General features: G+C 43.5%; 3 protein-coding genes across 4 annotated transcripts in view; all 3 read right to left on the bottom strand.

Annotated features, from left to right (window-relative positions):
* Positions 1–10,944, bottom strand: part of nr2f5 (nuclear receptor subfamily 2, group F, member 5) — a 12,696-nt gene extending 1,752 nt beyond the window's left edge. The window contains exons 1-4 of the mRNA XM_047042646.1: positions 9,735–10,944; positions 2,901–3,181; positions 2,507–2,753; positions 1–441 (exon numbers count right to left, since the gene is read on the bottom strand). The exon at positions 1–441 is cut by the window's left edge and continues 1,752 nt beyond it. Of these exons, the coding sequence (XP_046898602.1) occupies positions 122–441; positions 2,507–2,753; positions 2,901–3,181; positions 9,735–10,101 (1,215 nt within the window). The 5' untranslated portion in view covers positions 10,102–10,944 and the 3' untranslated portion in view covers positions 1–121. The remainder of the gene's footprint in view (positions 442–2,506; positions 2,754–2,900; positions 3,182–9,734) is intronic.
* Positions 10,945–32,519: 21,575 nt separating this feature from the next.
* On the bottom strand, positions 32,520–34,666 carry bola1 (bolA family member 1). 2 transcript variants are annotated; one of them, XM_047035714.1, is made up of 2 exons: positions 34,578–34,666; positions 32,520–34,111 (listed from the first exon to the last, which is right to left on the bottom strand). In XM_047035714.1, the coding sequence occupies exon 2, from the start codon at positions 34,099–34,101 to the stop codon at positions 33,649–33,651; it is 453 nt and encodes a 150-aa protein (XP_046891670.1). In that variant the 5' UTR covers positions 34,102–34,111; positions 34,578–34,666; the 3' UTR covers positions 32,520–33,648. The 2 variants fall into 2 exon arrangements, with proteins under 2 accessions (XP_046891670.1, XP_046891662.1); XM_047035706.1 differs by having other exon boundaries at positions 33,242–34,111; positions 34,564–34,666.
* Positions 34,667–44,320: 9,654 nt separating this feature from the next.
* Positions 44,321–68,329, bottom strand: sv2a (synaptic vesicle glycoprotein 2A). The gene is made up of 13 exons (XM_047044015.1): positions 68,068–68,329; positions 56,104–56,876; positions 50,315–50,495; positions 49,569–49,720; positions 49,182–49,315; positions 48,839–48,928; positions 48,552–48,659; positions 48,151–48,239; positions 47,710–47,874; positions 47,410–47,543; positions 45,987–46,193; positions 45,614–45,773; positions 44,321–45,069 (listed from the first exon to the last, which is right to left on the bottom strand). Exons 2-13 carry the CDS (start codon positions 56,711–56,713, stop codon positions 44,886–44,888), a joined length of 2,214 nt encoding a protein of 737 aa, XP_046899971.1. The 5' UTR covers positions 56,714–56,876; positions 68,068–68,329; the 3' UTR covers positions 44,321–44,885.
* Positions 68,330–72,089: the final 3,760 nt, after the last annotated feature.

Here is a 72,089-nt window from a genome sequence, read left to right as displayed (position 1 = left end):
GTGAGGTTAGTGGATTGGGAGATACTGAGAAGCTGGACAAAGAGGCCAGGGGGAGCAATAGACGGATGACCAAAACACGGTTTGGGCCTGATTCCCGCGACTACTCCTTCCTCTTCCCTTCTCAGGGCCCGTTCTCGTTGTAGTGGAGGGAGATGGGACGATCGCGCTGCACCGCGGGCATGTAGGGCCAGTTGTAGCTGGAGCCGGACAGCAGCATGTCACGCAGCAGCGTCTCAATGGGGGTCTTGCCCACCAGGCGCACGAAGAAGAGCTGCTCGATGACGGGCGACGAGACGATGCGCAGCGAGGGCAGGCGGAGGAGGAGGCGGCCGAAGCGGTTGGGCTGGCTGGGGTACTGGTTCCGGACATACTCCTCCAGGGCACACTGGGACTTCTCCTGGATGCTCTCCACGTGGGCCACGTCTGACAGACCCATGGCATCTGGGGGGAAGGGGGAAAAGATTAGCGTCATGTTTAACAGGTGCGGTTACCGACATACAGCACTAATACTGCTACCTATGGTCTTTTAATGAGGTCCCTAGAGTAGGCGCGGTTTTATTTTGCGTCCAAAACTGAGCTGGAAGTCAAGCGGTTGCCAACAGCTGTTGCGTTTGACAGACAAGGGTCAGAGAGAAGGAGGGTCTTGATCAGGGTTTTGGAATCAATTGGGGGCACCCTGTGAATTATTTTGTCCAAACAAAATGAGACCTGCTTTAAAATTGTGTTTGGCATTTTCATGTTGAGTGTTCTAGTGCAGAAGGGGTGGGCTGGAGATGAACCTATCTAACCTAACCTGTTTCCTAACTTTGTCACACATACTGGAACACCACTCATTCAACCCTCAGTACCTGCCTCCTGTCCTCACACCTCCCTGTACACCAGTCCCTGGCGTTAGTCTGGTCCGCCGAGGGGTGTGTGTACAGTAACAGTGTTCAACGCTCAGAGAGCGTTCATGTGTGCTGTGTGTCAATGCATCCTCTATGCTCTCTCTCTTTCCATACGCAGGAGAGAGTGACTGGGGAGGTCTGGGTAGAAGTGTGAACTCAAAACAAAGGCACATTTTAGAGTACACACAGCCTGGCTGCTGCTCCTCTCCTGACCCCTGGGTGAACCCTCATTTAGAGGCTGGCTTTGCTCAGCGCGGGCAAATGTCATCCGAAGTGCTTTACTGTAGTTACTGTAATGTGCAGAAGCAACGAGCCAGGGTTTCAACCCGCCACCCTGCACGCTAGGTCCCGCTTTGTCACGTTATGCCTCCCCTCCCCCCAAACTCAAACTCTGCCCCGTTGTGCTTCAGTTACACGCAACAAAGGATTAATATGCTTCATATTTTTAGGGAGGGGGTTATATTACCCCCGCCCCCCCTTCATTCTCATATTCCTAGGTGGAGTGTAAACTGCCCATTTCAGCACGTCTTTTTCGGTCTTTCACAGTTGCCCTTTTAGTAAGGCGTCTCATCCACTTTTGAACTTTTCTGGAGATTGCCATTTTGTGCCGTATGCTTGAGAAGCAGGTTGCTGAGATGACGGGACTGTCGGGGGACTAGTAACTGCCCTCCTCTCGCGTGCAGGAGTGCCGAAGTGGCACCTCCGCGGGCAGTCTTCCACGTAAGGCCCGACCTCCCTTTGTCTGCCTGCCCGGGCACTCACACAGTGGGAAGCAGGGGGTAAGGGAGGTGAGGGCAAGTGGTAAGATGCCCGCTGCCTGATTCGTGGTGATGGAACTGGGGTCTGTGGGGAGGGTCACGGGGGGCGGAGGTGAGCAGGGGCATTGGGAGTTTGTCTGTCCCTGTTAGATCATGCGAGCCTGGACTCGACGGGGGGGGGGTCCAGTCCACAGGGGTCTGTCTATCCGTCTGTCTATGTGAATGAGTGTGTGTGTGTCCGTCTCTGTTTCAGACTGTGTGTGTGTATGCATGTATCACAGGGATGCTCAGGGCTACAGGGGTTATGTAGGTCAGGGCCAGGGTTGTAGAGAATCCTGCTCATCGCGCCAATCCACCATGCATAATTCACCCACTGTGGTGGGGGCAGGGGTGAGAGGGTTGCGGTTGGGGTGAGGAAAATGGATGGGGGGGGGCGAGGTCGGCTGACTGGTCTCAATAATAAATGGGAGCACGGAGGAGAAGTGGGTGATGAAAGAAATGAGAAAGGAGAGGTGGATCTCCAGCCATCCGCACCCCACGAAAGCAGCCGGGGCCAGAGCCAGGTAGCCAGGGTAAAGTGGATCTGACAAGCTGTGCGAGGGAGATGCAGATGACGGCAACAAAAACGAGGGTGCGAGACACCTTCTGGTCGGGTGCATTCCCACCCACTTCCCCGTGGTCATGAACAATAAACACTCCATGAACAATCTACAAACCCGACAGTCCTACTGTGATTCGTACCATATTTTATAAGGCTGTAGCGCACCGATACTAAAAAAATTACGATGAACACAAACACGCAGTCCTGTGAGATACCTAACGCCTACGTAAATATGGAGTCGTTGTCGAGACGGAACTCACCGGAGGTAAAGAGCACGATGGACTTGAGGCAGGAGTACTCGGCCGTGTCCACCTGCAGGGCCTTGAGCTTCTCCACCTGCTCCTGGAACACACGGATGTGGTCCATGAAGGCGACCACTCGCTCCGCGGACATGGGCGATGCGTGCAGGCCGGCCGCCGCCAGCAGGGGCGCCACGTGCAGGGGCATGGAGCACTGCGCGGCGTTCAGCACAAAGAGCTCGCTCCACGACATGCGCAGCAACGCCACCTGTGACGCGGAGAGGGGGAACGGGCCGGAAGGTCAGTTTACAGGAGACATGGCGCACGGTAGACTGGCTAGCTCCGTGCGCAGAGGGTAATAACGAAGCTGAACCATGCGGAATTTATCGACGTGCATCCCAGCGGCGCTCCTCACCTGGTCCATGAGCTGAAGGTCGGGGAAGAAGGGGATGTTTTTGGCCCACTCCACCGCGCTGAAGAGCAACCGGGCCGCCAGCTCACAGATGTTCTCAATGCCCATCAGGTTGTTTCCCTGCATGCACTGGGCTCCATAACGGGACGTAGGGTAGGGCTCGGCACGCAGGAGCAAAGAGATGAAACCTGATAGGTAGGGCTGGCTGTTATATGGGTCGCTGCCATTGGTCAAATACTGACCCGGGCTGGACTGAGAGTTGGACATGCGGCCTCTCTGGACAGCTAAAAGAGAAAAAAGTGCAGAAAAAACCTTAGATATGAAGACTATATAAACACACACTGTAACTTCACTCGTTTTTACTCGGTTTTACTCGGAAAAGATCAACTGTTGAAAGGAAATCCACACTCTGACACTGTTAGCATTTCATTTTCAAAAGCTGCAGGGTTTGTATTCTCAAACCGTGTGCTACAGACTAATGGTTTGACTGGGGGGGAAGGCACACTGGGAGCTCATATATCAGTGTTTATTCATTCATTTATTCATGCATTCACTCAATATACACTTTTCTATTCATCTCCCAAGAGGCTTCCCATGAAGGCTGCTGGGGCCATGGCAGCGCGGTCACCTGAAGCTTTTCTGTCGTCACATGATCGTTACCCAGGCCAGCGTTTACCATCTTGATTTAGTATGCGTGCTATTACACCAGACCGTGAAAGCGGAATCTAGAGCACTCGGAAGGACTCTGCTCTTTCTCATCGGGAATTACACCAGGGCTAAATCACTGGCAGCTAAAAGACATGTCATATCTGGGAAGACGGGGGGGGGGAGACGGGGGGGGAGACGGGGGGCGGGGGTGTGAAGAGACCAAAAAGGGAGTAGCGTGGGGGTGTGAAGTGTGGAGAAATTGGAGGGGAATTTTCCTTGGCCCTAAATGTGTTAACGTTTCCCATCTCCTGACCGGCCGATGGACCCAGAGTGACGTGCGTCGATGAGTAATGACAACCGGGAATCGGTAAAGGCCTCACACTTTTTCACACCTCCACTCTAACTCAACTCATCCTACACCCTCACCCCTCGAAATTGCCAAATGGTTAAGCCGGAGGCAAAGACGGCACACAGGGGCCAAGAAACCCCCTAACACACACACACACACTTGTGCATTCCTGCATCCAGCAGCAGCTATGATGTAGGAAGGCCTCAAAGGCCCATTTAGAAAACACCTGTTCAGTCATCCCGACAGTCTGACTAATAACTCCATCTACAGTTACACATGGAGAGGGAGGGAATGAGGGAGGGAATGAGCTGGGAGGATGGGGTGGGGCAAGAGGGAGAAAGAAAGGGAGGACAAGAGGCAGGGAAAGAAGAAGAAGAGAGTGAGGAGAAGAGGTGAATAGGCCTTGTCTTTGACACTGTAAGATCTAAAGGGAGTTAGAGGGAGAACTGGTTTACAAAGAAGGACAGGTGGAGGGGGAGTGGGGGTGCAGGGGCATCATTAGAAAGAGAGAGAGGGAATGAGAGGGAAAGAGAACACAGCGTCATCTGTCCTGAGGACACAGCAGCTGTGTCAATCAAACACACCACGGCACCTCGAAATGTGGCAGGTCAAATCACTCGAGCACATTGTCAAGATACCATTGCTCGTGGATTGCCGACTGCGTAGACATGTACGTAAGAGTATGTGACCTCAAAATATGACGTTTGCCTGTCAACTTTATCATCTCATGACCCAGGTAAAGAATGTACTCACCTTTGGCAAACAACACAACGGTAGAAAACAATCAAGACATTTAGCTAAAGGATGTCTTTGCAGTGGCAACGTTGCGCAAGAGGATGTTCTATGTTCCTCATACTCAAAACAAACAGAACAAACATCCACAATGACATGACCTATTGACATGCTAAACTATAGTCACATTAGATCAAATGATGTGGCCCAATAGAGAAATACAGTACAGTGAACGACTATGGACGAGGTAGGAGAGGTGTTAAAGTATTTCTGAATACTCGACTGCCGTGGTCGATTTCCTTTTTGGTTTGTTTTTTATTGATCTGTATTTCCAGATACAGTAGGACAAACAAAACAACAACGGAACCAAAGTCACACCTTCAAATAGAGACAATCCACGCCTAGCACATGAGGGTGTTAGGCAGTAAAGCAGATTCTAGCAGTGACTTCTCAACGCACTGTTGTAATCTGTATCGAGTGAGAGAATGGACAGCTCCAAGCAATTATGTCCTTATTTGGTCTCCAGTAGAATTATTTAATTGTTTAATGCAATGAAAGCTGATCTACAGGTCATGAGGCTGTGTAGGGTCAGTCTTAAAGATCCCCTGCCTTCGGTTGAGAGAGAGGATTTGAGAGGGTCTAATTGCCAAATTAGATATGTTTGGCAAGTAGGATAAAGCACTTCTAAACTCTTAAACTCCACTCACAAACGTAAAACAGTCCATTTGTGTGTGTGCAACCCAGCTTTCAGAGCTGTGTGTGATGTTACATTCAGGTGTTATTTCTGTGCTTCACAAAGTGACTCATTAAGCTTGGTCTGGACTCCTGACCCCTAGGGGTCACTGCTCTCACACGCTACACACCAGGCCTACAGCAAAGAGCCAAAGGCCCACATTTTTGTTTCAGAATGTTGTCAGATAAACCCATAGAGAAGAGCTAGCAGTGACAGAGAAAAATTGTTGTGAAAGATAATTAAAAAGTTAGCAGGACAGAAGTCCGTTTAGGAAGAGTTAAGGAGAGAACTGTGAAAATGGAAGCCATGTCGTGTGTGAGACAGAATAGTCAGGTTCAGAAAATAAATGATAAATGACAGCGCTTGAGACAAAAAAGCTGTTGAGAACTGAGTGAGTACAGTGGAAGTAGGTTGAAGAGCATTGGCTACAAACGCAGCCACTTTAATATCTCGGCTGTCACGCTGTCTTCGATGAAGCGGACACTGCTTGAATTCATTTTCTAAAAATGACCCTACCCTGTAGTGCTGGAGTTCTATCCATAGTCTTCTCTTCATCTCTCATCTCTTTATGGACAGTATCTTGACAAAGCAAGAAAAGACAGCCAACTGGAGGCAATGTCACCTGTTTCTTGTAAACATGGCTTTGTGGTTAAAATAATGTCACATTTTGATAGACACGTGATAGATTTCAACTGCTAAATGGTTTTCAATCAATGCCCACTGACTACATAATGACTACACACACTGTACCTAGATAAGCTCAATTTTTACAATAATACAAGGTACATAAAATAAGACATTGGTTGTGTGAGGAATGTAATGTTCAATATGTAAATATGTTGGAAGGGAACATTGCTGCTGCAAAATCATTTTCACCTTGAGACAATGAAGCACATTTATGAAAACCAAGTTCAATTTTTCCACACATTTCCCCTCACCTTATAAATATTAAAGCTCGCCTTGAGGATATTGGATTGGGGGAACCTAGCAACTAGATGCCTGCCATTGTGTCTTCATTGCCTACTACTTCAACAGACTGCAAGGACATTGAAATATGGCAAGGTCTTTGTCAATGGAAGCCATTTTCTTTTGAGAGAAAATCTGGAAGGTGAATTAGTTTACTAGGTTAGCTAGCCATTAAGTCAAGATTAAGTATTTGAAAATGTCATTATGCTACACCAAACACCAGCATCATTATAGTGACATAGGTGAAGGTTTCAGCAACCAGCGGTTTAGCAAAAGCAGAGATGTTAAAAATCTGATTTCCTGGTAATACTACTACATAGCTCAACATCAGATGAACGTATCAGAAACCCATTGTAGTATTTACTCACTAGAGAGCCCTCATGTTTGGACTTTGCCTTGAACCTTTTTCTTCTTAGTGTTTGTGTTTCCATTGACCTATATTTTCCACTGCTAAGGTTTCGACTTTTTTCCCATTACTTTCATTCATGACTTTATAATCTCTATCTTCATTTCTGCAGCTGTAACACCCAAATTTCGCCACCTGGTGATTAATAAAGTGTTATCTTATCTTAGATGGTGTGAACTAAGGGTCGATGTGTGAAAGGCCACACATCAACAGGTCTGCTGTTTGTGTTTAATAACTATGTGTGGACAGCATTTGTCATTGAATATCTAGGATATCTAGGAGGCTTTGTAAAGGGGTGATCAGTAAAGCACTATAAGAGTAGAGGGCAGGGAGACATCTCAGAAGAAGGTCATTTACATTAAGATCATCAACAATTTACTATGACACCATCCCAGAATATGTCTTATGGAAGTGATCTCATAGACTGTGTGTTGTGCGTTATCATTATTGACCACAGATTTTTTAAACATACTGACAGAAAACGACATATGTGACTGTGAGCAAGTTTGTGTTAAAACTATAAAAAGCTATCCTGCTGATGTTAGAAAACAAACTTTGCCAGTGAGTGTAACCTAAAGAACTGTAAGACAATTTCACAGGCAGCCTCTCTGGTTAGATACTTATATGCGTATGTTGTGTAGTTAGGCAGGAATGTGGGTGGTATATCTGTTCATGCTATATGCATAGAAAATTTGTTTTGTATTTATGGAATTGTAGCCAATTTCATTTTCACCACAGAAGAAGTGACTGAACAGGAATAGGTGCACAAGGAACATCAACAAGCTTAACAATCCAGGTGTTTTTTAGCCACTACATCAGGCATACTTGGTGTTTCAAGAAGATATTTTTTCTTAATAAGAAAAGGTGATTCCTTGACACATTTTACACACATGATGTGTTCTGAATAAGTGAAGTATTAACAATGGATTTGTATGGCCTTCAAGATAATTGAATATCATTCTTACGTCAGAATACACAAAATATATGAAATAAAGCCTTTTATTTTCACATCTCTGTATTCAACAATTGTTTTGGGTATAAAGTAGCCTAAAGCTTTCAATGCTTTTGAATGGATTATATAGAAAGCACATTGCACTTCTTTCTGTCAGTCTCAGGCAACCCCAGGCTATAATGTAGAAGATACGTGATGATTTCTGGGGAAGACTACATTTAGTTTTGAGGCTTATCAGTGCAATGCATTACTATTTGCATGTAGTGCACGAACTGAAGACTCGAGACAAGGCTACTGTCACAATGTTCTAACTCGTTGCCTAATTTCATTTAGCCTATGAAATGGACTTGCATTACATTATTTAGAACCGGCTACAAACCAGAAGGTAATTACAATGTATTAAGAAAATATTTTAAAGTGTTATTTGGGGATTGGAAATGTGTCTACACTTCTTAAAAAATGATTCCATGTTAGGCTCATAGGCTTCTTAAGAAATTGCCAATACATCACGTGCTTTCGACACCATGGCTTCGAGTTTGCTTGGATGCAAAGCTAAATACGCACATTTTTCTTGATGCGTAGGCTAATCGATCTTTTACCATTCATTTATTTCACGTTGGTCTGCATCGTCCACCTGAGATATGCTAAAGTAGGCCAATCCTAATACTCAAAACAAAATTGTTTTCAAAATATTTTTTTCGGTCTCAGTTAACGTAAAACAATGATTAAACCAGGCCAGGCGTCAGCAAAAAAAACTACCTTCAATAAATATGAAACTATGTTATTCACCATGCTGTGTAGTTGATCAACTTTCCCCAAAGTACTGCAGGATGACTTAAAGATCTTTCTGACCTCCAAAACACAACGTTTAAGTGGGTCGCAACGCTTTTCCACAACGATCTACGTCATCCTTCTTAACAGGCACCACCAATTACTTTTGAATTGGCCACTCTTAATTTGTATTGATTACTAATATCTAATGAGGATATAGCCTTTTGTTAATGTAGTCAGATGAAACTTTAATAGACCGGTGCATCCGGACATTCCCTCGGGTTCATTTAGTCAGAAATACTTATCGGAGTAGGCTACATTTGCCCATCAGTGTTGTGACAGGAGTATTAGTGTATACAGCACATTGTGTGCATCAGCGCGCTGACGAGATCTCCTTCATTTTATCTTAACTCCTACAAACAACTTTATGGAAGGCCTAACTAACCAACCAACCAACTAACTAACTAACTGACTCTAGACTGAACACAACTGTGGAGCTGAAAGTTGGTGTCAAGTAGGCCTAAAACATTTGAAAGCGATAGCCTATTTATTTACTGATGTTTATTTACTGGTATCATCTCTTCAAAAGGTAGGCCTATTGAAATCGCCGTTATGGAATTCAATAAGGAATAATTATCCTCGGTATTTATAAAGGATCTGTCTTATACATCTTACTTTGCAAGGTAAAATTGGGTAGGCTACAACATCTTGAAAATAAATTTTAAGCAATAACGATGACACACAAGCCTACTGCTTTTGGAACTGGCAGATTTCGAATGCCTTTGGTTCGCGTGTTATAATTACTGTACACCAACTCGTCTGATTGAACGCGACGCGGCGAGGTTGTAGTTGACTGATTAGAAGTGAAACGCTCTGCTCTGCGAACACGTTGTCACTGTTCCTCTTTTGCACTAATTGACCCGTTCTTAATCATGCACAATACAATAAATATAGCAGGACCCTCTTGCAGCGGCTAGGGTGTCGGGGAGCAAACACCATAATTAATGAGGAGACAAAGAGGGCTCTTTTTCAGTGAGGGGCAAAATAACCCCATTCTGATGGACTGAACAGGACATGCAAGTGAGCGATCTGAAACGGACAGCATTATGGCGCAACATGAGATGTATGGTGTTTTGGATATTCGATCAAATAGCCCACAATCAGCCATGTACAGTCTAATAATAAGAGTATGTTGTTGGACAGTCTACTGAACATCATCAACACACATGCACGTGCGCGCACACGCACTCACACACACAGTGAGCCTCAATGCCTTTTACCTTCTCTTCTCATGCCGACTTTTAGGCACTTCTTGAGTCGGCAGTACTGGCACTGGTTCCGATGATGTTGGTCGATGGGGCAGTCGCGGTTTCCACGGCAGGTGTAACTGAGGTTTCTTCTCACCGATCGCTTGAAAAAGCTTTTGCAGCCCTCGCAAGTGAACTGGCCATAGTGCTTGCCACTGGACTTATCTCCGCACACCATGCAGTCCACGTTGGGGATCTTGTCCCCGGAAAGAGTATCGTTTCCCGGGGTGGAACCATTGGGGGTTCCCGGTGTCCCGCCTTGCTCCTGACTGCAAATCTGGAGCTGGGATCCGGGATCCGCCGAAATGTTCTCTTGCCACTGGTTTACTACCATTGCCATGCTATCCTAAACACTTTGGTTAACCCACAGATAGAGTCCGACTCCGTAGCGCGGGGAGGAGATAAAGATCCGTTCTGACGTCTTGGGAAAACAAGGCAGGGCGAAAAGGCGCTTCCCACTTCCTCCAGAAATGAAACTATGTTGTATATATTTTTTTAATATATAGGCTATTCTCTTTACATGAAGTCACCCGTGGTGGACGTATAGTCTTTTTTCTGTAAACTCCTAACAAAGTTTACTAAGACAGTATGTCAACAACATGACCATTACGTAAGAATGGAACCTTGTAGTGTACCTCAACACAGAAATCCATAAACAAGATCTCTTAAAGTTAATGTCTCTTAGAGTCGACAATCAATAAAGTGTGCTGCGTCCTGACTGAAGAAGAAATACGGTCTCTTTGAAAGTTGTTTGCATGGCTCTTTCCATACGCCGCAAAATACACAAATGACCTTGCCTTTTTCTGGAAACAAGGATATTTGTCTAATCAGTCGCGCATGAAGAGCTCTTCTCTTGCTGATATGTGGTCTACTTTTTGCCGCATACAAATAAAAGTTCTCTTGACAAACTTGAGGCTCGATTGACCGTCATACTAAACAACACTGACCCTTTACGCTGTTATGGGATTTAAGTTTTCGTTCCAACTATCCGAAACGTTTAAACGCAATCCCGAAAAGTTGTTCTCGTTGCTCTGTTCTTACGCGCCGCGAAAAGGTTTGAATAGACACGTCACGAATGGTGCACTCTGTGGTAGATGCAGGATGTTTACAGGGAGATAGATTTGCCAATCAACTGTACTTCACCCGTCGGCTGTCGGTCTCATCTCTGAGAATCATAGTTAGAATTTGGTGAAAGTGACACCAAACAGCCGTGCTTGTACTGGTGCCCTCCAGACGCGCACCATATATGGTCATAACCACCATATTTGGACATGCCCCCCTCCCTCGTTGAGAGCGGCTGTACATGAATGGACCATCTCAATTGGCCAGGGGACTACAGAGAAGCAAGAGGACGTTCAATTGGCCTGAAGCCGATTAGCTTGCCTCTGATTGACAGAGTGGCTGTTGGTGCTGTAATGTGTGTGAAGTAAATTCTAACAGACATCCAGTTCTTAGAGCACGATATGTCGCGGGGAATCGTAGATGCATCGCATAAAGTAGCTGGCCCCACTTACTGTAGGCTTCCTTTTATTTCTAATCGCAAATTTAAAAGGAATGTAACCTGCAGAGAACATGAAGGCTATCCCGCAATAAGAAATAGAAGGTCCATGATATGCGACAAAACTTCTTCAGAGCGCAATAATGTATCCATGTCATTTTTGGGGGAGGGCATTTAAGATTTGCGAATGGCCTCTTTGTAGTCCAGTATCATAATATATTGATTAATCTAAAGTTTTCACTTTTCCACATTAAACACTCCAGGCTATTGATTGGCCTAATTGTTTCGTAATGTGACCAAATTCTCACCCAAAGATAAACTCTCCTAAATCGTTTACCACTTTATGTGTGTTGATTTTGTCAGGTTTTGTATAGCTTTACCAGCTGGATTTCAGTAGTCTACACAAAAGGCCCTTGTTGTAATTAACAGTGACAGTGTTTTTCTCAAATGTTTTTTTTTACGCCAAAAACAGCAGGAACATCATTATTTTCCCAGATGAGTCTTGATTTGTCATGTGAAGGAAATTCAACATCACCGTGGCCGAAAATAGTGTCCCAATCCTATGTGACGAGGTCAATTGATATCCCATTGACTTTAACCATCGCCTTAACGTTTTATTCTTTGATTACAAGGAATTTGAATCCATGCCCGTAGGCCATATTACACAACTAAATTTACGCGCATCATCAAACCTAATTTTGGGGAAAGCCACAGTTGCTGATTATAGACTATACGAAAGGAAGATTCGTCCTACAGCAGCAGTCAATTGAGAGTTCGAAATTTCAATAGTTAAACATTGTATCAGACTTGTAATCTTGTCAAACTATTGTGATTGCAATTGTTAGAAGGATAGGCTAGATTGCTGGTGGTTATTCCGATTTTTGTCAAGCATCGACCTGTCTGTCTGCCTGTCTGTGTGTCTGTCTGACTATTTTAATATTTTAGGCTACAGATTTGGAAAAATGTTCAACAATGCCAACACACAACGGTTTTGTGTAGTGTGCGCTCTCATATGGACCAACAATTGTTGCAGAAAGTTCTGACCATGTGTCTTCAATATAAACCTCCATAAGAAAATAATATATGCTATCATGCTGTTTCAACTGCAGTACAAACCAAGGTGTGGTTAGAATGAGCCGTGTCCGTTTTCAGAAATGACACAACACATCTAAGGCTATGCGTTATTAAGAGAAGAGTAAAGCAAGTGTTTGTTAATTGAAAACAGGTTTTGCATAATCAATTAAATATTTACAAAGTTTAACATATGCTCACTAATGCCAAATTATTCTGAGACAAGAACGTAATGAACAATTTCACTGATGGAGAAAAAGCTCGAAGACTCGTAGCCATCTTGAGAGCAGTGCTTGACTTGCCGCAGGCGAATAAGTTGGCCTCGCGCTCGACTTAATTGTTGTCACATGTAACCTTACCTGTCTTCCAATTAGCCCCTTGACTTGCTATTAGTGCATTCCACTGGCTGTAGGGTAGTGACCAAGGGCATTTTTGGGGTTGGAGGCCCAATAATTAGGGTGTAATTCTATACAAAGAAGGCTTATGAGGAAATGTGGATGAGTTGCAGTACATTTCATTGAGCAAAGCACATTTAATGAGGTCCACTTTAGAATTAGAATGCATATCATTTCCCCCCTTATATGTTATTTATTAAAACACATTTAGTCAGCACAGAGTATCTTTGACAGGTTTATGAAATGTTTTAAGGGTTATTTCACAATGTTAAGTAATTATTGATTTCATTCCGCACAGACATACAATATCTAGGCTAGTTAAATGCCATCTGAGTGAACAACCACAAATGCTAAGTGATAGATGACCCGAACAACTGGTGCAGTGATGTTTGACCCAGGGGGTGTTGGGGTTGGGGGCAAGCAGTGGTAAACATGACCGCAGAGGATGGCCTAGGAAATGCAGAGGCCACTGGTTTACAGGGTAATTTATGGAGACTCTGACAACACCAGGCCCACAATGCAATGCTCTCTGTTCCCAGGCTAAATATGACCCATTTGAGAAAAGGTGTCCATAAAGCAATCAGGTAGGTAACCTGAGAGAGGAACGGAAATAGACAGACCAAGTGGTTGTTGTAGGAGGTCTAGGCTCACATATAAACTTGAGGGTTTTAGAGCAATGTTTACCAGTCTGATGAGTGCTCATGTCAATGCTGACCCAGAAAACATGAGCCCGGTCAAAGAAAATTGCTAAGTGGCAGATTTTTCAGATCAAGATAACTGTTTAAAAGTTGTAATTTGTAGTGAATGCTTACTGAACATGTAAGGACTGTTGGAAAGAACATTTGAATGCTAGCCCGCAGGTTTTTGATAGCACTTAGAATCAGGTGAGCGTGGGAAATAGATAGAGGGAGAGAGAAAGAGCGAGAGAGAGAGAGAGAGAGAGAGAGAGAGAGAGAGAGAGAAAGCAAGAGAGAGAAACTGTGTGTAAGAGGGAGATAGAAAGAGAGACAGTTGTTCAAGAGTAAACATGGGAGTGTTTGCACTTTATGTAGTGGTTCCAAAATGACGGTTTCTAGTCTGCCGATGTTTCCTCTGGTCGATTGGGGTTGATTAAGAGGTTAACCAGGGAGAAGCATGGCGTCTTAAAGGAGATTTATCTGTTCCTGCTTTGACCCCTTGAGGGTCGCTTCCCTCACCCCAGTGTTCCCTACGATTTATTCAGTTTTTTGTTTATCTGCTGGAAGGGGTCACTCATTTCCCCCTATCCATTTTTCCCTGTTTGTCTATTGAAATGTAATTTCTCATGTGGGATTATGACGTTGGTGCCATTTGCTGACTTAGCTATGACACCAACAGAGGTCTCAGTAAGTCCGATGACCTTCAGCAATGAGATTCTCACAAAAAAAGTATTTTTCTTTAACACATTATTTTGTTATCAGTTCAACTTTGGCCCCTTGGAGGAATTGTACTGTTTTTGCAATGTTGCCTCCCAGCCCTGATTTGGCTATATTTTATTTTTAGACTGTTCATATTATTGTTCCTATTTTTCTTTCCCAAAGTGTGGTATGTTTTTGTTAACCTGAACTTGAAGAGAACCCTTGAACACACGTATATTAATGCAATATTATTCAATTTGTATAATAATTGTATTTTAAGTAAAAAAACTAAGCTCATCCTCTCCAATCAGACACATCCGAATAAACATTGAATGGTTCATCAACATGACAATGGGTGCCAACACACAACTTTACCAACCCCTCTCGAACAAATAAACAAACAAACAAACACATACATACGTAATAAACTTTGGTTTGTTGGTGTGTACAAAAGTTATAGCAAACTATTATTAAAGACAGTTTTGGACACATTTTACAAAGTCAAAACACACACTGTTTCAAAGCAATTGAAGTTATCTCTCCACACTTACTCAAACCACATGCACTCAGTAACACCTCTTGTGTAAGGATGCTTGTAGAAGCCTAGGTTCAGTGGGCCTTTTCAAGGAGGGAGGGAGGGAGGGAGGGAGGGAAGGAGAGGGGGTGCTATACAGGGAATGCTATGTGGCTAGCACGACCTGACATGTCTCTGAAGCTGGAGGGGGTCTTGACCTTTGACCCTCAGCTCCAAAACTGGGAGGATGAAAAAAGGGGACAGGGTGGGAGGGTTCACCTCTAAACAAGGGCTTCTGTTTTGACCACTTCAGGAATGTTAGTTCCATAAAAAGATGCCTACTGAGAGTAAGAGAGTAAGAGAGAGAGAAAGAGAGAGAGTAGAGATACTCCACTGTGTGCTTCATGCATTTCACTGATCTTACCAGTATTTCCCAGATTTGTATTGATCCTTTTTTCATGGCTTTTCTGAGGATGTTTGTTATGGGGATGCGTGTGTTTACACAACAACAAAAAATCCCCAAAGAAACCCAATGAAATGCAGCCGTGCAAATTTAGACATTAAACTATGTAAGAGGACCTTGTGAAGGCCTCTTGGCCCAACATCCTCGATTAGAATTCATCAAGTGCTGAGACTGTGACCAATGAGCTTAACAAGGTAGTGTATCAGGGGTTGTCACAGATTTTGCCCCCCCCCACCCCTCCGCCCCAACCCCTATGCTATCTCTACCTCCTCCTTGTTTTCCACCTCCATAATGCAATGTTTACAGCCGTTTTCACCCCCCGAACTGTGGTCATGCGATCGGGCAATAAATTAACCCCTCTGCCCCCACTGAGGGCCCGGCCCTTGTGACTGGCTAGCCAAAGAGCTTCAGTCTAGGAAGCAGAACGGCATTGACAATGCGTGCCATGGGCATTTTAGGAGATAACCTTGCGTTGCAGATTTTTTGTTCCGGACGCAAATCACATCCGTTTGAAAGAAGCTCTACAGAAAGGACCTCTAATCCATTGTGGACTGGAGCCTTGACATGGGGTTTGGAGCGTGCGTCTTGAAAAAGACGAGCACCTGTTTGGCCAAATGTCATCTTTGTGTTCTGCCTGCGATAAGGACACCAGGAAATGAGGCAGCATCTTCAGACAATGTGCTAAGATTGTGAGTGAAGATACCTGTGTGATATATCAGCTGATGACGGCTGTACGGCTAGTTACTGTATAGAGTCCTGTCTGCTCCTAAAGTACACAGGCGACCGATGAAATGTGCCTCTCGTCATGCCTCATCACAAGCCCGTTCTTGGATCACGGAAAAAGAGAGAGGTTTGAGGTCACTCTTTTACCTTGTGTCATGTTTTCTATAGGGAATCACCGACACTAACAGAAGCAATTTCTTCAGCACAGTAATCATACTTAAGATTTTTGATCTTTGGTATCAAGGTTCCTGTAAAATGTATTTTGTGGTCATCGCTGACCAGGTTGAGGGAAAATCAGGAGACCCTTGAAAAGTTTAAGACTGACCCCAGACCTGTAATCTTTGATTGGATCAGCCTACTTCTCCATGTGATTTCCCTGTGACGGAAGCTCCTCAGGTCCTCCAAACACAGGCCATTACCAGCAGAAGCTGGGATAGCCACTAGAAGAACACAACATTGTCATAAGGTCTCATTTGTGCTTGATACTTAACTCTGAGGTGATTTTGGAGTCTGACCCAGAATCAGCTAGCCTGCCTCAAACCTCCTCCTTAATCATTGAGGGTTGAAAATAGAAAACAGACCCTGGAACAGTGTCTGATTGGGCCATCAGGTCAGGTCATTCCAGACGCGGTCGTCGTCCAACTGCTAAACGTGTGCAGGGGTGGAAAAAAAGCAGAATTCCCCTCCCTGCAGTTAAAATCTTAGACGGTGGTCTTTAACGCATTCTGCCCCCCTCCCCCTCCCCCCAGCTCCCTCCCTTCACTCCCAATAAAAAACCCTGACCAACAGTTGACCTTTTACGTTTGCCCCCCCCCCCCCGATCCCCTCTTCCATGCCTCCCTTCCTCTTCTTCTCTCCGTCTTTCCCTCTTACTTGTGGCACCACAACGGGCCAATGAGAGGCAGCAGCTGTGGGGAGGGAGGGAGTGAGGGAGTGAGGGAGGGAGGGAAGGAGGGAGGGAAGGTGTGTGTGTGGGGGGGTTGGGGTCACCGGGGGTCATGGTACTGGTAAAGTCATCGCCGGGACTACGGTGCGGGGCACCGCTTCTCCCTTCAAAGGCAGGGTGGTGACGTACTTTGCAAGGCCTCCCCTCCCACACACACATACACACATGCACACATACAGACACACAACCCTCCCTCACCCATAACCCCCCCCCTTCCCCTCCTGTGGCCCCCTTTGGCCCCGCTGTTCTCTGGCTCTCAGGGGTCGACAGCCGAGGGTTAATAAAGTGATGCCAGGTGTTGGCCAGAGAGACGTATTTTTTTCTCCTTCTTTTTTTACTTAAAAACTCCCATCATACCATACTGGGGGCCCTCATTTCACACTGCTGAAACCTGCTGAGGGATCAAGCTGAACAGTCAGCTTGTCTAGAAGGGTGGCCATGTATGTCAAAATAAAGACACTGTTCAGGTAGCATGCAGTTGCTGAGGTGTGTGTGTATGTGTGTGTGTGAGAGAGACTGTGTGAGAGGATACGTGCGTGTGTGTGCATGTGTGTGTACGTGCGTTAGTGTGTGTGTGTACGTGAGTGTGGGTGTTTGCGTACACTTGTGTGCCAATTCCTTTCAGAACAGAGTAGATAGGAGTCAAAGTGGCCAACTAACTAGCCATGGATAAGAGTGATCCGAAACCTAAATCCTCCACTAGGCAGCCATTCTCCTGGATCAGTGGAGACACAAGCACAAAGTAGATATGAAGTGTGAAGTAACGGAGTACTGGTGTAGTTATAGTAAAAAGCGTGCAAAGGTGAAGGGGGATCTTGTGCCTTGAAACCCTATGGAAGACAAATCCCTGAATGGCTGTGAACTTCAAACCCCAGTGAAGTGGAGTCACTGTGGTGAGAGCAAATGGCCTATGACAACCAGCGTAGAGCGAACAGAGGGAAGCCGTAAGCAAACCAATGCCACTGAGCTGCGAATCTGAAACTAGAGAGGTTTTGCTTTGTATGTGCGCATGTGCCTGTGTGTGTGTGTGTGCACACGCGTGTGAAACGGAAAGAAACGGAACGTTTTTATTTTTGCCTGCACGGGTGGTGTGTCTTTGCACGTATGGACGTAAACCTCCATTGTACAAAAGTCCCCCTCACCTTGCCACGGTGAAACGAAAGGGGCTCCTAATTAACGCTAATTAACGTCAACGACAAGCCAAGGGGCCATTAGTCCCATTAATCCCCCGTTTACATTTTCCCTTCTCTCTGGAACCCTGCTGGCAAATTCTCACCCCAATCATAGAAAGGATACATTGTTAAAGACCCCAGCATCAAAGAAGAGAGCCCCCTCCAGCCAGTCTCCCCATTAGGGAGTGAGACGTGGGCCTGATCCGAACACAACCCTTCATAGTGCCCAAGGACCGGGATGGGAGGGGGGCTCAGAGATTGCCCTCTGGCCCTCCTGAGTTTAGACCCCCTGTCCGATCCATCAATGACTTGTTTGGACCATTTCATGATCCTCTGGCCGTGTAAAAGAAAAAGAAAAGAAAAGAAAAGAAGAAGAAAAGTGGAGCGTGAAAGAGGGTAGTAAAGGATCTAATACTGTAAAAGAGCTGCAGTGTATTGGGCTGTGTTGGGATGGTAGACTCTGTATGTGGGAAAGGGTACAGGGGTGTGTGGGTGTGTGTCTGCATGCATATGTGTTGTGTGTGTGTGTGTGTATGTGTGCGTATGTGCGGTTGTGTGTGTCAGAGGGTTTCTTTGATTATGGAAAGAGGATATTGGGGAGGGGCCTTGGCCTGACTGTGTATTAGCTGTTCTCCTGCCCTGGGGTTGTACAGTGAAAGCTGGGAAGTGGACAGTGAGAGGAGCACTTGTTCAGGAGACCACGGCTTGAATCTGACATTTCCCCAACTAACCACCAAACCACAATGACCCCAGAACAGCAGATAGGCAACATTTCACAAAACCTTTTTGAGACACTGCTTGGTTTATTTCTAGGAACTGCTGAAGTGGGCCAATACTGCTCTGCCATTTCTCCTTTTGGAATAGAAATAGTACATATATTTTAATGTTCTTGATCTTAAAACATGATTTAGGCTACATTTCCATGAAATGTCCTTATTCAAACACATCCAAACATTGTGTCATCCACAAAGACATAGCCTTAAGATGAGGTCATAGTTGAATCATTGATTCTCTGGGACTACATTACCTCTGGAACACATTCTTAAAAGTTATTATCTTCAAGGTTTGACCTCAATTTCCCTCTAAACTTTCCCCTCAGTGCTTAAAGTAACTTTGCACCTCACATCCTTAAATCACTCACTCTTTTCAGATTTATAAAAGCGCACATACTCCTAACGTTTCCTAAGAGTCAAAGTCTTTTTTGTGTCGCCTTTTCACAGCTTGGAAAGTAAACACTATAAATTCCAGCACATAGCCAAGGCACGGAATGTTGTGTTATTTTGCGGCTCTGCGGGTAAGTACAATAGAGAAACAGCTGTCCTGTTCTATTCCTGGTTCTATTCGGGGTCTCAGGGAGCCACTGGAGACCAGGAGCACATGTTCGTTAATGATCAATTACAAAAGCCACAATGGGAGAGTTGGTCACCGAGGTGTTTTTTTTTTGTTGCTTTCAAATCATTTGAATGACCAAACCTTTTGCCGAATGAGTAACCCAAGATGTCTTCTAAGCCTTAATTGATCATGATGAGTCAATCGTTTAAAGGATGAGGGGTTTACTTTTTCTTGTCTGAGACATTGAGAAAATGTTATATAGTCACCTTACAGCAATTATTTTACTTTCTCATTGAAAATGGAGACCTTTCCAAACACAATGATGTTTGTCAGTGAATGGGTTAAAACATTTATTTGGGTTTTCCTGGGGATTAGGAAACCCCACTGTATATCCCCTCACTGTTCTTAAGTCTTTTGAATAGCGCTTAAGGCATTGGTGTTTAGATGAGAATTTGGCTCAGAATTGGTTCTTTACCTCTTTACACTGGACTAACTTATCTGGGAAGGCTTACGCCACATAAGACAAGGCTATTCACAGAATGATGAGGCAGTTAAAACTATGGCTAGGACTCAGTGTGTGAGTATGTGTGTCTGTTTGTTTGTGTTACGTTTCCAAAAGGTTCAATTGCGTTGCGTTACCAAAAGGTTCCCTTAAAGTAGTAAACATCAAGAGAACATTTCAAAAGCTATGAGCACTAAAGCTGTAGGGAGACATTTAAAAAAAAGCTGCCCAGACAAGCTCACACATAAACACAATCACATACATACACACACACAGAAGCACACACACACACACACACACAAACACATAGAGGCACCTATCCCTTTAGGGCAGTCCACAACCCTCCCCCACCCTTGAAACCCGATCTGTCGGCATGCAGCACGGAATTCTCCAATCGCCCTGACTTTTGACCTATGACCTTTTTGGCAGCACACAGAAGAGAAGATAAAGTGTCCAAGCCTCTCTTTTCCCCCTAACACAAAAAATCCCCTGTTCTAGCAGTCCTCCCACACACACACACACACACACACACACATACTGATTGCCATTTGGGACACCACTAGTCTAACTAACACTCATTGGTTCCCGTGAGGCACACAGACATAATGACTCTTGATACGTGGGTAACAGTGTGTAACGTAAGTGTGTGTCAGTCACATAAGAGGCAGCACTTGCATGCACGCTTGCTCGGGCCGGCGTATATCCCAGTAATGCGTGTACACATGTGTGCAACTGAGTCTCCGCATGTGCATCAGTCTCTACATGTCCATGTCTATGTCCGTGTATGTCAGTCACAGTGTCCATCTATATGTGTATCAAAATGTGTAAGTGTGTGTATGTGTGTGTGTGTTCCAGAGGGTGTGAGTCCTCCGTTCCCATAAGGCTGCCCCAGAGGGCCCCCAGTGCGTCTGTAAAACCCTGGAGCACCACCTCTTCTCCCCTCACCATCTGACCACTGCCATTTGTGCATTGTGTGTGTCCGGCGTGACTGCTCCCGTCATTTTTCTCTTTGATTGGACCCTCGCACAATGTAATCAGTGTTACAGCTGTCTCAAAGGCCTCTTGTGCTGTGTCCAAACCATGCCGATCAGACCGATGCGTCCGCACTTCGCTTAAAGTTCCATTCAGGCCCCCGCGACAAACGACAAACTGTCTGGCGAACATGTGTCAGACCACTTGATTTACTGCTTTGTTTGACTGCGATGGACCCTTCTGAACATGGTCTCTCTCTGTGTGTTTCTAAGAATTGCCATGGCCTTAAGCTTGAAATTGTAACGTACAGACTGGAGAGGCGGGCCGTGGTCTCTCAAACGGCGCGTTTGTAGACCTTTCTTTTCTGTATCGTTTTGGAGTAATTGACTTATTATCCATTTAAAACACATTTTAGTTCTTCTAACAAGTCCTGCTGGACCCAAGTCAAACATTAAAATAACATTTGAAAATAGAAATGGAAACTTGGTGAGTTTGAAGCTCAAAAGAGAGATGAGAAATTCCAGGAAACGCCATGTGGTTTGAGTTAGTTTGTTAGTGAGTGGTGTGCCTTCAACTAAGGTAACTCAGTGTGGTGGATCTCTAAACTGTAGCCAATCCATTAACGGAAAGATCCCTTGATCTTTTTCTTTAAACCCTCCACCATGACCGATTAAATGTAGCTGATTTTTACGCCTTTGCTATGGAGGCCATGAGTCCTGAATGGGGACCTGACAGAGAAGCCATCGTGTGCTGTCAATTCAATAGCCTGAGGAGAAAGGAACAAATAACCACCAGACTGGTTAGAGGTGACTGTCCACACTCAGTATGAACATGTCCTCTGGAACTTTAAGGCCAGCCCAACAAATGCAGTGCATACAAGAGAATCACAAACAAAATAAGAGTCACAAACAAAATAAGATAAAGTTGCCGTGAGAAAGAGTCAAAAGCTCCCAAAAATCTCAAAATATTTTGACATTGACAACTGTATTTAACTTCTATTTATGCAGATGTTGGTCAGCGTGACGAAAGGAATTTGACATTTTCGAAAATCCCCATGTCATGGGGTACTTGAAAGGAAAGACACACAATTACAGGCAAAGCCGGTAAGAACTCTTTCCCAAATCACCCCAAACAAAAAATTACTTATGCATCACTTGACTCTTAATACGTGACCCCCAGGACAACAAACCAGGCTTCCCCCTCCTCCTCTTCTCTCCAATAGGGTGTTAAGAACGGTCCCTACTCGCTCCCCCGGGAATGCTGGGAAAGGAAGGCCTCCGCATCTGTCCTCAGCCTCAGGGGGAAAGAGAGAGATTCCTTCACCAGCACCCACCCACCCCCATCCCTAAAGACAGAGAGAGAGATGGAGAGATGGAAAGAGAAGGAAAGGGGTAAAACACAAGGAGAGATGAGGAATTGGAGGATCGAGGGGGGAAGATTGACAAAAAAAGTGAGATAGAGAGACTAGGGGGGTTCAAAACTAAGAAAGAGGGGTACAGAAAGAGAAAGAAATAAGGAAAGAAAAAAAAGAAAGAAAGGAAGAAGGAAAGAAAGAAAGAGGGAGTCTTCTTTATGAAGCCATCCATCACTTCCTCAATAGCTCAGTAGGCAGAAGTGGAGAACCAGGCACCCCAGGCGCTTGCTCAATGGGGCTGGGAGGGTAGAGGGAGGAGAAAAGGTGTAGAGGAGGGAGTAGAGAGAGGGGCAGGGGCCACTACTAGTGAGGTGCTTGCGGGACTGTGATCTTTTGCTCCCTCCCTCCTGTGAAGTCAGCAGGGAAAGTGATTAGGCCAAGCAGTCTCTCCTCCTCCTTCCCTCCTTTTCCTCCCTTCATTACAAGTTGCGACAGATCGCACCTTTCGTGGAAGTTTGTTGTAATTTTCTTTGCATTTCGATGGATTCAAGTTGTGTTTGGCAACTTCCAATATACATCCTAACTCATGCCAATGTGTACAGAAGTTTTTGCTTAAAAGTCTCTTGTCAGCCCCCCCCCCCACACTTTCTCTCTGTCTTTCTCTCCCTTTGTCTCAAACTGAGGTGGGTGTATAAGCTGTCTGATACATTTTGATGGTATGGCATTTATTTTTGTTTCACTATTCAGAAGAATGAGTTGCCTCGCAAACTCCAGGTACCCATCAATGGCAGATTCTCCATCTACCAGTGATGGCCATTGATTAGAAGTGCAAACCAAGCCAGTGTGAACCAAGACTCAGCACTTTCATTTTGACCATTGTGTTGCAGTTTGGTACGAATAAAGAGGTGAATACTTCCTCTAGGCTACAAAACTTTGACTCACTTGTTTTTTTTAAGGTGAGATTGGATTTGGTTGAGTTCCTCAATCCAGAAGAGTTTGAACCAATTGACTGTTAATCAAGGAGTTGTAAGTGTGGGATGGTGTTGACCTGTGCGTGTTCCTCCTGGTCTAGTGGTCCCCTAACATTAAGGTTACAGCCCAGCAGTTTTATTGGCCCTCTAAAGTCATCAGTACTTTGGGATTGGGTGAAAGTCTTCTAATGGAGTCAGTAATTGGTCCAATCTGTTTATTAGGTGTTCTGGTGGTGGGGAACAGCTTTAAGGTATTAAGTAAAGTATACACAACAAGGTAAACAGTGGTGTGTTATGTATAAACAGGTAAATGGTTCAATTAAAAATGAATAGTAATGTACCGTCATTAAATATTGTGTATTATCTGCATAAAAAGTGATGTCATCATCTTCTGTATGCACTGTCATTTATTTTATTTTTTTCTGCCAATTGCCAGACCATGTGGGTATTCTCTGGTAGGAATAGCTGCTATGGTCTGCTTGTCAATTAAGTATATTTCCTGAAGGCAGCTCTATTTGCTGTGGGGTGTCCTGAGCACTGACAGCTCGTCAAGGAATCTCTTCACTGCCCCCCTAAAGAGGAAAGCTTTGGTCTTTAGCCTTTCTCTTCCTTTATCTGTGTGACCCATCCTCTTAAAACAGTTGGATGACTTAAAGGTCCTGACTTTGCATTGAGACCCAGCTTAGATGTCAACTATGGCTTTCAATGTCCACACACACACACCCGCACACACACAATCTAAGACAATAAAGCAAAATCCTCCCCAGCCAAAGTGCACACACACACACATAAACAGTCACTCTCTCTCTACTCTCTCTCTCTCTCTCTCTCTTTCTCTCTCACACACACACACATATGCTGATGCATATGAAAGGTAACAACAAAAAGCATAACACGAAAAGAAAACAGGACTCTGGTCTCTCTTTTTGGGGGAAAAATAAGAGATATTTTCTTGTGATGAGCCAACAGAAAAAGAGGAACATCTCTAAAATACCCAACCCCCCCCCAACTCCAACACCCATGAGTCCTTTCTCCTACTGACCACCGCCCTCCCCCTCTCCACCTCTCTCCCACCGCCCTTTGGGTCCTTTCACCCTGGCACAATGGCGGCCTGGGCCTGTGTTATTTGAGGCACTAAAGGGCCGGCCCTCCCGACCGCCCCCAGGACAATGGCCCCCCTGCCAGGGTCTTTCTTCCCCTCACCTCCCTAATGACAGGTTTCATCCTCTCCTCCCTGACCTCCAGGGGGGTGGGGGTAGGGGGGTGGAGGTCTCTGGGCTGGCCCTCCACCTTTCTCCTTGCTAACCCGCTGGCCCGCTTGTACGCCTACCAGTTCTAATACACACACACACACACATACAAACACCCAGCCACTCTCACTTGCTCACTCTGTTGCTCTCTCCCTCGCTCGCTCTTTCCTCCATCGATCACTTACTCACTAACTAACTCACTCGCTCACGTAATACTGTGAACAAACTGTAAAGTGCTGCTGACTGTTGTAAAACTCAACTACAAAACTCCAACAACATGATTGTGTTTGCACAAACACAAACAAATATACACTCACACACACATAGACACACACACACACTCCCATACCTAGAACATACCAATGCAGACATTCCCCATTCACATCCACATTCACTCACACACACCGTTTCTTAAATCTCACATTCTAACACCCCCACCCCCCACCCATCACCCCCACCCTTCACCCCCACCCCTCACCCCCACCCCCACCCCGCACCCCATCTCTCCACCCCATTCTTTGACAGTAATTTACTGTAAATTCCTGTATTGTCACTTGCAAGCTGTCACTGGTCACTCTAGGTTAACTGGTCACTCCATTCATAATGCAGATATTTGCCGAAAGAGTCGCCTTTTATTAGCTCACAGGGGAAATCACCCTCTGTGCTCTTATGTAACGTCCATCTCAGTGATGATCGATTGTGTTCCAGAGGGCAACTAGTTTGGAAGCTAGAATCGCCGAAGCAAATTCCTTTTCTCATGTCATCAGAGTCATTTGTTTACAGAAGAGGAATTAATCAAAAGTTTGTCTGAACAGGCAAGACATAAAAGTGTCCCCTATTTCATGTCAAGTTATGAATCCATTTTATGTTTCTAGAATACTTTATGGGGATGAGACTTGTTGCTGCTTGAAGTCTCTAATCATCACAACGGTCTCCTTAAAAATACCATGATTTTAGTTTACTATATACAGATACTCTCCCAAAAACCCTTAAAAAATGTTTCAATATTCTTATAGTAATACAAATTATTAGTGATCAAATTAAACAGAAAAGAGTTCAATTGCTCCAAAAGTCATCTTGGGTGATTGTAGATCAGTAATAGTGGTGGTGTTGCAGCTGGGCGATGATCTGGAGAGAGGGCGAGAAAACTACTCACCGCGGTGACATGCGGGCGACAGGGTGTGACAAGCATGGGTAGTTTGACTACAGGGTGGATAACAAGGACTCACCCACTAACACACACACTCACACACACACACACATAAAAGAGCGCATGCATGCCCATCACACACACACTCTCTCTCATTAATACATACTTGAACAATACACACACACTCTTTCCTGCCAAAGCAAATTCCTTGTCTGTGCAAACTTTCATGGCGAATAAATCCCTTTCTGATTCTGATTCGAAGTCACTAAGGAACACACAGCACACACAATTGCACACACACACACACACACACACACACACCTTGCCATGCCTGGCCTCCTCCCTGGGGGGTCACAGTGGCAAGAGGAGGGGGCTGTTTCACGGTTGACCTTCTCCTCACGCCTTTGTGCGCCCTTTTACCCCTGCGCTGGTTCTCTTGACCTACTTGGTCATCCCGGAGCAAGCCACTTATAATACACGAATCTTAGCCTACAGCACGGACGTACATCTGTCAGACGGCCTGTCTGTTTTTCTGTCTCTCCGTTGGTCTGTCTGTCTGTCTGTCTGGAAAGAAGTTGACTTTCTGTCCGTTTGTCTGGGTTGAGCCCGGCTCCAGGGCTTTAAACGACCTCCCTACCATGATTTTGTGTTTAGTATTTAATCAAATAAAATAAATGTATTGTTTTAAATAAAACAATACATTTGGCAGTTGCTTCCTTTTTTTTAACTTAAACTGTTGGTATTCTGTGAAATTGTGTGGAGTTTTGATTCAAGCAATAGTAAACACCTTTATTTCTGAAAAAGGAAACTGTCTAGTGTTGTGCCTTTTGGCCTCCCTCTCCCTCAGGCAATGTATACCAGCTACCAGAAACCAGCACTCAACACTGAACCCCTCTCCCAGAACGAGCACTTAGGATCTCCTATCTCGCACACAGCCTAACGCCACCGAGGCCTACCAGTGGATGTCAACCATTTTCTACCTAGATGGACACAAACAAAGAAACACAAGCTTGTGGGGGAGAGGGGGGAAAGGCTTTGGGGAGAGAGGGTCTGTCAGGGTGTTGACTAAACAGTCGGAAAGCCAACGAGAGCCATCCAGAGAAAGAAGACGAAGAGGGGAAGTGGAACTGGAGAAAGGAAAGAGAGACCGGGACAGGAGGAGACACTGAAGGAGCGCTGGAGCGTGGCCCAATCAGAGGATGTGTTTACCGTGCAGTAACGCAAACACAGGAAGTTGTAGGGGCTTCCTCCCAACACATATCCTCTTCCGCACGCTAGAGAGTCCCACTGAGAAAGATCAACACAGAACTGGAAGTAGTGCAAAGCTGGAAGACTTCTGCTCGGTTCACTCGCTCAATGTTTCTATTCCCCGGCAAACCCTAAATTGATGCCAGAGTCAACACCCGTACCCTCAGGGTCATTCCAATGTTCAGACTGAGGGGTAGAGTTAGTGATGTCATGCCCTTAGACCTCCCTTTCACACCCTCATTTGGAGGGTTCTCTTGAGCAGACTGGCCGGCCATTATCATCCACAATTCGAAAGTTAGCTTCCCCCTCCTCCTCTTCAGTCCACGTCGAATGCTTGTCACTCAATTATGTTATCATCTTTCGGAGTGGCACAGAGTAAGTGAATTAACTTGATTTTTGAAGAATCGTTGTCTTCGTGTGGTGAGAAAGACGTGCAAATGTGCAGTCTCCTCTGACTTATTCAAAGACACACACACACTCACATGCTTTCACACGTTCCAACAGACAGTCCCCAAAGCACAAATACCCACCCCTTAGAGCCGACATACATGTTTTAGTTGCTAATTCCATTCATTTCAAAGCAAAAATTGAGATGGGCCCTAAAGATTAGAAGAGGTTGTTTTTCACATACAGCAAACCTGGAGTTGACCCAGCCCTTCACACTCAGTCCTGTTGTTTTATGTGCTCCCTAATAACGCCACAAATTAAAGACTTCTATTATTTTTTCTCTCCTCTCCGTTTAAAGGCTGGGGTTTCAAAGTGCTAATAAAATAAACTGCAGGGCCCCATTTCTTTATTTGTGTGTGAAGGGTGTGTGGGAGAAGGGGGGGGGGGGGTCAGGGGTTTTAGGTTCAGAGGGGGGGTAAAAGAAACAGAGGTCAGTGGAGACAAAGGAGAGTGAGACCCCAGGGTCAAGCAGCCTGGTGGCCAAAGTCCCCGAGCTGGCGTTTTGCAGGCAAAACAGCCCCGCTTGTATAATCGCTGGGTATGTTTTGTCCGAGAGAGTAGGATAGAGTATATCACTGGCGGCCCGACACATGAACAATAGATCACGTTTTGTCGGCGTTCGTCTCACGGCAAAGCGTTCACAGTTCTTTTGAGTCATCTGTACATCTGGAGTAGCAGAGATTAACGCCCCCCCCCCCCCCCCCCCCCCCCCCCTTCACTGACCTCGCAGATGATGGACCTTTGTGCCTGCTGCGTTGGGCCCACTTTTGCACAATTCATCTATTCCATAGGTTGATGTTGGCTACATCACTCTTCACAGGTGTCTGCATGTGTGAATAGGCGAGAGAATAGCTGGGATTTGGTATGAATGCATCATCACATAAATAAACCTATTGTCACCAAAACACGATCATGCTGAGGTGGAGAAACGTCATTGCTCCAGTCTATCTCAAATGATTACGCATATTTTGTGTTTGTCTGAAGTATTCAGCTGCTCAATCCCAACTAAGTGTTTTTCTGCCGTGTTTTAAAAGGGGATACATTTCACACTGAGGATACTCTTTATGAGTGTCCCTCATTGTGAGTGCATCTTACTAACCATAAACCTCCACATTCCACGAGAACCATAAAACTCAAAGCTAATGGCTCATGGCTGATCATGGATCATGGCTGCTTTTGCTGCTGAACATCATTCCACCACCCAGCCCGTCGTCCATGCATGTGCGCTGCACGGCTGTCACTCAAACACCCTGAAATATATTTTTTCAACATTGTTGTTTGAATAACATACTACCTCTTGGCCAAAAAAACATCATTGTTTAGTCATTCTCAGGGGGGCTGAGCAATAACATAATATGATGATATGATAATAGTTTCAAGCTGTGCGTTAAATAGAAACATAATCAAAAAGCCTGTCTGCTCTCCAGAGGGCTCAACCATGCTAATCTTCCTGCATCAGCAGTGAGCACAGGGGAATTAAGAGGTGAGCCAAGTGACTCGGAGATGGAAGTGAGGAAAAAAAAGCTGAGGAAAGGTCCAGAGAACGTTGAAAGGATGTACAATGTATGGGGGGTAGATATGTGTGTGGGTAGATTGGGGGGTTGACATGAGACACAGTTGAGGGAAAGGTGATAAGTAAGCTGGAGAAAAGTTGAAGGAAGAGTTGAACAAGGCTCGGTGTGGGAGGGAACGCGAAGATCGATCGAGAGACGGGGGGGGGGAAGTCAAAGAAAGCTGATTGACAGAGTTGAGGGAAGGTTGAGGGAGGAATGAGAACAGGGTTCAAAGATAGCAAGTGAGAGTGAAGATCACAGAGGTTGCGCAAAAAGTTGCGAGGGAGCCGAGAGAGAGAGGGCAGAGGGAGGACAGCAAGAGGGGTTGAAAGAGGGAGTCTTATCTCTGTCCCATCTGTCTTGACATGTACACTCCCCTGGTTAGTGCCCTCGAGGGGTGAGAAGGAGAAGCATACGTGTCATTGACTGAGTGCGTAGGGCTTAGGGATAAGGCCTTGGCCTGTGCACTCTGGCCCAAAAACACGCCTAACCAGCCTCGCTTGAACTCCCATGACTTACGGCTGTCATGGAAAAACCATTGACACAAAGGCAGACACATCTGTGAAGATGCAGATGTTAACTTAACTTGACAACTCATTTCTAACCATCGGAGTAGAACGTAGTTTTACATGGGTTAGTGAAACGAGTATACTGGGTAATTATATTTCCAGAAAATATTATTACTAAGAAGTTGTAGATATGTTAACCTCGTTCTTGTCAATCTGTTTGGATAGTTTAGAATTTCTACTGTTCAAATACAAATGTGGGCAGTGGGACTATTTACTGTTTGTCATCAAAAAGTATTGATCCAGGCTGTTCCACATCAACGTGAAGCTCCAAGATGTTTGACTTACTTGGCACACCTGGGAGATTTACGCTAATAAATGCATGATGTGGAGGGTTGGTTAATTCCGCCTATAAAATAACTGCCTTCCTTCCTTCAGTGGACCCGGCTGTTGTTTATCAAACGAGGTAACGTCCTGTCATGTGACCCCCTCCTCACAGCAGCCCACCTGTGTGGACTTTCCTCTTAATCCCCCCCCCCACACACACACACACACACACACACACAAGCCCCTTTTCTATCTGCTTTGAATACTTAGACTACTGAGTGTAACTAATTCTCCCACACAAGGATGTTGTCTTCCCCCTATCTCTCCTTTTGTCCCTCTCTTTCAAGACGTCTATTCACTGATTTCATTAGTGAGCAGTGTAGTGCGAGAGTGAGAAAACTTTCCAATTAAAGGGCTTAATAGGCTATTACCAGCACCTTAAATCCAACTTTGTTTTTTTTCTCATCAGTAAACCCAACAATGTGTGTTTATCAGATTTGTTTTGCGAACTCATACTAATGGTTTTTGTTTTCGTCATCAGTGTTCTAAGTTAAAGGTTTTTATCTATCTATGTATCTATTTATCTATGTATCTGTCTATCGATTGAAAGGAATAAACCTTTGATATTTATTATCAGTGGCATTTTCTCATAAATCCTTTCTGTCCAGTAACAATATCTTTCAGTTTATCATTCAAAACACATAAATGTTTGACGATTATTGTTACTAGTGGGCTTTAATTAAACGTGTTTAACAGGCCTTCTCCCCCTGCATGCACACATGCTGCACAGACACTGCAGCTGACCAGCGGAGACGTGAAGGAGGCCAGTCCCCTGGGACGGTCATACCAGCCTTTCGCAGACACCCATTTGGTGGTGCCCAATACCCCAATCACCCCTCCCCCCCCCCATCCCTCCAGCCCACTCTCTGACCCCCAACCTGGAGGGGTCAGCTGTGCAGAGGCAGCCCTCTGGTCCGGAGCCGGAGCGTAAATCAGGGGGGGCGTCCAATCGCGGGAACCGTGCCCTGCCCAGGGTCCCAGCCGACCCTGGTCCGTCCTGGCACCATCCGTCCTGGGGCTCTGACGCAGGACCAGCCTGCCTGCCTGCCGCCGAGGAGGGTTCCCACTGATGGAGGACCCAGACCGAGCTACACAGGCAGCCTTGAGACCTACTGGATGATCCATCATGGCCGTGGGATAGAACAGAGGGAAGGCAGACTACCTAGCAGGGTTGCACTCAGTTCTTCTTCAGTACAGTCAATTCACAGTGGTAAACTGTGTTGTTTGAGAATGAAATTCTTTAAACGTTGATTTTCCATATTGTAAAATATATTATATATTTATACTTTCTAAATGTGTTCAATTTAACTCAAATTACGTAAAACCTTAACTATTACTTTAGTTCTCTAAATCAAAACAAGGAATGCCTTTTAATTTGACATTAAGTCTATTTCACTACACTTGACAGCTGTATACATGTCATAACAAGTCATAGCCTATTAAGACATTCAAACCAACCTGGTAATTTTCTCTGTGGAAGATATGTAAAGGCTAGCTGGGTGATGTACAACCTAAATGTCTTAAAAAGTTTCAATGTAATTGTAAGGCAAGTCCAAGCACTCTTTTTCATCACTTTTGAGTACTTGACATGTCTCTCCATCAAAAGAGCAGCTGGAATTGTGACACTGATATATTCTGTGCATCTCCAAACACAAGACTTTGTTTTCCAATTCCTTTGCTCTCCATTGAAGGTTTGCCCTGTGACTGAGTCTTCCCTTAAGGTCTGACACAAGTGGACAGGGGAGGGTCATAAACTGGTTGTGGTTACTGTTTTCTTTTTACAAACCAGTGACACCAGTTGTTCCTTCTCCTCACAAGGCCCTTTTGTGAGGCCTGACAGGTTGTCTGTTTCAGCCAGAGAACAACTACAGAAGTCAACAAGCCTTACCTTCAGTTGACTCCGCATTCCACCGACGAAGCACCTTTATGAGCTTTTGATAGCTTTGGACTTCGGAATTGTAGCAATGGTGCATTCCTGACAGATTTATTGCATTGTTTAAAGCAATCCGATTCAAAATGTGTTAGTCTTCGTAACATGTTGATTTCTCGTTGTACGTGTTGATTTAGCCTCCAACAAAACAAAACTGTCAAAATATAACAAAGTCTTTCCTCAATTAAATAAGGGACATGAAGAAAATCATGGGTTGTTTATTGTTTTGGTTTCAGTCATGTTCCTTTTTTTACCATTACTCTTCCATGTTTTTGTAATAACAGTGTTGTTATACTCATCGGCATTGACAGAAGGGCAAGAGGGCCTTCACACGGACACACATGTAGCCTCTAGAGACAGAAATAGCAACACATGCACACAGAAAATGTAAGAATATATCAAACACGAGACAACCTCTTGTCTCACTCGAGAGTGAAAAGTCTTAGGCACGTTAAGTCAGGTATTTAACTCTAATCGAGCAAGGATACCTGATCTACTATAAGTAATGTTAATGCAAGGCAGTGTTAGACCACCGTTATCAACCCATCTCTTTTCGCCTAATCGAGTCGGCCATAGTTTCACTCTATCACCTGAGTTTGCTGGAAAACATTTTTTTTAGCTAGATATTCCGCATACTGTTTATTTTATTTTATTCAGACAACAAAGTAGAAATAATGACCGAAGGCCTGTCTCTTTCATATTCAACAAACTGTAGCTTAACGTTATGCTGCCCTCAAGTGGGCAAACTTAGGTACTGGCAGTGATGCTAATTCTCTGCGAACTGTCTTGTAACAGAACTTACCTCAGCCTTACATACAGGTGCATCTCAATAAATTTGAATATCATCAAAAAGTTGATTTATTTCAGTAATTCGATTCAAAAAGTGAAACTCCTATATTATATAGATTCATTACACACAGACTGATATATTTCAAGTGTTTATTTCTTTTAATTTTGATGATTACAACTGACTGCTAATGAAAACCCACAATTGAATACCTCAGAAAAATAAATAAATACTTAAGACCAATAAAAAAGAGATTTTTAACACAGAAATGTTGGACTACTGAAAAGTATGAACCTGTACAACACTCAATACTTGGTCGGGGCTCCTTTGGCACGTATGACTGCAGCAATGCGGCGTGGCATGGAGGCGATCAGTCTGTGGCACTGCTGAGGTGTTGTGAAAGCCCAGGTTGCTCTGATAGCGGCCTTCAGCTCTTCTGCGTTGTTGGGTCTGGTGTCTCGCATCTTCCTCTTCACAATACCCCATAGATTCTCTATGGGGTTTAGGTCATGCGAGTTTGCTGGCCAATCAAGCACAGGGATACCATGGTCCTTAAACCAGGTACTGGTACTGTGTTTTCTCAGGTCCAAGGTCAGCACAGCCGTCTACCAGAAAGTTTTAGAGCACTTCATGCTTCCCTCTGCTGACTAGCTTAATGGAGATGCAGATGTCATTTTCCAGCAGGACTTGGCACCTGCACACACTGCCAAAGGTACCAGTACCTGGTTTAAGGGCCATGGTATCCCTGTGCTAGATTTTTTTTAACTGGTCTTGAGTAAAATTCTAATTTTCTGAGATACTGAATTATGGGTTTTCATTAACTGTCAGTTTTAATCATCGAAATTAAAAGAAATAAGCACTTGAAATATATCAGTCTGTGTGTAATGAATATATATAATATAGGAGTTTCCCTTTTTTAATCAAATTACTGAAATAAAATCAACTTTTTGATGATATTCATATTTATTGAGATGCACCTGTACTATATTCTCAAAAGATGCTTTCTGGTAAAATGAAAAATTAACAATTTTGGAGTTCAGTTACACTTTTAAAATATGCAATATTTATAATTAGACAAAGGAGAACTTATGTTAGCTCAAAAACAACTGTACTTTAATTGCTAACCATCTTTGAAAACATCCCCTTTTCAAAGATTATTATGACCACTTTGCAGACGTGTGGTTGTGGTTAGTCAGACTATGATTTCACTCAGGAAAAAATATTCATTTAACAACGGGGTATTAACTGATCACATTAGCCATTTATTAAATGTAAAATGGACACTTCACTTTTAAATTCATTCAGTCCAGTTTGGAGTGCCCTGCCAGGGCCCATTGAGCTCACTCCTGCCCAGTCTTGAGTTTCTCCTCGACTGTGTGATCCCCCCTTGAGCCTCCCATGCAGGGAGGGCTCTTGGCCAGACTGGGGTTGCTGCCCCACTGCTGAGGGGTCTTAGCTTGGATAGCCAGAGCATGGACACAGGTTCGGAGTTCCTCACTTAGAGCTTCGTTGACCAAGCGGTGGCGCTGTATTAAGGAGAGGCCATCAAAGCGTGGACTGACCACAAGGACTCTGAAATGGGACTCGGAGCCAGAGGGCACGGCGTGCATGTGGCTTTCATTGTGAACTTCTAAGTGTGCAGGCTCAAGAGCCTGGGTGAGCTTGGTTCGTATTGTCCTTTCGACAGGACGGTTGGGGTTTACGTCCATGTGGGGTTTGAAGTGGGCTAAAGTCCTCGTAAAGGTAGAGGTGGTCGAAATGTGACGAGCACTGCGGATAACAGTTGACAGCATCGGGGTCAACCTAAAAAACAAACAAAAAACAGAATTGCACCTATTGGCTCATGGTGTGCCAATGTGGGGGTCATGTATGGAGTTTGTTAGGAGAATTGGTTAGCTTGTTAGCAAGCTAGCTAACAGCAGGCACTATCCTGCAAATCAAACGTACTTGGTAAGACATGTAGCTAGATGTTTGATATCATATATCTTGATAACAAGTAGTCTAACGACTTATGTTTGTGGACTGTGTTTTCCATTTTTAGTCCAGTTGTCAAACAGATAACTTGGTAGCTAGAGTAATAGTGCTACAACTGATTATTTACAAATTAGCACAACAAACACAGCCGAATACGACAGTACGTGCTGTTAGCTTGCAAAACATTTGGATTCGAGTATGTGGTAAACGTCAGCTAACTGCTATATGTGTTGATTTACACTGTAAGGTAAGCAGTAGTGTTAGTACACTTTATGGCTTACCTGCCGTATCGTACCTAGTTGAATGGCTTGTCCTCTGTTCTGAATCTTTTCTTTACGAGTAGAGCAAGAACTACAAGTCCTTCTTTTTCTCATTCAGTGTTGTGAAACGTCGGGCATAAACGCTACTGGTTCATCACTGCCACCTACGGCACTGGAATGACTTTTCTCCAGCTTAGATAAGCTGTTTAGGACTGAGTCTTCACGGTTAAAGCTGAATGTAAATACATTTCATATTTCATGTGCTTGTGTAATTTTCATAGGTCAAGGTAATAGGATTGAAATATACATTCTGTTTTACTGTAAATAAACATAGTCAGAATCTGGATCTGAATTTGTTTTTTTCGCCATGTAAATTTACACAAACTAATGAATTTACTGTGTCAGGTGCATACAATAAACATATACCGATCTTAAATAAAAAAAAGTAGGCCTAGTAATGTAAAATAGTCTAACTAATTCTAAGAACCAAACAATGTAAAATATATAATATAATATAAGTATAAAAATAACAATAGGGCAACGTGAGATCAAGGTGGCTTGTGTGGAGTACATGACAACTTTTGTCATCATTAGGTGCATTCGACTTCATGCTGCGCCGGCGTCGCCTGCAGCCACCTGCGGCCGGCGCTGCATGAAGTCGAATACACCCATTGTTGGAAACATAAAATGACATCACAATGCCCAAGTAGATACAGCCAGGTGTTCTGTGTCAAACTTGTCATTGTACAACTACATGCAAAATGGGAGGATGCTTCTCTTGTTTAAAGGTATTTTTATTTTGTTATCTAATATCAGGTCGTGTTAAATTCATTTTGATAGCTATAAGTATATAGGAATAAGAATATTATACTATAATAACTTAAATCACAATTAATTATTTTATTAAAATAGTAAAATCACACAAACCTACTTCTGATCACTGATTAAAAATGGAAGAAAAGCCATGGGTGTTTTTTTGATTAATAAGCTTGTTTTACATAATCATTGAAACTGCAATACTGATGTCTTCTAATAGTTTATATCAACTGATCTGTGTACACATTTTCACAACACCAGAACACTTGGCCTGAAAGTAATTTTCTTTCAAGACAGTACAAATGTGGTAGTAGAAGTTGCTTTCACAAATACATCAGTCAAAATAAACTCTGCTATTTCTCCAAACAGCCCAAAAAGGCCAAAAAGCCCAAAAAACAAAAAAAGAACAAAGCTCAATCAGCTGTGGACGATGACAGAATCAAAGAGCATCAATCCTGCAGTTCCCTCTCTTCTTCCTCTCGCCCGGCCCCCTCTCTCCATTCCCTTTCTCCTTCGAACTCCCTAGATTTCCATGCGCCAGACTCCCTTTCCTCATTGTCTGGGGCATCCAGCCTCACCTCACTCCACCTCTCCTCTCTCTTTCCTTCTCAAGCCAGCCTTTTAGCTGACTGCCCCACTACACCTTCCAGTCCTACCCCCTCCTTTCCCATCCCAACCCCTAAACTGATTAATGTCCTCCCCATGTCCCCCATCTCCCATCCTAACCCCACCCCATCTCCGGTCCATTTCCTCACGGTGGTGATAGCCGAGTCTCCTATTTCCTCTCATCCAGCCTCCCCATGCCCTATCACCCCCTCACCACTGCCTCTGTCTCCCATCCATTGCCTTCTTACCCCCGGTCCCTCCCCGGTCCCTCTCCCTGCTCCTATCCTCCTGGAGCTCCCCACACCTGCCGGCAGCTCCCCCAGCTCCGCTGGGTCCTCTGTCACCCAGGACCAAAGCAGCAGTGCAAGTCCAGAGAGGTACATTCTGACATTCAGTCTCATGCCGCTGGATACCCGTCCCTTTTTGTCATTTTGAACAAGTCCTAAATCATTATTTAGTCATTGGAATGGATTGAGCTCACCGAGCTGTTTGTTTTCAGTGCTCTGGTGGAGGACATGCCGATCCAGATGATGGCAGCGACTGGAGGTGCGTGAAAAGAGAGGCTTACAAAGGCATCTGTAATTCCTCCTCAACCACACGGTCCCCTCATAACCATGTCTTCCTCTGTCTCTCCTCAGAAGGCCATATGACCCTCCAACAGTCCTCTGCGTCTCTCGACAGGTAGGTTCAACAACTTCCTGCATCTCAGTGGGCTCAGATCAAAGCAGTTCACGTTCTTATTGGAAAACTCAGAAGAATGAAACAGAACATTGTTTGTGAAGGGCCCAACCTCTTCTTTCTTTTTCAACTGTCATCCACCTCTCTTTCTCTACTCTTTTCCCGCTCCTTCAGCGCTGTGGCTGTCCTGGACTTGTCCACTGCAACAAAACAACAAGCAGATCTCATGTCAACCCTCAAGAGTCTACTTGGCTACTTTCCGAGTGGCCAAGGAGAAGGAAGAGACAGAATCAAGCTGCTGGGGTGAAATACTCTAATTACTGAACTTTGTGTTTCCTAGATTGATGTATTTTGTTGTCCCAGAATCAAAGTAACCTAATAAGTGAATTGCTTTAATCTATCATTTACATTGAGGTTACATTAACTACTACATAACCACACAGCAATACTTATAGAAACAACATTGTAGTTACATGGGAATTGTTACAGTAGGTAACTCTGGATATCTTTCCACACAGGTTGCCTAATATCGGAAACACATGTTTTCTTAATGCAACCCTGCAGTGCTTGTTTGCACTTCCGGAATTCTCAGCCAACATTGAGAAGCAGGAAGAGATCTGGGGGCCTTCTTCTTCTTCAGTTTTACTGAGGTACAGCTGCAGTCCCACTTTTGGACCACAAGCAGAAATCCCTGCGGGGACAGGGGACACACGAACCCCCCACCCTGGGAAAAATATGATTTGTCCCCCCCAATAAATCACTGTAAACATAAGGACATTTCAATAATATTAATAATATACGTATAACATATTACAATTTAGGCTATGTGTTACAGCAGTAATTTTGGTGTCCCCCTCAGGAATTGCTCTTGAGAAAATGTCATATAATTGTCCCAAAATTGATAGCAGATTTTTACCACTGCTTCAGACACATGCTCATCAAATCCTCAAGCATGGTGTGCTGCTAATATGATACCTCTACTTCATCACTGATACCATGCTACCTGCCCCTATCTCTCTCTCTACACTAGTATCCTTTAAGACCTCTAACCTAACACTGATACTATGCTACCTGCTCTATCTGTGCACAGATGCTTCCATGAACTCCAGGCAGCTAGAAACTGCACAAGTACGGGCAGGAGAAATTCCAAAAACATAAAAAAGAAGATTCTGTACAGGATCAAGAGCTGTCTAGCACTATACAATGACAGTTACCTCGAAGATTACGAGCAGGTAACAAATGCAGAATTAATCGGTATTGCACTAGCAGGAAAGATCGATGTTGTTTCTCAAAAAGTTGCCATCATATTTACATTTACCGTTGTTTGTTTTGTCTTCTCTTTCTTGCTCCAAGGACGCACACGAGCTCCTCATATTCGTCCTCTGCCAACTTAAGGCTGAGGGGGAGTCTCTGCGGCATTACATCTGCCCAGTGGCCAGCCTGGAATTTAATATGCAGATCGAACGCACCTGCTGCAGGTAAACAGCTCACTCCTCTGGGGCCCTGAGGCCATGCTGACGTTTACATCAAAATATCAAAGCATCAGGAGTAGAACACAAGTGGTTTAGGATTGATATTAGTCCTCTCCATACCCCCCCCCCCCCCCTCCTTCTAAGGTGTGGAGAGAAGGTTTACAGAAAAGAACCTTTCAACTTCCTGTCCCTGGAGTTGACTCCATGCCTTAAGACAAGTTTGTGTATGTACTTCAAGGTCAGTATTTACAGTTTACTCAGATGTAATTTGCATCTCATGATGCATCTTCTGTCAACTCCCCATGATTCTCATACTTTGAACTAAGTACATGTAGAACTGGACTAACTTGTAAGTCTTCAGCTAGAGAACAAGGCTCCAAAATGTTCCCGCTGTGGTGTGTACTTGTAGGCAGTAGATGTGGAGTGCAGATGTGAGCTGTGTCTGGGTGAGCAGGCGTCTGTGGTCAGCAAGCTCCTCTCCCTTCCCCGGTAAGATCCTCTCAGCACAACACTGTTGCATTCATCCTTAGTCCAAAACCAGACCTCAAGGTGTAAATGATTGATTTACTGATTGGTGTAATGGTGACTGGTAATTGAGTGCATTCATTCAGTGCTGGCTTCTGTCGGCCATGTCTGTTTCTGGGTGTAGTGTTCTAGTTCTCCATATGAAGAGGTTCAGTTTTGAGCATGGGGAACTAGTCAAAAGGACTGAAGACATGGCCATCCCAGGAATTATTCCACTGTCCTGTCTCTCAGTCTGTGGGGATGAAACATCCAAGTAAGAATCCGCACACCAATTCCACACTCCACGAAAAAGTAACTTTCTTCATGGTTAAAACAACAGTTTTTTAACAAGGACTTACCTGCTCAAGTAATAACTTTTTGCCCTAAATTTGAATTTTGTTGCATTTTTTTCTCACTTTCTTTGCTGTGCATCTACGGTAAATCTGTTCGGCATAGCTTGTAGTATCTTGTGACACACATACCGTGCCAAATAGTAGTGCACTGGCTGCTGTTTCAGCCTCACGCTTGGTGACATGAATGTCAAACACCAGGACTGATACCATGTGCAAGTATGGCATCATTGCTAATTGTCATTGGAATGTGCTTGACACAGGCCTGACTGTCATCAGATGAGGATAAACAGCAGTACTACTGACACCCAGACTGCTGCAGCCCTTTCCTCCAGTACAGGTAGAAAACTGTTCTATCACGCACACATACTGTTCTATCACGCACACATACAGACTTCAACACACCTGATGCAAACAATGGGACTTTGTAGGCAAGTTAGGATCCGAGTAAGCTTTGTTCAAGCTTTGTTTCTGTTATTTATCATATTTGACCTCACCCCAACTCCAGGGTCAGTTACCAACAGCCAGACACTGAGTCCAGAGAGCACAGGGACAGCTGTGGTGAGGAAATACATAGGAAAAGAGAGGGAGAGGGAGCTGTCAAAATGAATGACGCTGAACGATTGAGTTAATTATTGAGATTAAAGATGCGTCAAAGATAGCATCAAAAAAGAAGAAGAAGAGTCGATAAAATGTTTTGGGTTTGTGTGCTTTCCTGTTAAGGTCGGGGAAAAAGCTGCAGCCATTTTACCGAGTATCTAACATACTTCCTTATTTCAGTTGGACAACCCAGGAGACACTGGAGTCTACCGCCTGTCTGGGATCATCTCTCATTTGGGAGACAGCATGGACTCCGGTAATTGTCTGCAAAGACCCTGTTTTACTACATAGACACACAAAGACACACTAACCGAGATCTTGAACTGTGATCCATCTCTATTGCTCCTCAGGTCATTACATCAGTGATGTTGCCCAGGGCCAGGGTGATGGGTGGCTCACTCTGGATGACACCAATGTCATGAGAACAGACGAGGCCACAGTGCGGGGGGAGTGTGCACCTCTGGCCTACATACTGTTCTATACGTACAGGTAAGGCTCCCCTGGCCTTCACTCATCAGCTAAACATTGAGGGATTCAACTTGAGTTGACGTTATTTTCTTTGTCTCTTAGTCTTTCTAGTTTTAGTGGAGAAGGTGAAGGACACTAGACCACCAGGAGCCCACCATCCACAAGTGGCCTGCTAGACCACCAGGGGTCCACCATCCATCAAGGGCCTGCTAGACCACCAGGGGTCCACCATCCACAAGGACCTGCTAGACTACCAGGGGTCCACCATCCACAAGGGCCTGCTAAACCACCAGGGGTCCACCGTCCACAAGTGGCCTGCTAGACCACCAGGGGTCCACCATCCACAAGTGGCCTGCTAGACCACCAGGGGCCCACCATCCACAAGTTGCCTGCTAGACCACCAGGGGCCCACCATCCACAAGTTGCCTGCTAGACCACCAGGGGCCCACCATCCACAAGTGGCCTGCTAGACCACCAGTAGCCCTCTACACCTCTCTCTTTCCTTGTTTCCTCTTTTCATTTTCAGTATTTTTTCACAAAAACTCTTGACAATAAAATGTGAATCGATCTTCGAAGCACACACAAAAAACTAGTTATTCATCATCATTATGACAGTACTTTATTCTTCATATTTCTTTGCTATCCATTGTGGTTCTGAATAGTTCAATTGCACAACACTGTGCGAACCCCATCATAAATTAACAATGAGAAAATATAAGAGAAAAGTAAATTTCACACTTTGAATAAAATTATGACGCTGTAACATGTACCTATTCTTCATAACCAGTAGTATTTAATATTGTATTTACTTATATTCCATTCTCATTTACAAAATACACAAACTCAAAGACAACATACAATATTTTCATTTACACTTCAGTATTTTTTTTTGTCGGTTTTGTATATTTTATGGTTCCACATACAGGTTTTATACTTACATACAAATAACTACAGTTTCTACACCACAGTACAATGACAATGTGATAAATTCTTTGTTACATGTAATTAATGACAATGCATTCTTATTGACAAAGCCTCAAAGACCAAGGGTAGTTTTTAGAGATTGGACATGAATGTATGCAGTTCACTCCCAATAGTAGATGCCAACACCCAGCATTTCACTCTACAAGGCCAGCATAATGTGCTTCAAATCCCAATAGTTTGGGGGGTTAGAACAAAATAGACAAAATACCCTAACACTTATTGCTTTAATAACTTTTTGCACTCACGATTGACTGTTGCCAAAGCAACAAGTTAAGAATACAAAAAACCCTGTAACATAATTTAAGATATGCAACAACTTGAAGAAATCTCAATTGAACAGATCCTGAACTGATTCGCTGAGATTCAATTGATAGGTCAGCATTTCATAGCGTTCCATATCATACAACATCAATATTGACATCCTTGATTATTGTGTCATGAGTGATTTAGACAACAGAGACAGGACATGGAGTTATAGGTTAGGAACATGCTGTAATGCTAAGGCTGAATTTGTACCAAAGAATATGTACTTTTAAAAGTTTAAATGTGCTTCTTAGAGGAAATTATGGCCATAGCATTGTAACAGACTGGCTATTCATTTCCAGAATGTATTTTTAAAATCAGCTTTTTTTCTATAGTATTATTTAAAGAATCATAGGTCTATGTTCTATGGTATAATTCACTGTACTGTATTCTTACTGTACTGTCATGTATATATGCACCTCTGTGTTTATATTAGGCAATTAAACGCAGTGTAATCTTGACATTTACAAAACATTTGGCAATAATTGATGGGAGATGGTACTTATGGCACGCTCAAAGATATTTCATAAAAAATCTTCAATACATGTGGGTGTCAACCAAGTGCTATGGAACACAAGGGACAATCTAAACCTATGGTTGTGTTGGTTGTGTTGTATGCATTAGCTTTAAATGAGGGGGCAGATCATTGAGTTTGTGATCTGTATGCTTAAAGTTAAGTGACTGTGTTGCTGTGACTTGTTCACAACTGCATGTATGTTGTTAACCACACAGTGTTCCTTGTGATTTGGTAGTTTGCTAGGGATTAGTCTTTGTGCTCTAGCCAAGTATTTACCTTTAGTACTATTCATGTGCTGCTTAATTTTGTATATTTTTGCAAGACTAACCTTATAGGATAAAACACAAGGCTTTATCAACTGTGCATGTACAACTAAGTACATTTAGTGCAGTGGTGATTGGTCTCTATCGATAACTTAAGTTTACAAACAATATGGCTGCTATCCTACAACATGGCAGTTTGGGTACTTCATTTCCTTGATCAGTGCTTCTCTTTTGTTGCGTTGTAGCATGCAATTGTGAACATATCATTCTTGGCTGAAAAAACAGTATTGGCTAGTGTGCCAAGAGAGACAATCTAATATATTCTTTACTATCTCAGAAATTAACCTTTAGCTAAATCATTGAGTTAAATATCCATTTCCCATTAAAAGCAGTATGTGGTCTGCCAGTTATATCATAAGAAAAAATTAAATACGCCTCCACGCATTTGTTTGCACCACCCAAAACAAAATGTTCCTATCTGATGTCCCTCATCCCCACTTTGTGAAAAGTGTGTTTCTATGCACATAAATCTGCGTTTTGCTCACCTCAATAAGAATGTGCTCTGCCACACAGAACATAAAGACCAAAGGGGTAAGGAAACACATGAAGCTCTAAAACTCCCTTTTGTTTCAATGCTTAGTCAAAATGTCTTCTACACACTTTGATAGTTCAACTACTGAGGTTGGAATCTTTAAGACTGGTTTGATCGTAGGATCAAATAAGCAGCTTTTACATGTAAAACCACATTAGTTACAAATGATTAAGCTATCAAGTGTACATTATCAACTAAAAATGTGTACCTGAAAATAGGAAATATATAAAAACAGAACAAATGTTCAATATTGCACATACAAGTTCAATATTGCACAAAAACACATTCACATCCATACAATAAGATTCTAACATGTGGGCTATGATGTACAGCGTGTAGGTATTTTATATCAGTACACAATATGTGCTCATTTGAAGAACGTCTTACACATGTCGCACCAGATAAACATCTTTAGAACAAAAAAAATAAATTACACATTAAGTGGATTCTACCAGGAATCTATCACATTGGTCCAAAGTTTAATGTTTCCCTAAACACATTTTTATCTTCCCTTTGTGTGATAGCAATGAGCTTTTCTTTCTTTTTTTTCAAACACTTTCACGCCATGACGTTCTCTCGACATGTAAATTTACACTATATAAATGTTTTCAATACAGTCTTAAACCATATTGTGCGTACATTAATTACATCTTTCTCGACAGATTTGATGTTTTCCATCAAAACAATTATCTTGGAGGGGATGTTGATGATACCAAAGCACAGGGTGTGGAAAAGAATATACAAATACAAAACAGACAACAGAACAAAATCTAAGTTGAACCCATCAATGTGGATTTTGGAAATGCAACAAGTTTTGTTATCGGTGGTGTAGCAGAGTAAATCCAGTATGCTATGGAGCCAGAGAATGAATTAAAATATCACTAATTGATACACCGCAACATGAAAACGCCTTACTGTTGTTTTACTGACATTTTTACGTACATACTTTGTAACATGCATAACACTCTCAAAACACACATCACTAGAGCAAAACATACGCCCGTGAGGGAGGGTACCGAAAAAGGCATATGTAACAACAGCCAAGATCTATAGAATGAAGTAATAATGTCAATTGAATAATGTGGGATTCCAAACATTGTCAAGAAATTGTTTGATAACATTCACACTGGCAAACAGTTGTGCTTTAAATGTGAGATGGCAAATAATATCTAGTGCTATTTTTAACACCGTTAAGTGTTAATCAAAAGTGATTTGTCCATTGATTTGAGTGACCTTATAATCGGGTAATGATCTAAAATAATGTTTTAAAGGGAGAAATCTCAACTGATCACTTTATCAATATTCAAATTCAAACCATAGTAAAAGCAAAGCTGGAATGTTTCATAATTTTTCAAAAGATCTATAAAATGGCAGTAATTCTATCGACAAACTCAAGACCTAAGCAGGTAAAGAATGAGGACAGGTCTTTGTTTGATCAAAAAGCCAGGAGGTGTCATGGTTTTTATCACAAAGTCAAAAATGCCTTAAATCAAGGCATACATTTGCATTTTTGACTTATATCCTTATATGGCAAAATGTAGACTCAGAGAGATGAGAGGTGAATTGAACCAGAGAAATGGATGAGAACATTAATTACTCTAAAGCCAGTAGCTAGTGGTCATTTTTGTAGGTGGAAGGGGGATATTTTGCATGGTTAATTATCAAAGCCCCCAATCCCTACCCTTTTGGACCCCAGATGCATGTGTTTACAACAAGGAAAGTGCATCTAAACTAAGCTTTTTCAAAAAATCCTTTCACAACTGTATCAAGAAAAAACTACACACACTCAGTAACTCTAATGACCACAAACACTGTTCAATTTTGTTCTTATTTACAGTACAACCAATCATGAATGAGCATCTTGTTGGCTTTTTGGGCGTAGTTTGGTTGCACTTCCCTTTATGACTTGGAGTTTATTCACAGGTATCTGGTATAAGCAGTTGCTGCACAGCTTCAGAGACCTGAATATCTAAACACTAATTCCAGTATCAGGCAATTTGCTATACAACTTACGCAGATCTGTGCAGTAACTGCATGCAGTCTGATGCCTGTGAACAGACCCTTTCTAGTTTTATTTTCTGGGGCTTACTGGGTAGAGTTTGAGGGGCTTTTGGGCCGCTTGTTCACAGTGTGGCTAACTCTTCTGCCCCCCCCCCCTCCTAATGGTTACCCCCTGGGGGCGGTGCCACACTATTTGAGCACATGACCCCGTGTCTCTGGTAACTTGAGCGCTAGGAAGCTCCCAGCCGCCAGAGCCCCCGACGCAAACAGGATGGGGACGGCCTTGGTGATGCCCACGAAGGAGGTGAAGATACTAATCCCCAAAACAGCTGCCAATTTACAGAGGGCGTTAAGGAATCCAAACGCTGTGGTTCTGGAGGTAGAAAGCGGGAGAAAAAATGATTGGGGAAGAGGGCGGTTAGTGACGGTTGAACAAAATAGAAATCTTTCTCTAATAACCAGGTGATTCAAACAACACCTGTATATGGATTGAACAATGCAGGAAAACTGTTTGGCCACATGGGGAACTACATATTGTTTATCCAGAACACATAGACCATCATAAGTCTTACCAATCATTAATCCAAGGCTCATTATGTATTTTACAAATCTCAAATGTACTCGTAAAACATACCAAATAGCAAGATTCGATTTTGTAGTCTGCTTCATAAACATGGACGTATCGTTGAAACAATGACTATCCGTCAGTGTTTTATTCAACCACAGGGTGGCAGCGCTGAGACGAGGCTGAGTCCAGAGTCCAGCCACTGATACACCACTGTGTCCTCCTTACTAGCCATTATCCTAGAACACGTCTTTGGACTAAACCCAATCAAAACTGTAGCCAACCAGGCAGATGTGAGTCGTCTTGCATGGTGTCGTGGAGGGTTCGGGAGGCGTGGGTGATGAACTCTCACCTTATATCAGAGGGGTAAAGCTCCACTGTCAGCACGTCCAGGGCGTTCCACGAGGCGATGCTGATACCCCCGAAAAGACAGAGCAAAGCAATCATGGCCGACTCGCTGTTGCCGAACGACAGGAAGAAACAGCTGACACAGGAGATCACACTGGAGCCAGCTGGAGAGAAACGAGAGAGAGAGAGACATTCAGAAACACACGAGAGAGAGGCCAATGAAATCCTTCTGTTTTAGACGCATACATGTGGGAAGTGGATGAGGGGCAATCCATGTCACACACTAGAATGACCAGGGAAACCGAGTTTGGTTTCCAAGTGGCCTCAGACCATCACAGACGCACGTTTAATCACATGACGAATGACACTCTTCTTACCTAACATCCTTAGGCGTCCAATCTTATCCATGAGCAGCGCTGAGACGATGTTGCCGGGCAACACCGCCAGGGTGCCCAGGAAACTGACAAAGTAGATCATGTAGGCATTGTTCTCATCACTGAAATCACTGAGCATGCAACCTTCCTTGTTGTGGAGGAAAGTGCTGTTGACCAGTCTGCTGTTGATCAGCCTGTACTTGAAGAGATCTGCAAGGGGAAATGATGAACAAAGAGAGGATGAGGTGAGAAAAAACGGGACTTGATCAGGTGATGTTAAAAGTGTGTGTTGGGAAAAGGAAAAGTTGATGCAGTCAAATCACTCTGATAAAAGATAAGGAACAGTAAGCTTTCTGGTGTCACACAGGATGAAGTCACACCAGTCACTTCCCCGATTTCAGGTGTCCTAAATGTAGTTCAAATAGAACACAGCTTTTAAATGAACACATACAATATGTCAATTGAATATTTTGATTTGATGAAAGAGACCTCTTTGTGCAGAAACGTAGCCATCTACTAGCCTCTAAGCCTTAGTGGGAAAGTAAACAGGGATTAAGCAATAATGGTCAAATCCGTTTCCAATTCAAATGCTAATCAGGAACTCCTGCCTTGCATTGATGGCAGCTCTGACTGAGTATGACTGGCATAATGACTTTAAACACCATGAGCAAGGAGGCTGAAGATTGGCCTATGATGGTGAACTGTATGTGTGGACTCGCACAAGCTTGTTGAGCAAAATTATTCATCACTTTTGAGTAAACGTACAGATTTTGTTGCTGACTCAACCATAAATTGTCAAATGGATTGCAATTTTTCCTCCATTGTCATCAGTCTTGAAAAATGCACTATTTTTCCAGAGGATTTTACTTCAAAAAATCTGAAATATAGTAGGGTTAGACGTGATTGACAGGTATGCTGCGAAATAACAAAGGATTGGGTCTGTGTTGCTAGGATACGTCTCTCTGCAATGCTACATTTGGTTTAGGGCCAGTTGGTAGAGCGAGTGACAGTAATTGAGCCTTTTTGTCTAGCATGAAGCAGAAAGGTAAATGGAGATGATTTTGTGTCTAAAACCCCTTTTCTTATGTTCTGTAAAAACTATCCTGTAAAAACACGTTTGAGATGGATTGTAAAAATACATGTACAGTTTGTTGTTGAAGACACTTGTATTTTCTCAAATGTTCAAATGCTGCTGTTCATCTAAAATAAGCTTTGATGGGTCATTGCATATGCATCTAATGTTGCTAACTTAACATTACTAACATGTTAGCTTTGGTTACAAGAATTAGATGGAATTTATTTAACATTTGGTTTGGCAAGACCACAAGCTGCTGAAACCAGCAGTTAAAATCGATGTAAAAACACAATGGTTCATCATCTTTGAGGTAACTCTCATTAGCAGAGACACAGATAATGATCAACTAACCTGTGTTGTAGAAGAGGGTGGCAATGAATGTGCAGTTTTTAAAGAATGTGTTGCTGGAGGTTATGTCTTCAAAGTAGCACTCCTCAAACAGAGAATCCTCAAATACCATGGACTTCATCTTCAGGTTCATGAACCTACAAAGACAAACAAGACAATAGTTAGGTAGGGCATGCCACAAATGAACATTCATCTTTGATGTAAACAGTTATTCTAACGTTAAATCAGTCAGAATAGTTTGTTTTCTTCCTGGTAGTGGGCTGTAGTTACCATGGTGCCACAAGTGAAGGAAAAGGAACTCACTTGTTGTTGAAGTACTCTCCGTTGCGGTGCACCTGGTTCTCCAGGGTAAAGTTAAAAGTAACGTGTTCCACCTTTTCCTTGATGAAGACCTTGGTGCGAGAAGAGTACTCCTGCTTCTGAAGGTACTTGATCATGTCAGGGAACCACACAGTCAGACCGTAGTAGCTGGGAACCGGCAAAGAGAGAGAGCAAGGTTGAGAACTATGTTTAGGGTAACCTAGAGGAATGCAACTTTAATTTCATGCAGCGATTAGTTACAGTAATGCAATTCTATTGGTATTACAGCACACGTTTGTGCTTTGGAGAGGAGGAGAGAAAGTGTGACCCACCGTCTCCACACAATTCAGCAGCCTTCTTATCAGTCTTCTGATTTACTCAAATTCAAATTTATATAAGTCTGATCTGTGAGACTATAGAAAAAACTATTTCCTGAGTGTTTACCTGAAGGACATAGAAAACCACACTGCCATCATCATGTAGGTGGTGCGGCGGTACTCAGGAGAGAAGATGGTCAGGAAGTTACTCCACACCTGCGTTGGGGTTCACACAAACAGCCACAGAGACACACAAACCTTACAGAAACAGCGTGAGACAGAGAGAAAGACAGAGGACACGTCTAATCCTAGATATCTAAAAGTAAGCCTCCAGCACTAGGAAACACATCCTCCCACAGTCCCAGCTCAAGCCCAGAGTAAACACTACTCGTCAGTCTAAGCACACAAGCACAGCATAACCCATGAGCAGCAGGGTTTGTACTGTACATAAGCTGCATATCCTGTCACATATTCCCTGGTTAATTTGTGAACAGAGATCCAGAAATCCGTCACTGCTTTTTACACTACCTGATTGAAAAGGGCAGTCAGCTTCATCTTCCACTTCTGGTGCCAGGCGGTGCCCTCGCCCATGTCTACCAGCTCATCCATCTGCTTAACCGTCTTGATGGTGGTCACCTGGGAGATGACAAAATGGCCGCCCGTCAGCACGTCAGGACTTATTCAAAGTAAAAGCAATTTATCATTGAGAAAGTTCCAAATATACGTTATAAAATTATAATGTTGAACCAATATGGTCAAATCTGAGGTAACTTAGTAAAAATATGTAGTGGTAATGATGTAGTATTGCAACCTACAGAAAAGACCCTCTCAGGGTAGCCCTTTGCCCTCATGTTGGTGTCATGAACCTGCTTCAGGATCATCCACGCCTCGTCATGCTTCCCGTTCTGTCAAAGACAACACCACAAATCTCATCTTTACATATATAACAACTCCTTAAGTTGAATTTCAACACATCAATCTATATTTCCAGTGGAGACAAAAAAAATCAAATATCACTTTATCATTTATCTCCACTTTGACAGATGTGACCGTATTCCACAAAATGAATCGATACGGCAACCTTCTGATTACTAGCCCGATTCCCTAACCGCTCAGCCACCTGACCCCCCCAGTAGTGGGTGGTTTGGTTCAGTTTACCTCCAGGAAGAAGCGAGGACTCTCTGGCATGGTGGTGAGGGCAGAGATGGCCGCCACAGAGGGGAAGGCACATACCAACACAAACACACGCCAGCTATGGAACTGGTATGCCGAGCCCATCTGGAAACTCCAGCCTAAACGGCAGTGGATAGAGTGAAGAACAATGGATGAATAAGGAAGGCAGATGCACTAAAGTAGTTGACTACTTTTTACATTGGGTTCCTTAAGCTATAACTGTCTCCACTTCATGGTTGTCAACTGAGAACCAAAGCGCAGTTTCTAGATTTTGCACTGTACACACTTCAGTTACATGGTTCTCCAAAGTGTAGGTCTCAGACTGACTGAATGCCATATGAACTGGCCAACCAGTACATGTGATATACTCACCATAGTGAGGTATGATGGCCCAGGCCATGGCAGAGGCATAGATGCCACCAATCATCCAGAACATACAGAGCCAGCTGAGGTGCTCTCCTCTCTTCTCCTGAGCGAGGAACTCTGAGTAGTAGGAGAACACGATCGGGATCGAGCCACCGATACTGAAGGGAAATAGAGGAGTGTGGAGCACAAGAGAGAGAGAACGAGAGACATGTAGAGAAAAAGACAGAAGGAAAGAATTACAGAATGATAGTAAGAGAGAGAGGGAGAGAAAGGGAGAGGGAGAGAAAGGAGAGAGAGAGAGAGAGAGAGAGAGAGAGAGAGAGAGAGAGAGAGAGAGAGAGAGAGAGAGAGAGAGAGAGAGAGAGAGAGAGAGAGAGAGAAGAAAAATTTAGGAAGAGGCAAGTTGCAAGAAAGCAAGAATGAGGGGTAGAAGAAGAAAAAGAAGACAGGCAGTGAAGAAAAAAAGATGAACAGGGGAAGTAATAAAGAGTGTGAGACAAGAGATGAACAGTTTCACAGCCTATTAAGTCACAAAACCCATTTGACTCTTAAAGAATCCGGGCCAGACTGAAAGCAATACTATCATCAATAATGGATGGACCCCATACACATTTCATCACGTTTACTTCGCTAAGCAAGCTGGGACTACTTTCAGACTAAGAGTCAAACAGGGACATCCTAATTAATATCATAATATTTTATAGCTAAGCGGCGAAGATCTCCAGGGTCTGGGTGCGATTCTGTGTCCTTACCCCACGCCGGAGAGCAGACGGCAGAAGAGGAAGGAGCTGTATCCTTGGACAAAGGAGGAGAAGAAGGCAAACACGCTGTTGATGGAGAGGGAGATGAGGAGAGTCTGTCGCCGGCCAATCCTGTCAGCGAGACCCCCCCACACGAAAGCCCCCACCATCATCCCGAGATAGACGATCAGACCTGGGGGGGTGGGGCGGGGGGGGGGAGCGGAGGGAGGAATAGAGAGGAAAGGAGGTGAAAGGGGGTGAAAGAGAAGATGGGGAGAGGATGTTTAAGAGGGATAGAATCTGAATCCGTCAATGCTTAAATACGACTCATACAGTTTATATGACGGAGATACACTGGGGGATCTGGAGGACAAAACAAAGTACTGTGACAATTAAATGTTTGAAACTATTATTCCTATCATCAGTAGGAAATGTGAAAGATATCTCATCAGCGTCTCATGAAGGCTCATCACACCAAAATCAATGAACAACACCTCCCCACAAACTTAGACATGAGTTGTGAGGTGTGACTCATAGCGAAGGCAGCGGCGCCAATCCAAGCAGGTTCTCCTTCACCCCCCCACCGCTGCAACTCACGGCCCCCATTGACTTCCTGTCATTGGCGTTCATACTAGCTAAGCGCCCAATGACACGGTTTATTCGTGAGATATCTTTACTGAAAGAGGGCAAAAATGTTTTCTGTGTAGATAACTGGTGATGTCTGTGTTTGAGAGTAGTTTATTGGTACGGGGGGATGATTTATAGATAATGAAAATGATGTGCATTTTTGTGTTAAAGAGCATGAGCTAGTGGGTAATGGGTAAAGCTAATGGGTTTTCGCTAACACAATTCCTTATAAAGCTAAATTCAGTAATTTAGCTGGTGCTTTCAATGAATTCAAACTGTGAAAGACTAAAGTGTAGATAATGATTATATAAATACCAATATACCAATTGAGCTTACACAGAGCAGTTCAAATCTGCTGGATATAGTGCTAATGCTCCCTAACCTAAATTGTGTAGCAACACAGAATCTGTCTGACTCATGGCAGCCATTTTGTGTCAGGACCCTCCCTAGCGGCACAGAAACCACCATGGAGCAGTCAAGAGTGATTGCAGGGAAAACATAATAGCATAGTGCTAATGTGGCTAAATGGCTCCGTACTGGCCAGGCAGATAAGACAATGTGAGCTCATTCACAAAGACAACCAGGGCAAAGAGCCCACAATGGGTTGATCTGTTGTATCAGCTGGGATAATCCATCACAGGGGCTAACAAGCTAATTACCGGGATAGCTAAGGTGAATGGGGGGTTACATTGGCCAAACGGCGGAGTCATTTTGAGAAAGTGTTGAGCTAGTGTTAAAATAGCACAAGGCTAATGTTAACATAGATGATGCGTGCTGGTGAGTCACAGGACTGTGTGACGTGTGGGCATCACACAGTCCCTCTGAATGGATCCCAGAGGGGAGAGAGAGGTGAAAGACCGCGTGTCGGTGCCAGTGTGTACGCGTGCATCAGCTCGGCCGTGCGATGCACTCTTCTGTACATGTATACATTCTAATGCTGGCATTTTTCCCACCACTTTTGCTTTATCAAATGTTTGTCTTTGTCTGCGTGTTCTGGTAGATATACGTGCATGTGCTGGGCTCGGGGGGGGGGGGGGGGGGGGGGGGTGTTAGAAAGGCAGCTGTCAGCACATGTCCCTCTCTCCCTCTGTCTCAACAATGGAGTCTGAGCAGCCAAGGGGAGCCGGTGATGACAACTGGGCTAGATAGCCATCGCCGCAATGCAGTAGCATTGGCCTTAGCCTGCGTGGCTCAACCAATCTCCCCTCCGGTCTGTGGGCCACTGCTGGGGGAACTGTCCATGGTGCTGATTGGCAGTCAGCACTCACCCACACTCTGTCTCTTTGTCTCTTTATCACATTCTGTCGATTGTTCGCCCCAGAGGTTATCCACAGCCAATGTCAGCACATCTGCGTGCAGTAAATAGTCTGGCCGGTGTACCAGCTGAAGGGTGTTGCAGGGAGACATGACAAATGTTCGATATTTTAATGCTTGGCTTGGTCTGTATTAAAGATTAAATATGTATTGTTGTGGATCTAATGAGATTCAACTGGGACCAACATAAAATATATATAGAGAGAGAAAATATTAATAGAAAACATATCTAAAGCAAAATAAAGACATTAAGATATAGTACATATTAAGTTTTTTTTATATGGCAAGCTATAACATCTGTACTGGTCCTTAATCTAATAATGAAATACATGTGGTTTTCTATCTCACCAAAAACAACATTTTCTTTTCTGCATTCATTCTTAATAGAGTGAGTGTTTTTAATTAAGGTTGTTTTCCAGCTTGAGTTTAGCAGTGGTTTTGTTATCATGCTACCAACCCTAAGTGCTGTTGCTAACCACAGATGCACTCTCTTTCCACGATCTGTACTGTACCTAAAAGGCCCTGGGCAAAGGGGAGACTCCCATGGAGGAAAGAGGGAGGGGGGAGGGGAGAGAGAGAGAGAGAGACAGAGAGAGAGAGAGAGAGAGAGAGAGAGAGAGAGAGAGAGAGAGAGAAAGGGAGATAGACACGAGTGAAAGGCACAGTGAAGCAGAGAGTGGGAGAAAGGGACGGAGAAAGAGAGATATGTGTAGAAAGAGAGAGCGATAGAACGATGGGGGAGGGGCAGGGGGAAGGAGAGGTGGGAAAAAAAAGAAAGGAGGAGCCTCCAGACAGCTGAACACCACATCGTTCAAAAGAGGAAGTGGGGGGAGGTGAGGAAAGGGAGAGAGAGAGAGAGAGAGAGAGAGAGAGAGAGAGAGAGAGAGAGAGAGAGAGAGAGAGAGAGAGAGAAGAGGAGAGAGGGAGAGAGAGAGAGAGAGAGAGAGAGAGAGAGAAGAAAGGAGAGAGAGAGAGAGAGAGAGAGAGAGAGAGAGAGAGAGCAGGAGGGTGGAGAGAGCGGGAGGGTGGGGAAAGAGGGAGGCTACAGTCTGCAAGCAAGCAGCCACCCCATGATAGAACCCTTTGACGGGTCCATGGCTACAGAGGAGGACTGTGAGTGTGTGTGCGTGTGTGTGGGCACACACACACATTTTGTGTGTTTGTGGGAATAAGAGAGGGGGAAGGGTACAGGGTTTGCTATTAATAGCCCTTTTTGCCCTTTCTGCGAGAGCGCACAGGGCTTTATGAGGGAGCCAGGGGCAGAGAAAGTAGAGAACACTACACTGTGGCCAGCTGAATTAGTGGCCAAGCCTTCGTCCACTTGGGAAACATTATTGGGCGTCTCTCTTAAAGCTGTACTGCTTCAATGTTCAGAAAAAACTGTTGCTGCAATTATCCTTATCATACATACATAAAATATGAATGTTTCTCCTTGTTTAAACACTGTAAATCCACTGACAAGCCAGCTGGTAACACAGTAATTGATGGCGAAGATAAGCTCCGAACCTGTTGCCAAACTGTGTTAGTGCATGACCTTCACCCCCCGCTGGCTCTTGTCCCCTGTCTATGCTGATGCGTGACACACACTGTGGTGCAGTGGTCACGGTCCATCCCTTCTTTGACGCACTTTCTTGTTTCTCTCTTTTCGCTACGCTTGACGTAGTAGTTCCACGTTTAGCAGACATAAGGAGCTAAAGGTTCCTGTTGCCCTCAGGGACCAGCAACCTGGCTATCTCAGAACAGCAGGCAGACATTTCTCAGACATCAAAAAAGGCAACATAGTTTACTCATTTGTCTCGTTTGGCTTTTATGGAGATTTCCTTTGAAAAAACTTGACTATGCTTAACAATTCAAGCAGCCAAGAAAAAGGTCACAATGGCCATACAATGTGGTGTGAGATATATGGAAAGGTTTTAGCTCATCCACAATGGAATCCCCCCAAACTACTGTGCAGTTAGTAGAGTACATTCATGTGTGGGAGCGCACATGTGTGTACGTGTGTGTGTGTGTGTGTGTGCGTGTGTGTGTGGCATGGGTCTAAGTTCAGCTCAAATCTCTTGGACTGTGAAATCAGTATGACAGTGAAATATTTCTGCAACATATCCTGCAACTCTTGTGTTGTTGGGTGGCCACGATGGTGTACAGAACAAAGATTACATTCTATATATTCCTGTAACTATGGCCACTATCCATCAAACAGCATCACCCGTTCATAAAGCTGAGGATTCAACACAAGGACAAATCAATGACAAGCTGAATCCTATTTTGAGCATCCGACAGCTCATACCACATCTCTTTCTCCAAATTTACCTCTCTGAAATGAAGAAGCCCATGCCGAGTACGGCAGGGGTGTATATGCTACAGGCCATTACCTCCCACACACACACACACACGCAATCGCACTCAGTGCGGTTCCGCAACAGTGCGTCAGGTTAAAGAGGCTGGCACCCTGACAGCACTAACAGCGGCTTCCTGACGACAGTCTCAAAGGGAGGGGGGAGGGGCAGAGAGGGGGGGGGGGGAGGGGGAGAGGGGGACGCTGGAGCCCATGGGCCGCAGCGTGAGCACAAGAGGCACTCCAGCATGAGTCAGGAGTGTTGTGTAACAGGGCAGGGGCTAGGGCCCTCCACTCCTTACTGGCTCTCCCAGTCAATGCTACACACATGAAGACACACACACATATACATATATACACATACATAGTCTATATACATACTGTACTGTGCGCATACACACACACACACACGCACGAATGGGCACACCACGACCCATCAATACCCATTTGCATGTCAGCCAGTGAGCACATATATCGAAGAACACACACACTGCACACACACACTGCACACACACGCAAGCCTGCTTCGTTAGAGGGAGGGGTCCAGCAGAGAAAGACATATATCAGACTCTCTACACATTTGCACAGCCTACAGGTAAAAAACAAGCCAGTTTCAAAAGAATAGAAGATTACACATCTCATGCTTTTATATGAATGAATGATTGAATGAAAAACAATATGTTACTGGTAAAATAATCATGTGATATATGTTCCCCACCTGGGAAGAGAAATATCAGTCAGCTTCTAATATTAGCACGCTGCCAAAACATGATACCCCTTTTAACACTGAACATATATTCAATACTATTATTGAATAGTATATATATATTATATACTGTTATACTATTATATTATACTATAGTGAATACCACTCTCCCCTACATACAATTTATACAGCACAAGCAGGCACACACATATTGCGTTCGATGGCTCTGGAGGCTTTAGCTTTTTGTTAGTTGTGTCCTTGCTTAGCAGCCAATGACAGATGGTATGTTAGGCATGGAATCTGATTGGCCCCCAGGAATGGTACTGGTCACATGAGCACTCGGCATACTTCAGCATCACACTTTGTAGTATTAGGGGTTCATGTCTCCAGTTGGCATGTATGGCTGGATGTGAACCAATGAAGCCAAATCAAGACATCTCCAAGTAGCAAGAGATATTCCAACATTCTGTGTAGAAGTAGAAAGGGAGGTGGATCAGACAGTCAGGGACTGGGCATACAGCCGACAAACCTACACGTGTGGAGAAATGGGAATAAGGGGCAAAAAAAGATAAAGCATAACATACCCAAAAAGAGAGCCACCTTAAAACCTCATTACAATGACTGCCTGCAACTGCAAGTCACGGTTCAGAAGTTCATCGACGAACCGGCCCGTTGCTGAAAGGACGAGTTCGGATGGATGGGGAATGCTGACACACACGCTCACGCCAACACTCTCTCTCTCTCTCTCTCTCTCTCTCTCTCTCTCTCTCTCTCTCTCTCTCTCTCTCTCTCTCTCTCTCACACACAGAGCCACCTTACCCAGCATGCCTTTGTTGGGCTCGGACAGACACATGTCCTTCTCGGCACTGGGCAGCACGAAGCCCACCACGAAGATCTCCACGCCGTCGGCCATCAGTGCCAGGCCCAGCACAAAGTAGAGCGTCCACTGGAACTTGCCGTGACCGCACTCCTGCAGGATGGTCTCGTACTGCTCCGCCAACTCCTCCTGGTCCTTCCTGCGCTCGCCCTCGTACTGCGACAGGTCCCGGAGCTGGGCTTGGGCGCCCGCCACACCGTCCACGGGGCCCGTCTTGCCCGACTCGGCCCGCGGGATGCCCTGGTACTCGCCCTCGTAGATCTCGTCGTCTTCGTCGTGGCCCTCCGTGGAGTCACTGTGGCCGCCCTCGTCGTCGTTGGCCCGGCTGTCGTTGCGGTAGTAGCCGCCGCCGTCCTGGTCCTGGGCTCCGGGGTAGTCATCGTCGTCGTCGTCCTCCTCGAAGCGCTTGTACGAGCGTTTGGTGTACTCGTCGGCCATTTTGTCCACACCCCGGCCAACCTTTTTACCCGCCTGCTTCTTGACCACTTTGGCGATGTCTTTGGCACCACGGATGAAGTCCGTCCGCCCGTCTCGGTACGAGCCGTCGTCCATTTTGGATGTGGAGCTGCTTGGTTTCTGCTAGGAATCTGAGGGATCAGGAATGGCCCAGGCGCATGAATGGGCAATGTGGATTTCTACAGATCTGGAATTCAGCACCCTGGACAGCTCCCCTCTTCCTCTCTTTACTCGGTAGGAATACAGTTAGGGCAGCGACCTACGGAAGAAAAAAATAGGTGTTGATACAATGATACTCAATATCTTGATCAACTTTTGCAACCATTACTTTCTTTTACAACGTCTACCATTACAAAACCTACAAACAAAGTAGAAACACATTGATCAGATTTTTTTTGTTCCAATTACATTTGTGGTTAACCCAGGTAAGAGGACATTAGCTAAAGGATAGTTCTTAATATTCACATATTTTCAACCACAAATAACGTCCATAGCCCAGTTGCCGAGCCCACCTTATCGGATTTATTTATCTGAGACTTGATGACCGTAATGGGAGGACATGACAAGGAGCCAAAGTCTTGGAGTCACATCAGCTTGAGTTTATTTGAGCTTGGTGGCCTGCAATCACTGAACACCTCTCTACTACCAGCCATCAATCTTGACTTAAAGAGGTACTCCAAACAGTTTAGCATTAATCAAACCTTAAAGGGAACATACCGTAACAATGGCAGCTGCTACCAAGATGCCACACACAAGAGTCATTGGAAAATGTTTACTGACAATATGGGTGCCTGAACAGTAGGAGGATTGAAGGAGATGAATGTCTTAGTAATGTAAGCAAAGCCTTTACTTGCAGGTCATGTTTTCACTAGTCTCTCAGACAGCTTATGTAGTGAGCATTGGCATTTTGCAAAGAACCTTCCCCTTAAACAAGCTCTGCTTGGCACTCAGTGAGCCAACACACATCCCTTACACACACGTCTGACTCTGGGTGTAGCGATCTCTTTCTCTTCCCTAACAAAATTAGTGCTCCTATCTCCGTCTCTGCAGCATCCATCTTCTTCCCACTGTCTTCCAACGCATTTCACCTTCCCTTTTCCGCCACAGTCTGTGTCTTTTTCCTGTTGCCTGCTATTACTAGACAGGGTCACTGTTCCCCACAATTATTCCTCTGTTGTCTACTTCTTTCCACTGTCTTTTTTTGGGGGGCACTGTGCTAACCTTTCTGTGCTGCGCTTTGTAACCTTGCTGCTCCCTTTAAGAGCCTGGCGAGACATACATCCATCCAGAAAAATATGTCAGAAGAACAGGTCGTTACCCTTAAAAGTGTCAGAGCAGAGGGCACCTTGACACACAAACTCGGCCAAAAACCAGAAATATTCGAGCATGAGCATTAAGCTTCCTAGACTCAAAACGGACACCTAAACCTGATATTTCATATTGGAATGTTTCAGCAGTAGCACCACACTGACCGGCTTCCAGTCTCTGATAACAACAGGAAACAAAATGAGGTGTGTTATAGACAGTGTGAAGTGTTTCCCTTGGAAGGATGGGATGGGAATGTGGCTGTCTGTCACTGTAGGACTCGATTGAATGTTCTGAAGTTTTGAAGGAGCAGCTCAGAGAGGCTCTGCAGGGAGAGCAGCATCCTGAAGACCTGAGGAAGTTACACAGCCATGCTCAATCCTACAACTGCACATACAGTATTCATACTGTACAACTGTTCATATTCTTTACATGTGTCAAATAACTGTTCCTAACTGACTATAGCAAGGCTTACATGAACATGTTGTCAAAGGATTTGAATGCAGTGAATCTGGCACCGCATGGCAGAACCCAAAACTATGACTTTGAGAAAGACAAAACATGAGATTGAACATGCTAATAATACATTTACAATCTGTAATATCAAGAATAATAAGTGCAATATGGACATTTGGCATACCGACAATTCCATGTTGAGACTGTACAGTAAAGTCTGACGGCTGAAAGGTATTGTCATAAAATGTTCTTTTTGTCTGGCTATATAAGAAAAGCTGCTTCTTGTTCCAGGTGAGCAGGGGAGAACAAGGCGAGGTGTACGCGTTAACACACACACCAGATAGAGTTAACAGTGTTACACCTTTTAATGGAGGACACGAAACAGAGATTAAAAGCACACGAGTTCTTTACACCATAGGGACGTTTCCCTATGTACACCCGTGAGAGATTTCCCACAGACTTTCCCCTTTTCCAGGATCGATCATGTTTGCATTAAATGCAAACATTCAAGGCCTCTTGCCTCCAGCAATAATTCAATTCCATTTCTGCGACTAACCCTTTCTAGGGAATTTGTGAAAACAAACATTTAATTACAAACTGGACACTGAAACCATGCATGCATTCAAGTAAAGAAATTTAAACTTCTTGCATGTTCTAATTTTTTGCTGTTCTTACCAGCTTGAGGATAGGATTTCCAATGGCATTATCAAATTGAACTTATAATATGCATGTTAATATACTGTATATACGTATATTTGAATATCATTTTCTCACCTACTTTTTGTGGTGCCTCAGTCAAAGAATGTTCCCCCCTCATACTGTGACAACTCCTCCATTTATCACAATGCACGTCACAATTTGTCACCTTCTTTCATATGCATTCATAACTCATGAGGAGACCAATATTTTACCTATTCATCTAAAAGTTTTGGCACATGGAGAAATGAAAATGCCACAACAGAACCAGATAAACAGAAAATGTGGAGAGAGGAGAGCACAGTGGGGTAGCTTTTAATGTCTGTGATGTGCTCCCTGCAGACAGCAACAGGGGTCTGCAGACAGCAACCATATGCTGGCCAATATCACAGAAATCCGAATAATAAAATCTCAGAATCCAGGAAATCCTAGTAAACGTTATACTGCATCAGTAAATGCTATGTGCAAAATCATGATGAATGAGCATTCATTAGCACACCACGCAATCATCCCACTATCATCTTCAGCAGTGTGTATAGGACACCAGGTACAAATAGGCCTACCAACTCAGGAAGGAAATGTTTTATCAACAACACAGCTGGGAGAGACTTTATTAAGTGTGACATTGTCTACTCTTGCCCATGCATGTACCTTCCCATTTCTGTATTTGCACTTGTTCTATCCACTTCATACAGCCAAGCATTAGGTATGCTTCAGGTGTCACTGCAGTGGTACAGCTTGATTTCAACATAGAGGAACTTGGGTAAGATGGTTTTAGCAAGACCTCACAATCGCTGCCTTGGAGATTTGATGGTAAATCAGAAGAACTATATGCACCAGATACAAGGAGAACAGGTGTGATATTACCAGTTACAGAAGTATACAGAGTTACACCATTAGTTGTCTATCATGAAGTGATAAAGCCATTCAGTCGTAACAAGCAATCAATGATTATGCTCACACAGTAAACAAGAGAGGCTTAATACTAAACAGACCGCAATAATGTTGATGGGATAGCACAGTTATTCTAAAATGAAGCCCATCTCCTAACTATCCTGGCATTTTTAATGAAGTGTAAATTGATAATAAATGAACTGTTTTGAGAGACCAGCCAGAAAGCCTTAGCTGTCGTTTGCCATTGATGAAAGACTTAATTATGTAATCCAGTTTCCTTCTAGTGAACTGAAGAGATGCCACAGGGTTGGTTGTAGAGCTTCTCCACACACACGCACAATTTAGGGCAGGCTAACAGCAGGCCGACAAAAGAGTAGGGTCAAACAGGAAGTAGCCCTCCCTGAAGCTAGGGTAATGTTATCTAGCTAGCATGTAAGACAGTTGGCACACTAAAGAAAAAAGCATTGGCTATATTTGTTATTCAGAAAAGGCTGTTAAATTACATCAGACAAATGAGCTAATTATAAATATAGAATTTCACAATCACTATACATTTTTTAAACAAAACTATATTGGTTGTACAACCTTGGTGGACATATTTGTCATAATCCCACAAATATTTGAATGCAGTTTGTTGTTCAATTTGCCAATTCTAATGGTGTGGACTTTAGATAAATCAATAAGTAAATTTTTGCATTTGATTGACAGCTGGAAACATCATTGTTTCAGAAGTAGGGTGGAGACGCATTCTGATTGCTTAGAGGTGGTCATTTGAACATGGACTGGGAGGAGAAGATAAACCCTAAACCGAGTTTACTTGTTTGAATTACCGTTCTGATAGAAATACAAAATAGATGCAGGAGATAAAATGGAAAAGTCAGCAGCAATTGAACAGTCCAACCATTTTAAATGAATGAAAAGGAAAAACACCAGCTAGTACACAGAGGCACAGAGAGCAAGTCTCTCCTTCCACCACTCCAATCATGACTTCTGAATAAACTAGCTTTGACAAGATACCACAGAGAATTTTTTGGAATCCATGGTTGAAATAATTTCCTTGACAGCATTGCTTATCTACCCATGGTATTGCTACCTGTGTTAGACGATGCCATCTAAGTATGGCAAGTCTGTTTATCAAGAGAAGCATGGCAAACGATAAGGTAATTTATAAGAAATCCACAATGATGACACGGTCTTTAATAAACCAACTGAGATTAGCCAACATTTAAATCAAGCTCAGCAGAGTTGAATGAGAAAGAGGTCTTTTCAGGTTGATCTCATGCTTATATCATGCTTTATTCAAAGGACTCAAATATGGAACGTCAAAGAATTCTATGCCATTAGAAATTCTGTCTGCAAAAGAATCCTCACGTACACCCTCTCTCCCTCTCCCTCTCTCTTACATATGCACACGACACGTCAGAAACAGATTGTGCTATGCTCTGGCAGCTGATTGGCTCTTTTGACAGAAGGATGAGCTATTGCTATTGGGTCACACCTGCTCAGTGAGACTGGGCAAGTCAACCAATGGAGAATTGAGAGAAGCTGATAACTGATGCTATGATGGGTCTGCAGTATGGGTGTGTGATTCAAGTATCTTGCATATTAACAAGGATGCAGCCCCAGGGAATGGAAGGAGTGTATAAAATAATTTGGTTAGTTTAATGCAGAATAAATCAATGTTGTGAGTATGACCACAAGTAAAAGTAGAAAATATATACATACGCTAACCATTTACGACAAATATAGTCTTTGACAGGTAGTGTCTACAAAATGAATTGTGAGGTGTTGAGCCACGAATGGGAAAAATATGCAAAAAAGAAACGTCTAGAAGATCAAAGATGGTAAATGCATTCATTTAAAGTCGCATCCCATTAATTAGCAGCATCCAATTATCAACATGGATGACTCACTTCTGTCTGCTAATAATACCCCAACTGTTCATCTCTCTCTCACTCTTTCACGCTTTATCTCTGTCTCTCTCACACACCCACATACACCCCCCCCCCCTCCACACACACACACACACATAAATCTAATCTGACACCTGCATCACATCACCCTTTTTGTATTGGCCGTCTGCCATTTCAAACAACTACAAACGTCTGTAACGGCTCCCATGTGGTTGTTAGGGTGGGTGGCTTATTCGTCTGATCCCAGGTACATAGCAACAGACTGAAATGGACACTGACTGTCACGCCATACTTGGTCCCTTTTTGATAGCTTATTCTGAACATAAGTGTTGTGTTTGCTAAATCTATATGTGTCCATACATTGCACAGCATGTATAGAAAACTGGGGTTTAGTATTCAGAATATAGCAAACATTGTTTTGAAGACTTAAATTGCATATCGCTGAACAGGTGTGCACATCAGGGTACTTCAGATGGCAGAAGGTAACTGTGTTTGAAGTGGAGAGAAGGTTCTAGAGGGTGAGTCACCATGGCGGCAAGCGCAGAGCTGCTAATGAAATGCAGCATTGACTAGATTTATTCAACACCTTAGATTGGTGCAATCTCTAAGTCAATCAAGGAGAATTTCAAGCGTTCATTACCAGCCTTAGCCACAGTACTGTAGAAAAAAGATTTTCAACCAATGATGAGGTCATTAGGTGGATCATTGGCTACAAACAGTTTTAAAATGGTGGCTGGAAACCACCGGAAACAAGTTTAGCCACTCCAGGGTCTGATGAGTCAGTATCCACGCTATAGTCCACAGAAGTGCACCTCAAGTTCAGCTAAGCTGTAACCACAGCAACAACTCACAACTAATGAGCTGAAACACAAAAGAAAATGTCGTCAACAGTTTGGTGTCCAGAATACAGACTCTGGGAATACCCATTATGCCAAATCAGAATATGAAGTAAACAAGCTAAAGTATCTAATTTATGAGGCAAAAGTGTCTTTATAAAACAGATTTATAAATAGATTTATTCTATATTGCCCTTTTCCAAGTAACTTTGTTGCCAGTCTGTTCAGTGCCTCACATAAACACGTAGATTACATAGATACAGTCAACACAACAAAACTAAATGACACATACTGATAAACCTATAGCAATTTTCCATATATAAGTTACCAGGGTATTTTGTTTTATGATGTCATGGCAGAGGGTACAAAACTTTTTTTGTTTAGCAGACGCTCTTATCCAGAGCGACTTACAGTAAATACAGGGACATTCCCCGAGGCAAGTAGAGTGAAATGCCTTGCCCAAGGACACAACGTCATTTGACGCGGCCAGGAATTGAACTGGCAACCTTCTGATTAATAGCTCGATTCCCTAACCGCTCAGCCATCTGACTCCCTAGTCATAGCATGCCCGTTTCCAGGCCAGGGATCTGTACCTGCCACCTGATGAAAGCAGTGCAAATAATGGTTTTAGGGAGTGCCTGGGGTCATGTGCAATGGTTCGTGTTCTGCCTGTAATGGCTTTGCTGTTGGTGTCTGAGAGGTTGGAGCTGGGGAGGCCAATGATTTTTGAGGCATGTGTTTGATACGAATGAGTTTGTTCATATTGGAGGCAGTTAACGTGTCGAAGAAACCAAAGGAACAATAGAGAAGAACGGGTTGAAGTATACTTCTGTAAACAGCTACAGGAGGTGGGGGGCAACAGAACGTGCTTTGAGGTTGCAGATGTTGTCATCATCTCTATTATGATCGCACTCAAAGTAAAATGTGTGTGTGTGTGTATGTGGGTTTGCATGTGTTCTGTTCATGCGCCTTGGCATGGTTGTGACATTATGTGTGCAGCAGCACACCATGCTAAGCCAACTCACCACTCTGCTGGCACACAATCTGTTGAAAAACGAATTGCAACTAATTCAACAAACACCTACGCTGGTTCCACGCTCCCTGGCCACCATATGGACACGCTCAGACGAAGGACGAGGGTTATGTTTACGTGTCCCTCTCCTGATGGCTCGACTGCACCATAACACGTGCAGATGAGCACCATGACAAGTCTTGACTACCGTTAAAGAAAGGTACTGTAGGTGGAGGAAAGTAGTAAGGCATGTGGAGAGAGGTCTGAAGGCTCCTCAGGGATGCACACACGAACCCACGCACCCTTGATATCAATCATATCAATCTATTCCATTCAAAGCCAAACACAATGTAGGAGTTTATACTCATATTTTCGGGTAGAAAATTTGGTTTATCAAACTAGTTTTCTTCCTCCATCATTCAGTTACAAGATAATTTAGTGTAAACCTTAAAAGCTGGGCTGAGTGACTTGAAACGGCCATCAATTATTCATGCTCAGTTTTCTGGCCACAAGGACAGCCAAGTCATCCCTCAGTGATGATATACGGCCAAGCGGGGTGATAAACTCCCAGCGACAGGACCTTGAAAAAATTAATTCAGTTTGTGGTGGTGAGATACCTGGGTCGAAGTCTCACAGGAAAAGGCTCTCTCTATTTATACTTGTATACACTGTGTCCCTGCCAGCTTCAACGCCGTACGGACCACCCTTGGATAAGGACAGAACAGCTCAAAACAGAGGGGGAGGCTTTTCATTCAAGCCCCACCCCATCCAGACTTAGTACAGCCCGAGCATACAGGAGTCCCCTGTAGGATAGAATCCTTAAGTGAGTCACGTCAGCGTCCCTTGTGTGGGATCTCTCAGTGTACACAGTCACCCCGGTCGCGCTACAGCAGTTAGCAACACCATGTCAAGCAGTGTGTCATACTCTCTGCAGCCATTTTGGTTTACTCACTGCAAAATGGAAAAAGCTACTACTGGGAATCTTTTTTTTGGCAGGAAAATAATATTATATTCACAATATTGTTTTCCTATTTTAGAAATGGCACATGTACAATAACATAATAAACACTGACCAACACATTAGTTCTTTTAGTTTTATTTAGTGGACAGAAAAGCAGCAGTAGTTTTTCCTTATTTCGCTGCACTAGTAATCAAACTGCCTATACAGGTTTATACTAAATGACATATTTGAATACAAAAACAAAAATACAAATGTATATTAAAGGAAAGGTGATCATGAACAAAGTTATGGTTGATCCAAATCTGTGCTATACTTTTTATGTAAGTATTAAAGTGAACAAATCAGCAGATTCAAGCTGGATCAATGCTCGCAGGCAAATAATGAAAATCGGACCTCTACTTTAAGTGGCAAAACTGCTGCTTGGAATACTCAAAAACGAAAACATTGCAGAAAGGGAATAGGAGTTTCCTGAACAGGTATCACATCAGATCACATGTTTTGTGTGTGACAGGTTTGGATGGAACCCCTAGTCTCATATCTGATTTTCATAGCTATCCTTTTAAAATAGGCCTTCAAAGTAGGTTGCTTTTGAATTTACATTTAGTCATTTAGCAGACGCTCTTATCCAGAGCGACTTGCAATAATAATAATAACATGGTGGCCAAATCACCAAAGGTAAAGTTTGTTAACATGAGCATATAGAGAATGGCACATTGCAGTGCTGCACCAGAGAGGAATTTCTCCAACAGAACCAAGAATATGCAGCAGGGATTACAGGAAGAGATCATGATGCTGGCCTCACTATGCAGACATTCTTACCACTACATTATATGGACTCTATAGCAAGTAGTCTTCCGTTAACAATTGAAGATATTCAGTTGCAATGTAGTCCATTAGAGTTGTGTGCAATTAGACCATTTCTAATTCTGTACGTAACGTTCTCTTTTTCTTATGTACTGGAGATGTTTGTTGTGTGACATTAGGTGTTTCTAGAACCGCTTAAATTTTTACAATTGAAAATTCTGTTGATTTGTGCTGTGAGCTACAGGAAATGACATAACAATGAGACCGCTGCTGGAAAGCAAATGTTCTGTCATTCAAAGATTGATGGTTGTGTGCTAGACACAAATCATTAATCAACCCTGCATCTTTCAGGACACCGGATGGGAAAGGCAATCGATTAGCTCCATCACCAATACAGCAAAGTCAAGTAACTATGTTGAATCTGCCTGGTCATTCTAAATAGTGTAGTTGGTGATAGACGGCAGGAGAGCTTTAGTTTGTGTTTATGTGATAGCACCTACAGTCAAACTGACATTAATATAGAGCTGTAGATACTAGATTAAAGGAGATGGGCTGTTTCATTGGTTATTTTATGGGTTCTGTTAATTCACTGAGCTTCAGCGCTCCTTCCTTCTGCAGCGGCGAGTTGGGACTTGTGACAAGGCTAATCTCGGTGGCAGGCCCAGAGCACAGCCTAATCATCAAGGGTAGCAGGCCGACAATGAGAACACCAAACAGACCAGCACCTTCTCTCTCTCTCTCGCTCTCTCTCTCGCTCTCTCTCTCTGCCCCCCCCCCCCCCTTTTGAGGCTAAGTGTCGAAGCTGAAGCAGTATTTAGGAGTGATGACACTTCTTGTATAAGGGAACTTTAAATCTGATTCATTACTTGGTATCCCTTGTTGCTGCCAGAAAGACATCTTGATCCTTCACAACCCCGATTGATTTGTGCCACTGTATACTGTAATGCTATAACAAGGTGTATTCCAATTTGAAAAAGGTTAATGGTAGAATGGTAAATAACTTAATCAATGAAGATAATCAGTCACAGAGAAGAGTGTTTTGGCTATATCATGTCATTCACAATGTATTCAGTCTGTGTACACAACACTCGATACAGATGGTGTGTATCATGCACAACACCTATAGTACACAATACAAACCATATGATGAGTACACTCAAGGTTACCCTACAAGGAACAATATGGCACCATCAAAGTAGACAAATAAACCATGGACTGACAAAGAAGTAGGTGCATGGTTAAAGAAAATTCCTCACGTAACACTATGAATAACAAGGTGGTATTGCAACAGGGCAACAGCAAAAGCAACAGTAAGTGTCTGGGAAATATGTCTCAGCCTATTGGAAACATCAATGATACCTGTCTATTTGGGAGTTTTGTCATGGCCTAAAAAGTGCAGAAACTAATGCAGAGGTATGTTTTTTTTTAATCAAATACATGTAACTTAATAATACTTGAAATACTGTGGATTAGCACTGTCCAAGATTGGAATATACATTTTAGTGGACTGGGTGTAGCTAATGAGCATAATTTGTGCAATATACCAATGCAAAAAGGCTGTCTTAATACGATAGCCTAACCGTTTTAAAAATAAAAGACGCCTAGGTCATGGTCATGGGCTGCGGACGCGGGTTGGTTACTTGTTTGAGCTCATAAACACAGGCCTATATTTAAGTATCCCATTAAATCAACCCATCCGTAAATTGATCGTAGCTTTACTTTCCCGTGGCAAGGTCATTGTGACAGAACTACGGCACCAATAGTATGTAAAGAAAACATGAAAATAAGAAATGTTCTCGTTGAGCAACAGCCTACGATTGTCAAATGTTGGCATAACGTCGTATGTCCCTGGCGAGTGAGAGTTCTGCAAGGTCATTTTGGCGCGTTGAAAAACGCAACACAATAAGCGGACAAAACCTAGTGCCACTCTCTCATTCGATGAATGTAGACTACAAAAATACCGGTGTTCAACGGTCGTCTGAGGGGTGAATATATTAGAGCAGCAGTAGAGAAAGAAGGATGAGGGCAATTTTAGACGAATGGCAATTTCCCATCAATTGAATTACAGGATCTGTGTATAACACCTCCAAATGGTCTATTATTGCTGTAGAATCTACTGTGTCATTTAATCAGGTAATCCCCGTTTTAAAATATGGTTGTAGACTAACCTAAATGGCTGTGATGTCACTTGATGTTTCTTACGCACGAGACCCCCGGGGCACAGAAAAAAAGACAAGGGGTGTTTATTGGTATATTCAGTTAATTCTTAATGCCTGTGTTTAGTTTCGACGCAGATGTGTACAGCTGATGTGTAGCATATCTTCAATTGACATTTGTAAGGTCGATTGGTTCATGTTGAAAGGAGGGTGGTGGTCCATATTGGACCGGTCGAAGGTTGCTGTATTTGTACCGCTCATAAAAGGCTACGTTATCCTCTTAACTCTCTTTTAACACTTGAGAATTATAAGAGCTCATAATCACATTATGTTAAAAGAGGTAGGCCTAGTTATACATATTAACGCAGCAAGCAAGGTACACAACATTATATGAAAACGACGAATTCAAATCCTTACCTTGAGTGAAATGAGATCAAGGTGTTTCAGGTGTTAAACCTTGATTTATATATGTCTTTTTTTTATAGAATGGCACTCCGTCAAAAAGCAAAAGATGTAAAATCCGGTTGACTGAAAATTGGTCCGTGGCTGTTCACCCAGTCCCTGTGATGTGCACCAGGATGGCTGACGTAGTAGGCTACGAGCGCAACCCTACTACACAGCATCCTTCTTCAAGCGTCCCCCTCCTCTCTTTACTTCCATTTCTCTTCTCGCGCACACCATTCTGGGAGAGGGGACCAGTGTTTACTTGACGGTGAACGAGTGAATATCAAAGACTTCTACTTTGACTCTCAAATAAAGTGGTAGTATAGCCTACTATATGTTATTGCTGTAATATTGTGAAATGGATTGCAGGCTATATAACATGTGCATTTCTATTGATGGCAAATGGATTCGACTGTCATTTTTGCCATATGCACCAAATGGTTGGTGCAATGAGCTGTGCACGAGATGCCTCTCCCCACACGTGCTGCAGCTCGTGTCTATAATTGGCCATGAACATTTCCTAGTGTGTGTGACATTGATTTGGATGATTCAAGTAAAGTAGCAATGGCTACAATAAGATTCTGTATGCATTACATATTTTGTATACATCCTATCAATTGTTAATCCATCAGATCATATTTGATTAATATTAGGATGATAATATTAGGATTCACCTCAGTGCTAGACACAACATTGCTGGAGCCACCACTCCAAGATTTTGGAGTATATTTTACCCCATAGTGCTATCTAAAAACACCAACCCAACTGCATGTCCTATCACCTGTCACCAAGCCAACTGCCACTCTTCTATCATGATCTGGGTCCAGATGACGCCATGCCAATGTTCCTTCAGGCTTTTAACTGCCATTGTCTATTAGAGTGATATATTGACCAGCTGCAGTTTGGACCAGTCCTGAGGCCAGTATCTGTTAGTCACAGTACCCAATTCCTTCTGTAATCTCATGCCCTGTTTTTAAATAGGAAGGAAGATAAAAGAGTGATTTAGGTTGACAGATGATTTGATGGTGATGCAGGGAAAACCTTCTGACCACCCCACAGAAGGCTACTCCTGTCCTAACCTCTTTGATGTTCTAAGTCAGTAGACGTCAGTACAAGGCCCTGCCTGGCATCACTTTGTTCAGCCACCAAGGCAGACGTGGACTGTGGAATATGTTACAAACACATTACTTGACTTCCAATTCAGCATAGTTCGTTGCTAAGTAGTTTGAAAGGTGGTGTCAAAAGCCAACAGACATAAGCTCTCTTCATAATGTTTCACAACTGACACTGAGGTGAAATGGACGCATTTGAGATTGAAATGTGAGTCCTCGCTTGAACTGCATCACAATCCATCTTGAATTGTACGCATTTAACGTCAGAACAGAAGTAGTGCTCTGTGAGTGCTTTGATTTTTCTCCTGTTTTCATCAGGGAGGTCGTGCTGGGGGGTTTTAATGACTTGCATTAAAAGAAAGACGCCTGCTGTGAGCCTATGGTGCAACACAAAGAGTCTGGTCTACCCAATCCTCATGGTAATAGAATAATTCGAATCCACTATTAAATAAAAGCATAACACATACAGATATTTACACACACACTTCACACACTTTATAGTTTGTTCAGTAAACAGCAGAACATTAGTGTCTGATGCCAATTCATATACTCTACATTCTGAACACACACTCTGCAATTAAAGGTGCTTTAGAACATGACCAACGGGGATGAGCCATCTTGAATCGCAGTAATTTCTACAGATGGCCCAAGCTCCAGTGGAGAGAGGAGGAGCAACATATATATATAATAACCCATTGCCCTGTGAGGAACCTGTTAGGGAACTGACAGACCTGATGAACACTCCCTCACAGCTGCACAAATTGCCCCCAAACCAGTCAGCAGATGGAATGGCTTGTGCGAGATCCACAGAACTGACAGAAAAGATTACCATACTAACAAAGAAATAAAACAACCCAGACCGGTATCTTAAATATATTAGATTGTATTTTAGTGTGCAGGGTATTTATTTTATTTTTGAAATCACAGTCCAATATTGTATTGTCTTTAAAGCATTAATGATATCTCAGACATGTTTTTGTATCTATAAAATAATATATTTTCTGGGTTAAGGGGGACAGACACAGGATTTACTAGATGTACCTCCACGATGTCCTTATTGTGTTTCTGATGAGATCATGTGTAATATGGATCTCATTCTACTATAAGGCTACAGTTCCATCATTGTTAAAATATATGTTTGGACTTAGGCAGTAACCACCAAATGAAATAACAAATAAATACAAATCTGAACATTTGGAGTTAAAAATAGAGCCCATAGTCGTTAATAGGTGTATATCGCCACCCTGTGCTTTTAAAAATGTAATCTCTCGTTTTAGCCTACCATGACCAAAAATTCCACTTAAAATCACAAACGCTGAAACATGCATGCATGTTACATGTATTTTGTGTTATGCAGTTTGCGGGTAAATCTTGAAAATGTACGAATTGGTAGGCTACATGACCAAAATGTATTTAAACCGTATTTGATCAAACCGACGTGCGTCGCGTGCACACTGATTGCTAGAAAGTAATTACTCCAGCTGCAAGTGTTGTAGTTTTGGATCTTGGCCATGCCAAGGATAGGTGTCAGGTAGGGGAACGCACACAATCGAAAGCAACTGGCTTTTCTTGTTCAATACGCTAATTTATTTTAGCTGATACCGGCGCAAGGGGCCAGTATTGTCTACAAACGCCCCCTTGATAGCGGATGGCACAGTTAGCGTGGTGGTTTGGGTTTGATAATTAGCAGGAAAAATGTAGCCTGTAATATTACCAACGCGAAGAAGATGTTAAACAAAATCCAGGTTGCTGAAATATTGGCACTACCATGAGAGGCACGGGGATGGACTTTATCTGGAGAATCTTAACCGCTCTGAGCTTCGATTGTTTTAAAGATTCGACATCTTCAAGGTATGAAAATTCCCAAAATGGTTGAATATAATTTGTAAGATAATTTATGCAAATCCAGTCTCACTTTCATATGCTACCATACATGTTGGAAAAAATGGCATTTCCTTTGTTATGTTATTTAGTTTTTTACTTGTATTTTGCTGTCATAGTACGCAAACTATTGAAGCCGACAATATGCTCCATTGGAAAATAACCCTCATGTAGGCTATGTTGTTATGACAACAGGGTTGTGAAGCATAATCTAGGCTACCTTCCTTTTTGTCTGGGAAATTTCTCAGAAATTTCTGAATTTTGAAGTAGTTAAATGACCTTGAAGCTAAAGTTATGTATTTATCATGTTTTAGGTTCCTAGACTTAAATGTAAATAGTTGGGAATTATACTTTGTACGCCTATTATAATAATCAGTCAATGCAAAAAAGCAGCCAACAAAAAAATCTGTAAGAAGCGGTTGTCCAGACAGTATTCCTAGAACTCCTGGGGATTTCCCTGAAGAACGTTTATTTCTTGGATCTTACCCTAAAGCATCTCATACTGTTTAGTCCCTTAACCAATCCCTCCCCACCTCATTCCGCCAGGTCTCCCACCAAGCTGAGCACCAGCCAAGCAGGCAGTATAGAAAGTAGCTCACTGACAGGTTCGCTCTCCTTGGGACCTGACCTCCCCCACTGCCAGTGCTGCATCTCTTACGAGGCCCGGCTCAAGCGCCTATCCTGTGGCCATCTCTACTGCGACCCCTGCACTGACCAGATAGTCAACCTGGCCTTTGAAGACATAGAGGGTCTCTCCGACTACCCTTGTCCCATGTGCAAGTCTCTCCGTCAGCTCGGAGAACTGAATCCTTCCTCTTCAGGGTACTTCTGTGGCCCCTTTGGCATGCTGCAGCATCAGCAAGTGGTCAAAGAGCATGGGAGTTGGTGGGGGTAGTGTTGAGGTCACCTTTTAATACTAGCAAAGTCCTGACTATGTATTAGCCTTCTCTGATGAGAAATAAGCCAATTTATGTGTGACAAGTTAAGGTTTATGAATATAAT

This window comes from Hypomesus transpacificus, chromosome 2 (genome assembly GCF_021917145.1).
Source record: "Hypomesus transpacificus isolate Combined female chromosome 2, fHypTra1, whole genome shotgun sequence".
Lineage (NCBI taxonomy): Eukaryota > Metazoa > Chordata > Actinopteri > Osmeriformes > Osmeridae > Hypomesus > Hypomesus transpacificus.
Note: the sequence above shows the minus strand (reverse complement) of the source record. Positions and strands in the feature narration are given on the sequence as shown.

What these genes read in the sequence shown, in the direction of transcription:
- bola1 (XM_047035714.1), bottom strand. Translation starts at nt 34,101, where the DNA reads ATGCTGTCAACTGTTATCCGCAGTGCTCGTCACATTTCGACCACCTCT.
- sv2a (XM_047044015.1), bottom strand. Translation starts at nt 56,713, where the DNA reads ATGGACGACGGCTCGTACCGAGACGGGCGGACGGACTTCATCCGTGGT. An exon ending in TGACTGCCCTTTTCAATCAG is followed by an intron (nt 48,240 to 48,551) that starts GTAGTGTAAAAA and finishes ACCCCAACGCAG; the next exon opens with GTGTGGAGTAACTTCCTGAC. An exon ending in CTTTACCCCTCTGATATAAG is followed by an intron (nt 45,070 to 45,613) that starts GTGAGAGTTCAT and finishes TTCTACCTCCAG; the next exon opens with AACCACAGCGTTTGGATTCC.